The sequence below is a fragment of the Elaeis guineensis genome, chromosome 1 (genome assembly GCF_000442705.2).
Source record: "Elaeis guineensis isolate ETL-2024a chromosome 1, EG11, whole genome shotgun sequence".
NCBI lineage: Eukaryota > Viridiplantae > Streptophyta > Magnoliopsida > Arecales > Arecaceae > Elaeis > Elaeis guineensis.
Window position 1 is genome coordinate 85,132,231 of NC_025993.2, and position 72,089 is coordinate 85,204,319.

Below are 72,089 nucleotides of genomic sequence, written 5' to 3' on the forward strand. Positions count from 1 at the left end.
CTTCGATCAGACCAAAGAGGTGAATATCTCACTAGTGATATTCTGACATATCTAGAAGAGAATGAGATTCTCTCACAGTAGATTCCTCCTGAAACACCACAACATAATGGGATATCAGAAAGGAGAAATCGAACCTTGTTAGGCATGATCCGATCCATGATGGATTTTGTGAGTCTGCCAATCTCTTTTTGGGGGTATGCTCTAGAAACTGCCTGCTACATTCTGAAGAAGGTGTCGAGCAACTCTGTCGATAAAATTTTGTATGAGATATGGACTGGACGTAAGCCGGTGCTCTCACACCTTAAGGTCTGGGGGTGTCCAGCTTATATCAAGCATTTAAAAATAGATAAGCTTGGACCTAAGTCCGATAAATACTTATTCGTAAGGTATCCAAAAAAAATTAAAGGATACTACTTCTACCTCACTACAGAATAAAAGGTGTTTGTCAGCAACAGGACAGTATTTTTGAAAAAAAAGTTTTCTAGAGAAGGAGCTAATGCCTATAAAATTAAACTTGATGAAGTTTAAAAGATGGAAGGACTGATACACACAAAATCGGATTTGATTGGAGAATCAAATTCGAAGCTAGTAGAAGCACCATTAAGGAGATCTAGTAGAATACCGCATCAGTTGGATAGATATTACAGTTTCTTGATCTGGGATGGTAACCCCATCGAATTTGATCAGAATGATGAGGATCCGATCATCTATATGGAAGCCATGCAAAGGTCCGACTCTCAAAAATGGATTGAGGCCATGAAGTCTAAGATGGAGTCCATGGAGATCAATGGTATATGGATACTAGTTGATCCGCTCGAAGAGATAAAATCCATAGAGTGCAAGTGGATTTATAAAAAAAAAAGCGGAGTGAATGGAAAGATAGAGACCTATAAAGCCCATCCAATTGTCAAATATTATCGTCAGTATTATGATATTGACTATGACGAGACGTTCTCTCTTGTGGCAATACTCAAGTCTGTTTAGATTATGCTTGCTATAGCTGCATACTTAGATTATAAAATCTGACAAATGGATATCAAAATTATTTTCCTTAATGAGGAGCTAGAAGAAGAGGTGTATGTGATACAGCCTGAAGGATTTATATCCACAGATGAGTTGAAAGTGTACAAGCTAAATAGATCTATTTATGGATTTAAGCAGGCGTTTAGGAGTTAGAATATATATTTTAATAAGATGATCAAAATGTATGATTTCATTAGGAACAAAAAAGAGTCTTGCATCTATAAGTGGGTTAACGATTCTATAATCATCTTTCTTATACTATATATGGATAACATACTGTTAATAGAAAATGACATCCTGACTTTGCAGAGTGTGAAGCTGTGGTTATCATCACAGTTTTCTATGAAAGATTTGAGAGAAGCATCCTACATCATAGGGATGAAGATCTATAGGGATAGATTTAGAAGGTTGCTTGGATTATCCCAATCCATGTACATTGATACCATGTTGAAATGGTTTAATATAAAAAATTTCAAGAAAGACTATCGATCTTCTGATAGGTCATGAAATTACTCTTTCCAAGAAGGATTATCCGACAACCTTGAGGAGAGAGAGCATATAAGTAGAATACCATATACTTCAATAGTTGGATCTATCATGTATGCCATGACGTGTACGAGGTCGGATGTGGTCTATTCACTAGGGATAGTGAGTAGGTACCAGTCTGATCCAAGAGAAAATTATTAGAATGTTGTAAAGATAACTCTTAAGTATTTGAGAAATACTAAAGACCAATAGTTTATCTATGGAGACACTGACCTAAAACTTATAGGATATACTGATTTTAATTTTTAGTCAGATAGTGATGACAGCAGAAGCGTGTCGGGCTATGTATTTACTTTGAATGGAGGAGCTGTTCGCTAAAAGAGTTTCAAGCAACATACTGTGGCCGATTCTATATGTGAAGCGGAATACATTACTGCATCAGATGCTACAAAGGAGGTGGTGTGGTTACGAAAATTCATCACCAAGCTGGGAGTTATACATTCTATTGATGGACCTGTCTTGCTGTATTGTGACAGCGCTGGTGCCATAGCTCAAGCGAAAGAATCAAAATCACACCAATGCACCAAGCATATTCTGCACCGCTATCACCTGATACGAGAAATCGTGGATCGAGATTACGTCGAGCTTTAGAAGATCGATGGAAAGGAGAACCTAGCCGACCCCTTTACTAAAATTTTCAAGATCAAAGAGTTTGATGATTTTAAATGAAAGATGGGTATAAGATACTATCCCAATTGGCTTTAGTCCAAGTGAAAGTTGTTGAAAAATATGTTTTAAAATCTATCGTTTGACGATTGAGTTCTTTTTGTATATAAATTATTGATTGATAAATAAAAGTTATTTTGATATTTTTCATCACAAAGTTGCATCTTTCTTGTAGAACTCTTGTGTTGTGATGAAATTCTTAGAACTATGTTAGTAATCGATAAAGAGAGAATTTATTACATGGTTCTTAAATATATTCGTGATCAAATGATACATCATGGCAAGATGATGACATTTATCGAGTGAAGATCGTTGTGTGCCATATAGGTTGGTTGTCCTCTTAACCAAGGAGTGTGGTGGTACTGGTATGGCATACAGATGAAATATAAGAGTACATCCTCATTGAACAGGTGACTTACCTACTGAGCATTCTACTGTCAAGAGCTGCTCGCGAAGTGTATGGACGTGTCCCTCAGACCTGAGATCACTATAGTGACTTACAAGCAACTCACTGTACTTTGATACCGGATTATCTAAATTTCTAATGCAGTAATGGAAGGCTACTGGGTACAGTCAAGTACTTGCAAAGTCAGTGTATGGATCAAGATGGGATTGATCCCTCCAGATTATAGAAGCTGATGGATCGCTATATTTCAATTTAGTAAAATCTTGGTTAGGATAATCTATGAGATGAATTTAAAAAATTAAAATACAATGTGGATGAAACACTTAGGGTTGGTAGTTAACCCGAGATTATCCTAGAGCATTCAGGGTCAAAAGGATAAATTATACAGTAACCATATGCATAGGTTCTGAAAAATTCTTTTGTGATTATTCGATTTATCCAGACGTCAGAAACTATTGCTAGATGGTAGCTCGATTAGTATAGGAAACGGTTCCTGTGCTACCAGCTTAATATTCGAACCTATGGAGTTATGCACATAAGTCAGATGATGTAGAAAAGTATTGATCTATGTTTAGATATCCAATTTGGAAGTACTTAACTTATTTGAATATATAGACTAACTTGATTGAAAATTAAGTTATGGGTCAAACGGGATTGAAGAGTTGACTATGTCTAGCTAGCACTACACATAAGGTTCAGGTTCAGGTTTAATCCCAGGGATGAATAGTTTTTGATCTATGATCCAAAGAGTCTATGAGAGATTGAATTTAAGTATTAATTAACTTTAGATTAGATCTAATTTAATTAAACTTAATTAGATTCAAAATTTTAAGTTAGATTTCGTCCTAAAGTCCTAAACAGTTTAGGATTGATAATTTTTTAAAATTATTTCGAATCAGCTTCGAATTAGATTTCAATTGAATCAATTTTGGATAAAATCTTTAGAACCTATTTTTACTGAGACTCTCTCACCTTCATAGCCAACCAGCACCTGATATGGTGCTAGTTGTGGGCCGTCCCACATGGGTGTGGGCGTGGGTGCAAAGTAGGCACCATATAAGGTGCCAATCCTTTCTCATATGGGAATCCTTCTTTAATAAGTTATGGACTGATTCAAAGCTTCTTTGAATTAGGAGTCCTATTCTCATTGAGTTATGAAAATTATCTATAAATAGAGAGGATCTTTACCTATGGATGCACAGCAATCCAATTGTAAGAAAGAAAGTAAGAGAGAGAGGCATGAGACCTTATGGGCGTCCCCCCTTTGGCGTGTCCTCCTCCTTGCCGGCCCTCCTCCTCTTGGCATAGGCCCTCCTTGGGTGTCCCCTTTGCTGGTGAAAAGTGTCACACCAGCACCTCTCTTTCCTCCCTTGGTGGCCTTGCGAAGGAGCTTCAATCCGAAGCTTCATTCCACTTTCCTGCGGTGCCTGATGCGCGCGTGAAGTAGAGGGCCTGTAGTTTCAGGCCTACGCGAAGGTTGAATCCAGATTTTGAAGATTTGAACTCTATTCCGCTGCAATCTAAATAAAGATTTGATCTTTATTTAGTTAAATGTATAGAAAATTTTTAGATGCAATCCTGGTTATCCGCGAGAATAGGTTTCTTTCCCTTCATATTAAGCCTAAACTCCCCAAGGATCTAGGCTTCGATCTAGGTGACAAACAATGAGTATAGGGTTGGAGGTTGATTAGAACCCCATGCTAGGTAGAAAAAGGGTTACAAAGATGTAGACCCATTAGTTTCTTTATATATAAAAAAAAAAATCAATACAGCACATAAAGTTGAAAATTAAAAAGAAACCTTCTAAAATGCTAGGATTGCATCAAAAATTGCATATATTCCAACAACTAATAGCATAGTTGATTGGCACCTCACTATAAGGGTTGGACTCCTAGGGTTCAAATTTTGGGTATAAAAATCAACTTGAACCACCATTACTATAGCAGCTACCTGAAATTTTAAAGCATTGGTTGATGTTAGATAAATTCCATCTATTATCCAATATCCAATGCATAAACTAAGATTAGGCAAAATCTAGTTGTTATCCAATATTCGGGGCCATAGTCCTTTCTCTACTTTATTTTAAATTTTGAACCTTATTAAATGTTATGTCCGAATAGGCGAAGATGAAATAGTCTATTACTAAAGGGAGGGTCAGTGGATGGGAAAGGGTGTGGAGGAGGAGAGCATAAAGTTGTGAACAAGGATGCATTAAAGAGATGTTTTGGAGGCTGATGGTTCCAGGGTGCAAAAATGAGAGGCAATGTAGCTGAAGAGGAAGTCATTTAGTGTCTAAAGGGAAGCATATATGGTCCAAAATGATGATAAGTTTTGAGGAATTAAAAGACCTGGCTCTTGGTGATGGATATTAAAAATTTTTCTTATTTTCTTCAGCTTCCTCTCTCTCTCTCTCTCTCTCTCTCTCTCTCTGGATAGTAGGGATTTTAATTGAGGAACATAGGGAAGGATGAAATGGAAGAAAAAACTCCAACCCACCTTCAAAGTGGACCTATGCATTATTTCAATTTTTCCACTAGTTGCCGCTGCTCCTTTAATTGTAGCTCTACCATTACATAGGGGACTTTAGTGCAACTTTACTATATAGCATTCAAGCAAAACTTAACACGATCTAAGAGAAAAAGTGTTGAAAAGATATAGAAAACAAAGTAGAAATTATGACTAATAATATATCAAGCGAAGCATCAATTAGTTTATAAGAGTGGATTGAATGCAAAGTTTCTTGCTAGCAAATCCAAGACTAGATTTAGTTACATATCCATATAGAAAGAAGGGATTAAGGAAAAGTAAACCTCTTCTTTGCTTTTTTCTTTTAGGGATGGCAACAAAATCCAAACTCATGGGTTTCCGACCCGATCTGACCTGATTGGATTGGGTAGTCAACACATTGACTGGATTTGGGCCAGATTTGGGCCGGATTTGAGTAAAACCTAACTTTAAATTCGAATCAGGATTGGATAGTTATGCACTCGACCCAATATCTGATCCGAATCCAACTTGAACTATTTTAGTATTTGAATTTTATTTTGATTGGACATGTGACTAAGTGTTGTTGAACTAAGCATTATTGAATTTTATTTGCATAAGATAGTTTGAATTTTATTTTGATTGAACATAGAACTAAGTGTTGTTGAACTAAATATTATTGAATTTTATTTGTTTAAGATAGGTATGATTTATGAAATGGTAGCATGGCTTTAGAGTGAAGTGAATTTTAGTGCAGAAATAAAACGATAATTTTAAATTTTTTTCAAAATTACTATTTTACAGTGAAAATTATTAATTAATCTAATTAATTAATATGTATAAATCCTACACAAAGATCTAAATATGATATATATATAGCATGCATTTAAATTTGAAATTCAAACTTCTACAGTAAATATTTTACTGTTATGTGTTCAGAACATATTACCTTTGTGTGGATAGTCGATCGTCACAATCTGATCACCATCGGGAGGGTCTGATCATCTCACGTAGCCACACAGTATGTCTGGCCTCTGCGGATCATCCACACGAAGCTCCCAGTCTGATCGACTCCTCACGAATGCTAGTTCGTCGCAGAACCCTTTTGACGGTCGATGTTGATCGAACTCCTTCGATCTTGATCTGCCGATTCCTCGGATGCTCTGGATCATTAGCAGATATACTTGAGAGGTTGATGAATCTCTTTCTAAAGTTTGATGGGCTCACGACACTTGTAGCTCACCTTCTCACTTTCCAAATCCTAGGCCAAAACCCTAGGGTACTCACCGAAGAAACTTGCGCCCACTCTGTTTCTTTCTTTTCTCTCATTTTCTTTTCTTTTCTCTCCTTTTCTTTTCTTTTCTCACGCAGGAAAGCTTTCTCATGCCACCCTTCTCTCTATGATCAGATTAGCACATGCCTTATCTTCTCTTTCTTTTAAAAACAGTGTAAAATGCATCTTTGCAGCGTTTTCTCTACGTGAGAGGATAAAGATAAATGGTTGCTCATTTGAATTCAAATCGAATTTGAATTCAAATGCCAACCAACTCATTCTTATCCACTCTATGCGTGAGAAGAGAGGGGTGTGGGCATATTTGTGCGTGGAGACTTTACATGAGAAACCTTTTCTCGTGTGGAAGAAAGGGCGCACAAAACAAAGGATGGGCACAGAGATTTGTTATCCATTCAAATTCAAACATCTTTTGAATTTGAATGGCCAACTAATCTCATCCTTATCCATTCAAAATGATGCACAAAGAAGAGGCATGGGATGGCTTCTATGTGGGAAAAAATTTATGAGAATTTGTTTCTTGTGAATTCAAATGGGTGCATGTGAAGTGAGGTGGCGCAGGGAGATGAGGTCAAAGTGATTTGAACCTAATTGAGCCAACCTAATCAAAATAGGTTAGGCACAATTAGACTAAGATAAACCCAACTTAATTAGGCTTAATTAGGCTCCATAAAATCTTAATCAAATCAGGAATTGACTAAGCCCAATCCCTGATTAGATCAGGGACCAAACTACCTTAGCGATTAGGTCAACACTTAACCTAATCGGATCAAACCCAACTGAATCCAATTCAATTGGACTTGATCCAAAAATAATTACTCAATTAATTGAGTTAATTAGCAATCAAATTATTAATTAAATTTTTCATAAATACTGAGTCCAAATCCGATGGGCAATCGGACATCAGAGTCCATCGATATGAAATCCTGATCAAAAAGTCCCAAACCAGTGGGACTCTTGACCCCGGTATCCAAAATGTGTGGAACTCATGATTAGAAAATCCTGATTCTCGATCACAGAGTTTCAGATACATAGGACTCAAAGTCTACAAGCATTAGAACTCTTCACCAGCCATCAGATCAGATAGGAACCTCTAATGTGTGTGACCCCACAGGTTCGAACCTAAGCCGATAGCACAGGAACCAATTTCTGTACTAATCGAAGTGACCATCTAGCAATGGTATCCGACATCCAGATAGATTGAATAGTCACAATCGCAACACTCAGAACCTACGTGAATATGGTTATTGTATAATTCATCCTTTTGACCCCTGTGTTTAGGACGACTCAGGGTTAAACTGTCAACTCTGATTAGATCATCCGAATCATGCTCAACTCAAATAGTCCTGTGACTCCTCACTAGGACTACCCTGGCCAAGGTTTTGCTAAATTGAAACATGACTGTACACAGCTCCTGAACTGGAGTGGTCAATCCCCTCTTGACACACGCACCGACAAGTCAAGTACTTGACTACACCCAGCAGCCTTCCGTCACTGAATTAAAAATTCAGGTAGTCCAGTGCCTAAGTGCAGTGAGTTGCTTGCAAGTCACTGTGGCGGTCTCAGGTCAGAGGGACAATGATACCCATATCCCATTGGAGCAAATCTTGACAACAGGAAATGCTCCAGAGTCGGTCACGTTCAGTGCAGATGTACCCTTACATCTCACCTGTATGCCATACCAGTGTCTCCACACTCCTTGGTTAAGAGGACAACCAACCCATATGGCACACAACGACCTATGCTTGATAAACATTGTTGTCCTTGATAACAACGTATCATTTGGTCATGAATAGGTTTAAGGACTAAACGACAAATCCTCCTTTGTCGAGTCTAAATAGTCCTAAGGACTTCACCACAACACAGGAGTTCATTAGAAGATGAAATAATTTGTAATAAAAAAATATCAAAATAATTTTAATTTATTTATAATTTATATACTAATACAAGATTGAGCACAACTGTCAACAGGCTGATGATTGGCTTTGGGATACTATTCCCAACATAGAGTTGATAGAAATGAAAAAAAAATGCTCAATGTGACTCAATTGGGTTTGAACCGAGTAAACCCAAATTACTTGATATTTGATTGAGATGGGTTTGGGCCAAAAAAACTCAGTCCCGATAGTATTTTGGGTGGGTTTGGATAGCTTATTGAATATTTGGGTTTAGGTTTGGATAGTTAGAAATCCATCCCAAACCCAGCTCGATGCCCATCCCTACCTTCTTCAATATGTTATTGATAGATTAGTCGATTGTCACATTGGCCCCACTTGACACCTACTTAATTTTTTGTGCACTACAGTAATCTCCCAACCACCATAAAGGACATAAAAACTTTGACTTGGCAATCGCTATTGGGACCTTCCATAACCTTCCACAACCACTGTAGCTAAGGTTTTCTCTCACCCCTTTCTAGGGGGGATGGAGGCCGCGACGGACATCAACCAGTCAGAAACAGAAAGAGCTTCTTCCTTTGACTCTCCAAAGAGCCTAGATCTAAGGGAGAAAGGTGCCAAAGGGCCATCTTCTCCACCCAAGCAATATCCTTTAGTGGGCAAACATATGGAGCTACCTGGCCCTGGTCTCGAGTAGTTTAGGGATCGCATCACTTCCAATGAAAAACATCGTGTATCACTGAAGAGGAAGTTGCTGCTCTGTAATAGAAGTTTACCAAGGTAATTGCTCTAATTGATGAAGAAATTGATAGATCCAGTCTCAATGGAATTGAGCTCTAGTAAAGAAGTTGTTGGGCCATGGTTTTCCTCTTGATTTTATTCAAAAGGAAATGAAGCTATGGTGGAACTTGCCATTTCTTTGCCCTTTGGTGGAAGCGAAGGATAAAATCTTAGAGCGAGGACCATAGTCCCTTACTAGCCAATTGTTAGCTTTAGAAAGTTGGAGGCCTCATTTCTAGCCTAGCCATGACCCTTTCTAGCAAGCTAGGGTCTGCTTGCATCTTTCAGATGTTCCTTTTGAGTTGTGGGAAAGGAAGATTATCTTGAAAATAGCTTCTACTACAGGAATTCCTCTATTTCGGGATGAGTGGATAAAAACCTCATCACGAATGGGCTATGCAAGAGTTTGTTTTCTACTGGATATCATAAAGCCTATCTACCTAAGAGTTTAAGTAAAGGTCAACAATTCATTCTTATGACAGCAATTCACCTATGGAGAACTACCAGATATCTATTATTCCTATGGATGGATAGGCCCCATAATGGACCCTACATCTGTATAAAGGAAACTAATCCCTATGTCAAACCAATCTTTGGTCCCTTGATTCATGCGGCTCAGGTGCCAGTAGGTCCATCAACCTAGGATAATAGACAATCCCCTACTCCCACTGGTGGTAATGCTTTTGACACCTGGACTCAACCTAAAAAGATAGCTAAACATCCACTAACCAAGATCCAATTTGTAGAGGGTATGGCTCTATCAATAGGTTCATCTTCAAAGATTTCTCCACTACCGACTAAAGATGTTGATGAGCTGCAACTGATGGAGATTGTGGAAGTCTCTGTAAGATAATAATAGAAACCTGTGAAGGGTATTGTTAAAAAAAAAAAAGGAAAGCGATCCCCTCCTAATAGTCCAAGTCTTCATAGATCTCCCGGCTCTAATTTGCCTCCTTAGACAAAAGTCCGAATAATTGAGGAACAACCATCGGATTTGTAATGAAGAACACAAAAAACTTGCTATTATAAGTACCTCCAAGCAAAAAAATTATTCTACAAAAGTGAAGGAGATTTGGAAGCATTTGCCAATCCAATCTCAATCTGCTCATGGTCAGGATACAATGCAAAGGATGGCCCAATCATCCGCTAATGCTGATCCTAATATGGACTCACCATCCAAGGAGTCTCTTTTTGAACAGTTGAAGCAAAAGATAGTAAGGACGGACACAGCATCAGAGCAAGCCAGCTCATCCCATCCTAGATCTACTAAGGAAAGCTTAGCATCTTCAATGGCTGGTGCTGACCAAGGGTTAAAAATGGCTATTAGTAAAGTTGAGAGGGGGGAGGTAGGTGCTCCTATTATATCTCAATAAAAGTTCTAACTTGGAATTGTAGGGGTGCTGCCAAGCGCCCCTTCATCAATTATATAAAAACTCTACTTCATCAATATTGTCTTGATATCCGTTGTTTCCTTGGAATGAGATTATCTCTGGATGCTCTTGACTGAGTCAAAAGGATTATGGGGCCTCGGTGGGAGGTCTACAGGATTCCTATTGTAAGTCTCTCAGAGGAAACTATTATAACTTGGCTAAAAGATCTTGATCAAATCTCCTTCACTCACTTTGATAAATAAGTGGTCTTCGTATTATTTCTCAACCAAATAGGGTACTTTGGCTCTTAGAAGCAGTCTATGCTAATACATGTGGTCTTAAGAGAACGAAACTTAAGGCTCAGACTCTTTCTGTCCTTTCTCATAACTTGCCCCGTCTTCTTATTGGGGATTTTAATTGCATCTATGGTGCGAAGGATAAAAAAGGGATAAACCCTTTCATCTTGACCATGATATCAAAGAATTTAGATCATTTATCCAAAAAGCAAGACTCATTGATTTGGGTTTTCGAGGGCCAACCTTGGTGTAATAATAGGTTGGGCTTTGCTAGAGTTTGGGAATGCATGGACAGGGCTCTTGCCTCGGACCTTTGGTTTGATTCCTTTCTAGAATCTATTATTTTCCGTCTTACTTGTTTTGCATCAAATCATTGCCTCTTGCTTGTTTCTATATCTGAATTTGAGCAAAGAAGGCCTACCCCCTTGAGGTCTGAAAAAAATTGGCTCTCTTGTCCAAATATTCAAGATGTCATCCAACAAGCTTGGACTTGCTCTGGTGATCGTTCTCCTCCTATTAAGCTTATTAAGTTGATGAACAACACTAGAATAGCTCTCAAGCATGGGAAGTGGAAGGTGGGTAACATCTTCAAATGAGGTCAACTTCTATATGACCAAATTTATGATGTAAATGCTTGAATCCAATGATGGGCGCCTTCCGAAGCAGCCACACCAACGCTTATTGGCTCTTCTTCAAAACTACCATCACAACATCCTACTCCAAGAAATTCTTTGGAAGCAAAAGGCCCACACCTGTTGGATCAAGGAAGGAGATGCTAACACAAAGTTCTTCCATCGTTCCACCATTCTAAGATGAAGAAGAAATGAAATTCATGCTCTCCATAATGACAATGGAGATGTGGTGGAGGACAATCATGACATTTCTTCCTTGTTTGTACATCATTTTATAAGTCGATGGTCAGCTGATTTGAATCTTGATGTTCTTAATATCCCTATCTTGCCTCAACTCATAAATCAAGAGCAGAATGATTTACTTTGCCAATCTATTACTATGGATGAAATTGAAGAAACATTTGGAGCTTGCACCTTGATAAGGCCCCCAGCCCGGATGGCTTTCCTGCTTTCTTCTTTCAGCAACTTTGATCTATAATTAAAAATGAGGTAATCCTTGCCATCAATTATTTCTTTCATCACAACATGATGCCTGCTTCTTGAAAAAGCACTTATATTGCTCTTATTTCTAAAAAATCCAATCCTTGCATGGTCCATGATTATCGTCCCATAAGTCTTTGCAACACTATCTATAAAATTATAGCTGAACTCTGGGCTAATCGTATGAAGTCCATCTTGCCAAATATTATTGCACCCCAGCAAGGTGCCTTTGTTTCAGGTCGATGCATCTCTGAAAATATCCTTCTCGCATAAGAAATGATGCATTCTCTTTGAAGGGAACCTCGAACCAAAAGACTAATGATGCTTAAAGTTGATATAGAGAAGGCTTTTGATAAGGTTCATTGGCCTTTTCTGTTTCAGGTCATGCAGCAATTTAGCTTTCATGACAACTTTATTTGATGGATCAATACTTGTGTTGCCTCCTCTTGTTTTGCTGTTCTGATCAGTGGATCTCCTGATAAACACTTAAGTCGCTAGAGACACTAAACATTATAATAATTGATATTATTTTATTAAAATTTAATGCTCTCTAGTCTATTTTATAGATAATCAGGACTTTAGACTCATATAGCTCAAATTGGATTTAAGTTGGCTCAGATTCGAGTAAACCAGACAACCAGCTCAAGGACTAATCAAATCCGAGTGTGAATGCAACTTACTCATGAAGAGATCAAATGCAAGCTCTCAAGATTCAAGGGTCCAGATTAGAAGATAACTTTTCATATGGATCCAAGTGTGAACACGACATAAAGATCAATGGATGAGAAGCAACTAATAAAGATCCAAGGGAGATTAATTCAAGGTGCCAACTCATGGATGCAAAATAGGAAGAAAATCAATGGAGCAAATAAGGGATATGATCCAAAGGCTAAAAAATTAAACCCTAGATCCAATGGTCCGAATTTATGGTGCCTCCTCTCCCTCTCCTCTATATAAGCCCATACCGCCCCCCTCTTGCCCATGAAGCCTCATGCCTAAGAAGTTTATCTGGCTATCGTCCCCCTCCTTTCCCCTCTTTTCTCCATGCCCAAGAAGTCTAGGGGAGGTCCTAACCCTAGCAAACCCTTCTCTTGCTGCCACCATACTCCTCCATAGTTCTTTTCTCCACATCCCAAAAAGACTAGGAGAGGTTCTAACACTAGCATTCCTTCCATCAAATCTAGGAGAGATCCTAATCCTAGTGCCGCTATCCTTCTTCTTCATTATCTCCATACTTCTATCAACCTTTATTATTTGAAGTTTTTAGACTAAGCCTTCCAGCTATCCTGGCACTGTCTATACAAAGAAAGATGAAGAATTTAAAGAAGCACACCTACCATCGAGCATAGCTAGAAGATTCAACTTGAAGTTAATTATCTTGTATCACATTTCTATTTTTTTTTTTTATGAATACTTTATTAGATTAATAAAAAATCTTTTTATTGTAATTCCCTTATCTTTTTATTAGTTTCTCTCAATCTATTTTTTTTTAATTTTTGAAAAGATCGGACTTAGATCCCTACAGATACAATCCCGACTCATCTTATTTATATAGTAGTGAGTATAGTTAATTTTGGTACGTTATGACACGCATCAAATTTTGATGCCGTTATTAGGGATCTTGGCATGATTATTTTGAAAAAAAAAATCTACAAAGTACAAAAGAAAAAAATTATATTTAATTACTTTCTAGGTCTTTATTTCTTACTTTAGATTGCTTTACTACCTTTCTAGTAAAATAATTTTTCACCTTTTATATAGATTTGACTTCCTATCTATTTTAAACTTGTCTTTTATTTTTAGAATAATTTACTTCCTTTGTAATAGATTCTCTAGATATAAAAGAAAAAAATCAATAAAATATAAAAAAAATATTTTTGCCTTTTAGTTGACTGCCTTAAATAGTAGATTTGATTTCTTACTTTAATTGTAAGATATCTAGTTGCCTTATATTCCTAATATAAGTTAGATTTTTTTTTAGGTTAGACTCTTTAGATCTTCTCACACCTAATTAACCTAATTTAAAACTTACCTCCTATTCCTTCTTGCTTAAATATAATATAACATAAAAAAAAAAATAAAGACACCACATAATACTTAACTAAAATAGAGAAACTAATTAAATCTTAAAAGCTTCTTACTTGTATTGGACATCATTTCTTTTTGCATTACATATTTTCATAAAATATCTTAAGGGAATAACCCATAAACAACATAAGGTATGAATTTCATCACCCTCTCTTGGCCCACAAACCACCATCCTGTATTTGCATTAACCCAAGTCTCTAAATTAAAATTAACTAGGTGTCAGCCTTTAAGAAACTCAAGCTCAATAAGATAAGTGATCTTGAAAGTTGAATCGGATCGGGCCTAGTTGATTAGTTGGTATTTAGAAAAGTGATTCAGAGACTATATCTTGAAAAAAGATAGTTATTTAATTAGTTCTGTTTGCTGATCTGACTAACTTAGTTGGTATTTAAGAAAATCAATGAGGAGACCCCCACCAACCTTATACTTATCTGGTCAATTATTTAGTTAGGTTCGCACTTGGAGTGCTTGACGATGCAATTGAAATAGTTAGAAGCTATCTAGATCTAAGATAACCCTTAGCTAAGATTGCTTGCATAACTTGATTGCTAACACATATAAAACTCTTCTCATCTATTTCTTAGATCTAGGAATCTCTAGGTTTCCTATTGTTAAAACTTCTTTCATCCTTTTCTTTCATTTATAATCTAAAAAAAAAAATCTATAAAAACTTAAATCAGTGTTTGCTCTAAAGTATAATTATAGGGTGTATACTTGGGCATCGTTCACTGCGATCCAAAATTCAACTCCTAGATCTAGAAATTGAACAAACTTTTAGAGCTAACAGACCTAGAGCCATAGATCGTAACCAAGAACATGATCCACCAAGATAGTTGAAGGAGTACTTTACTCCTTCCGCATACACATACTCTCTCTGCATATAAATGCCTCCAATAGAGGCTATATAGTATAAGATCAAGTCCAGTATGATTCAAATGCTCTCATCTTTTTATAGACTTACAAATGAGGACCCATACAAATATCTAGACAAGTTCTTAAAAATTTGCTCAACTATTAAAATTCAGTATTTCTCTGATGATCCTCTTAGGCTAAAATTGTTCTCATTTTTATTGAAGGATAAAGCTAAATATTGGCTGAGCTCCTTAGACACCATAATGATTCGACCTGAGACCAACTTCTGAAGAAATTTCTCAAAAAGTATTTTTCAATAGAAAAAACTAACCAAATTTGAAAAGTAATAACTAATTTTTTTCAGATGGATGGGAAAAATATTTCATAAGACCTGGAAGAGGCTGAAGGAACTGATTAGAAAGTACTCACACCATACTGTACCCAAGTGGCAACTAGTCCAGTGCTTCTATGATGGCTTGTCAGAGAAGCACCAATAAATGGTTGATGCCACATATGGTGGGACCTTCATACTGAAAATAAGGATGAAGCCTAACAGCTATTTGAAATACTGAGTGAGAATTCACTGCACTATATATCTACTGCCAAGAGAGACCCTCCCATGTCTGGATCTAAAGATAGTGGGATTTATGAAATAGGAAGTTCAATTGACATCCACTATAAAGTAGATGAATTATCTCAAAAACTAGACCAATTACTACAAGTGAGACCCACCAATATCCCAGCCACATCTTTAAGAGATGTTTGTTCTATTTGTTCGAGTCCTGTACATACTATCTTTGATTATCCAACTGTACCCCAATTCTCTGAGTTTATACATGAACAAGTAAATTAAGCACAAACTCAAAATAATTTTAGATCAGACAACAACTCATACTTGAGTACTTATAATTCAGGCTCGAGAAATTATCCAAATTTTTTATGAAAACCACAACCGGTGGTTAACTTGGCTACCCACAGACCCAATTTTCAAGAATCACAATATAGGAGCCCAGCCTACCCTCGGCACCAAATTGTTCCTTAATCTTCTCCTAGTAACTATAGTTCAATCTTTGAGGAGAAAGTCTTAAAAGCCTTAGAGAGACTGGAAATCAACACCTAAATCCTCACTCCCACACTCAATCGATAGCCATGCTAGAGACCCAAATAGGTCAATTAGCAACAGCCTTCAGTAGAGGAGAGGAGGAAAAACTACCCAATCAACCTGAGATTAATCCAAGAGGGCAATATATGGCTGAATTTTAATGCCTATGAAATTTTTTCAAAATAGGCCAAATCTATCATGACTCTTAGGAATGAAAAGGTCATAGAACAACTGAGTAAAATCAAAAAGATCAAAACTAATGAGAAGTTGACTGAACCTGATCCATCCAAGGATAAGGAGGATCCTAAGGCGAGGGACGAACCAACATCATTAGCACCACCTCAATTATCTAGAGCTCCATTTTTGAGTGCATTAGAATCTCCTGTCACATTCAATAAGAAGGAGAAAAAACTAGATGAAATGATAGAATTATTCAAACAAGTCTAAATTAGTCTCTCCTTTCTGGATGCAATCAAATAGGTCCCAGCATACACAAAATTTTTAAAAAAATTGTACACCCAAAAACGTAAATCTCGATCACAACTTTTGAAGAAAGAATACCTCACCGAACAGACTAGTTCTATCTTCCAACACGCTACCCCTCCAAAGCTTAAAGATCTAAGTGTCACTATCATTTTCTGTATTATAAGAAACCTATATATTGAGAAAGCTTTATTAGATCTGGAGGCCAGTGTGAACCTTTTGTTTGGTTCAGTGTATGACCTCTTTGGATTTGGTGAGCTAAAATCCACTTTGATAATCTTATAATTAGCTGATAGATCCATTAAGGCACCACATGGGATGATCGAGAATATTTGATAACCTTACAATTTTAGAGTGGACAATTTTGACCTAGAGGGGTATATCAAAAATGCGAACACATTATTAGAGCCATCCGATTTTAGCATCACTCCCCTATGGATCGAGAAATATGAATTAATATCTGCCCCACTAGCTCCCTCGTTAGAATCACCACCTACCTTAAAATTGAAGTTACCTTCGTTCACATCTAAGTATGCATGTGTAGGATCAAATGACATCATCTCGGTTATCAATGCATCGAACTCAATGTATAACTTAGAAATACAATTTAGGAGCATTTTAGAAGAAGATATAGGAGAAATTCTTAATGAACAAGGGATTGAGAAAGGGGTTGCAAACATCTTCCTAAAATTGATAATAAAGAAATAATAAAATTTATTAATAATGGGGTTGCAAGCTATTTTTTTAAATTTGGGGGTGAAAGACCACTGGAATTTTTCAATCTAGTGTTTGATCCATGATAAGTGAGAGAATCGCATGGTCTGATCGAAGACTTTAAACTTGACACTTGTTGGAAGGCAACCCAGCGTATGTATTTTTTTAATTATCTAATTCTTTTTATTTTATAAAAATTTAATAAGAAAGATAATTAACCAAGTGGGGGTACCACCACGTCTATGTCAGCTGGAGTCAAGAACACACCACACCCAGCAATGAAAGATCTCTCACCCAACAATAAATACACACATCGAACTCAGGTGGTATCCTTTCTTGTTATATTTTATTTTCCCTTTGTTATGATTTTCTTCTTCCATTGTGGACAATGGAGATTAAGTTGGAAGGAAGAATAACTAATTTAATTAAGTCCTCGAGTATGGTTAGAAATAATTAATTAATTTTGTGTATCCAAATTTTATCTCAATTTGGAGTTAATCAGGCATCCTAATCAATGAGTGATTAACAATCTAGATAATTTTAGAGATATCAAGAAAAAAATTATTAAAGACACCCAATATATGGTAGGATTTAGGTCAGAATGAACTTTGGAGTAATTCTAGAACCCTTTTCTTATCTATCTCGATGAAGAATCTGCTTCATAGGAGTATGGGTGGAAAGGTTGAAGTATACAAAAAGTCCTCCTTAAAATCTAAATTCAGTAAAAAAAATAAGATGAGTTTTTAGCATTGTCTCACTGAGTAACCGAGCCCCTTAGTCTAGGTAAGCATTGTGGTTCACGTCAAAAGGTGGGGATACAAAGAGACCTATTATAGAGTCAGCCTCATCTCATAGCTTGTCTTAGCCACTGAAAGAGGCTTGATCAACATATAGATTAAGTTGTCTGTAGTACCAATCTTCACAATAATATCACCTTGTGCAACTGCATCACAAACAAAATGGCATCTGACACCATGGTACCTTGTCCTCTTATAAAAACATCTTATCTTTTGTCAAATAGATAGCACACCATCATAATGCATGATAGTCATGTCTTAGCTCGAATAGATCTCACCAAACAAACCTCTTAACTATATAGCATCCTTAATCACCTCAGCCACTACCACATACTCCACTTCAATAGTGGATAAAGCAATTGTTGGCTATAAAGTGGCCTTCTAACTAATAGAACAACCACCAAGAGGAAACCATCTATCAGGTCTAAATCAACAAGACCAACAATACTACCACTACCCCTCCTAACCTCTAAATAAACATCAAAGGTGCTTTATAAGTACCTGAGAATCCACTTCACTTTCCACTAGTATGCTTTAATAAGATTAGATATATATCTACTTTATAACATTGACTGCATATAAAATGTCTAGCTGTGTGTGAATCATGGTATACATAATGCTTCCAACTTCACTAGAATATGGAACACATGACATATGCTCATCCTCATATGTCTATGGTGACAAGGTAGCTAAAAGCCTAAAATATGCAACAAATGTAGTACTCACAAACTTGGCATTTTTCTGGCTAAAATGCTCTAAGACTTCAATATAACTTTTCTACTTTTTGTCTCTATGAACTCCATCCCAAAAATCTTCTTAGCTGCTCCCCAATCTTTCATCTCAAATTAATCACTCAAGTATGCTTTCAACTTGTTGATTTAAGATATATCCTTAGAAGCAATAAGTATATCATCAACATATAATAGTAAATAAAGAAAAAAACTATCAACAAATTTCTTGAAATATACACAACTATCATGCTTACTCTTAGAGTAGCCATGACTAACCATAAAAGAATCAAACGACCTGTACCACTATCAAGGAAACTATTTCAAGCCATATAATGACTTTTGTAGCAAGTAGATATGATCTTCCTTTGCCTTAATCACAAATCTCTTAAACTGATGCATATAAGTTTGCTCTTCAAGCTCACCATGCAAGAAATCTATTTTAACATTATTTGCTCCAATTTCAAGTCATACATGGTGACTAAAGCAAGCAATACACAAAGAGAACTATGTTGCTCAACAACTAAGAAAATATTACTAAAACTAACATCTTCAATATGACTATAGCTCTTAGCAGCCAATCGAGCCTTTACCAAGCATCTTCAACTCCTGGGTACCATCTTTCTTCTTAAAGACCCATTTTCAATCAACAATCTTCTTTCTCTGGATAGTTTCACCAACTTCCAAGTGTATTTTTTATAGAAGACTTAATCTCCTCTTACATAGCAACTAATAACATAGCAGAATTAATTCAAAAAATGGCTTCTAAATATGACAAAAAATCACCAACATCAACGGTCTCTTCTGCCACTAACAAAATATATGCATCTAAATCTGCATAGACATATCTTTAAGGTATTATGATCTCTCTCTCTCTCTCTCTCTCTCTCTCTCTCTCTCTCTCTCTGCCTTTAGCAATACTATACGCCTCATCCAATGGTGTTTCTTGCATCTCAATAGTACCAAGCACTTGTTCTGAACTAGGCTAAGAAGAAGTGCTATGCTGTAGAGAAATTGAACCATCACTCTCTAAGTCCTACTTGATATCAGTCTTCATCTTACCTAAATCCCATGAAATAGAAGACTCATTTCTTGAATCAAGCATAGTAGAGTCATCAAAGATAACATCCCTATTAATCATGAATTTAGGTAACTTACAATCCAAACACTACAAGCTATATCCTTTCACCCTAGATACGTATCCGATAGATATACACTTTTTAGCTCTAGATGTTAATGTTCCATCATCAACATGAATATATTCAAGAAACCAAATACTCTCAAAATAGAGTAGTCAACGGAGTTACTAGATCATACCTTTTCTAGAGTTTCACACTCAATAGCTATCGATAGAGAGTGATTCACCAAGCAACATGCTATAGAGTCTGCCTCTATCCAAAAATCCTTTAACAAATGAGCATGTAAGAGCATACAATAAGCTCTCCCCAAGAGGGTTTTGTTCATGTGCTTAGCAAGTCCAATCTGTTGTGGTGTATGTCTAACTATCCTATGTCTGATGATATCCTTATTTTTGCAAAGTGATTAAACTCAGAAGAATAAAACTCTAATCCATTATCTATTCTGAGCCTCTTGATTTTCATTCCTATCCACTTCTTAATCATAGTCCTCCATTGCTTAAAGTGATTAAACACTTCACCTTTATGTTTTAACATAAACACCCAAATCTTTCTAGAATGATCATTAATAAAGGTAAGCACATACTGAGCACGACTCTTAGAAGGAACACGTGAAGGTCCCCAAAGGTTTGAAGGAATATAATCCAAGATATCCCTGGGTCCTGTGAGCTACGGTACTAAAACTAATCTTTTTTGCTTGCCAAATGCACAATGCTCCCAGAACTCCATTTTTTCTATGCTCTGGCTACAAAGAAGACCTCATTTACTCAACACAACCTACCCTCTTTTGCTTATAGTCCCAGCCTCATATGCCATATTTTGGTGATATCAGAATTTATCATGAAATGTGTAGAAATAGTTGCTGCACCTGAAAAGATTGTACCTTGAAGCATATATGGGTTTCGAGACTTCTAACCTTTCATTACAACAAGAGTATCTTTATTAATTTTTATAACTCCACGTTCAGCCGTATATTTACACCCATTAGCACCAACGGGCCCTAGAGAAATGAGATTCTTCTTTGAATTTGGAACATGCTGAACATTAGTCCAGGTTCTCACCACATCGCTATGCATTTTAATTTGGACTACTTGTTTTCCAACTATTTTATAAGGGGCATTGTTTTCTATTAGCACAACTCCATTGTCAACTGATTCATATGTATAGAATCGATCTCCATTGGGACACATATTATAGGAATAACCCACATCCAAAATCCATTCATCCTTAGATCTAATTCCATCGATCACTAGACGATACCTTCAGCATCTCCAAAATCACCCTCTTCTACACTAGCATTTGCAGATTTTCCTTCTTTTTTTTTGATCCTCTTACTGCTTGTTTTCCAATATATAATAATCAAGCTTAATATGCCCTTGCTTGTGATAGCAACGACAAATCAAACTCCTATTTTTAGACTTGGAACTAGACTGACATCTACTATTGTCCAATCTCCTTTCATTAGACTCTCTCTAGCAACAAAGCCTTTTATCTGACATTCGCTTACATTCTCAATTATGTACCTTTCAATCAATTCTTTAGAAGGTAAGGATGCTTTAACATCTTCCATAGAAATCATATCTTTACCATAGAGGAAGGCATCTCTAAAGTGCTTATATGAAGGAGGTAGAGAATATAACAAGAGGAGGGTTGATCTTCACTATCAATTTGGAATCCCTAACAACGAGTTCAACTCAGCAAGATGAGATTTAATGGATGTACCTTCAGCCATACGTAGCATAAACAAATATTGCTTCAAATATATCCTGTTCGTAAGGGATTCTGTCATATACAAAGACTTCAACTTAAGCTGCAACTTAGCAACTAACCTCAAATTGGAGACATCTTACAAAACCTCATTACATAAGTACAATTGAATCTTAATAAGTGCTCTTTCATCTATATCCTCCTCCTGCATCCTCATTCTGCTCATCTATTAAAGTATTAGGTATCTTCCTCCATAGCAGTGCCTTCTACAACTTACTACATAGCATCTTAATCTACCATAAACTAAAGTAGTTGGAGAGGTTGAACTTTTCAATCTCGAATTTTATCAATATCTCAGGATCTAATCGAACAACCAATGGATCTAATACCAGTTTGTTGGGACAAATCTCGATGAAACCAAAATATAATAAAGATATTCAAAAAGATGAAGAGAAAAAAAAAACATAGCATACATAGGGTACATATGCAGACCAGCCACAAGCTTACATCCATGAGGAAGAATGGAGAAGAGATCCCATAATCATCAAAAAGATGGATTATAAGAATAAAGCTATCTCTTAATAAAACCATAATCCAAGTGCACTCTAGCCTCAAACTTTCCTAACAAGACAAAAAAAGATGCACATGAAAAACTGCTTCGAATCTCGAGACCCATATATATGGGACTCATGACCCATGTGACTGGCACATATGCCTTGTGCAGTCATATGACCTATGTGCTCCAATATCTCATCTCGTACAAAAAAACATATGACCAACAAGAGCTATGGCTAGTCACATGCCTTGCACAACCATTACTAACACTTCTTTAAACTTCTTGAATGGAACCATGAAGCTTAATGGATCAAGGAATTCAAGTCATACTTAACAAAAAATTTGAGCATAACTCAGAAATAATACGATAAGTACAAGGGTTGGATCCTTCTTACTTTGAATTACCAAAAAATTAAGCTAAGCAGCACCTTCTCCCATCTACTCTCTATTCTTTCTACTCCTCTTTCCTCTTTGTATATTTTCTTCCTTTCTACCTGTCAGCTTGTGACATAAAGACCTACATTAGGGGTCATTCCCTCTTCCAACATTGATTAACTCCACTTTCTCCACCTACTGCTGTACTATATGTCCCCTTTTCAGTTTCCTTCTTGTGTTTTTAGAAGAATTTGTGGAATTAGAAGAGCCTGCCTTTCTATGGAAAGGTTTGAAACTAATGCACAGCATATATTGCAAGGTAAACTAGCCCCAAGTCTATCTTCTTAAGGAAGAAAGAGGCCTTGATATCAAAGACCTTAAATCTTTCAATATGGCTTTTCTTGCAAAATGAGGCCCAATTCCTTAAAAATGAATCTGGACCTTGGAGAAATCTAATTATTGGGTTTTGTTTCAAAAAACAAATCAAACTTTCATCCTTTTGCGAACCTAAAAGGAATTGCTCAAATATTTGGTGACACATTATTGAATTTTTTCCTCCCCTTGGGAATAGATCAGATTATATTGATGGTAATAATGTGATATTTGGAAAGATAGGTGGATTGCTGAGGGTCCCGTGAAAGACTTAATTCCTTGATCTTTGTGCTTTTTGTCAGTGTAAATCTGCATTGATCACCAATTTCTACTACTCCAACAGAGGGACTTGGGACCTCAAATGATCTTCTCATCTATCCACTGAAGTTCTTGAACAAAATGGGTCTTTTACCTAACATTCTTGTTGGTTTTCACTCAAATTTAGGAGAAATTAATGGCCGGCCCATCTGTTGACCAGGCCTTAACTTTTAATCCTTGTGAACCAATTTTATAACAATCGATCCATAGGTAAATACCCTTGTAACTTTCAATCCTAGATGGCAAAAATACCCTCAATATTTCTTGTCCCCCTCCGGTACGGGCTCTTCCTCTCACAAATTTCATATTCCTTTGGGTGCTCCCATGCCGATACCAAACCAGAATAATCTGTCCAAAAAAATGCCTAGCCCTTCCAAACCCCCACTCCTTTCCAACCCATTTCTTCTCGCTGATTTCCCTCTCACCGGCAGCGCAGTTGATGTCACCGTCGGTGATGTGGCTACAAGAGCTGAAGTCCGACGAGAGGGAGCTGTATCTCATCCATCTTCTCCTCAACTATGCCAACTACATCACTACCGGCAAGCTCAAGCACGCCAACATGTCTCTTGACCATATCTCACTTCTTGTTGCTCCTGACGGTGACACCATGCAGCGCATCACATCCCACTTCATGAAGAACCTCACCCACCGCATCCTCTGCTCCTGGCCGGGCCTCTGTCGTGCCCTCCATCCTTCGACGACAGCACTGACTCAACTGACACTCAAGACCCTCCTCACCACCGCCACTTCTTCGACCTCTGCCCCTTCATCCACCTCGCCTTCCTCATTTCCAACCAAGCCATCCTCGAAGCAATGGAGGGGGAGCGTGTGGTCCATGTTGTCGACCTCAATAGTGCCACTTTTGATGTTGTCCGATGGGCTGCCCTCCTCCAGGCCCTCCGTGCTCGGCCGAAGGGGCTGCCCCACCTCCGCCTCACCATCATTCACGATCAGAGGGAATTCCAAAATGTCGCCGTCATGTGCCTCTCTACAGACATCAATTGCCTCAACACCCCCTTCCAATTCCACCCTGTCCACACCCACCTCGACAACCTCGACATCGAGATAATATAATATGGTATACAATTAAGGTATCATAGTGCACGATTAATCTACCATGATGCATTGTTAATATAAAATGGAATATAATTAATATAATATGATATACAATTAACATAATATCGCATACAGTTAGTATGATCTTGTACATAGTTAATATGAAAAATATACTTAATAATTTTGAATCAAGCAAATATGTTAATCTAACATGGTACATAGTTAATCCAACATAGTACATAGTTGATATAAAATGGTACACAGTTAATCTACGAGGCTGGTAGTCTCCTTTGACCTCGATCGGCTTAAATTTATCCACCCCCATAAGACTATCTTCCTGCTGGAGGCCTCGACAATCATAAGCACGATTGCCAACTGGGGCTCCAATGATCTGATCGAGCTATTGCAGTGATATGCTAGGCGATAAGATTACATATCTAAAGCTAATGTGGCCGAAGGAATCAAGGGAGTATGCCGAGGAGCTACTAGTGACAAATTAACCATGTACCAAGTTAATTTACCTATATACAGTGATAATTTAACTGTGTACAGTAGCAAATTAACTGTATACCATATATATAACTATGTATAGTGATAATTTAACTATATACCATATTAATTTAACTATATACAGTAGTAAATTAACTATATACCATGTTAACTTAACTATATACCATATATATATAATTATGTATCATAGTAATTAGCTGTATATATATTTATTTAACAATGTACAGTGTTAATTTAACTGTACATTATGTTAATTTAACTGTGCAGTGGTAATTTAACTATGTACTATGTTTATTTAACTGTGTGCAGTGATAATTTAACTATGTACTATATTTATTTAACTATATACATAATAAATTAACTATGTATTATATTAATTTAACTATATATAGTAATAATTTAATTATATACCATGTTTGTGATACCCGGCCCTAAGATCCCCCAACATGAATCTTAGATATGGAAAAAAAAAAAGAAACAAAATAAAAAAAAAAAAGAAAAATAGTGAAGACTCCCATTGGGAGTCTTCTTCCGTGCGAACTTATCGAAGAGAAAATCGAATTCGAGAAGCATTCGGCCTTCCCTCCATTTTATAAGTTCCCCCTCCCCCTTCAAAGCCATTCATGACAAGCTGGCACTCCACCAGTGCTCTTTCTCTCTCTTTTCTTTTGTTGAAGCCATGGTCTCCCATTATTATGCCCATTGAAAATCGAAGCTGAGATGCCATCGGAGCTAAGGTGAGGGCTCGATCCTTCCTCTTCTCTCTCTTCCCTATCTTCTCTTGGCCTTGGGCACTACAATTGGCCACTGGCTTCATCGAAAAAGCCATCAAAATGAAAACTCTATTTTTCCCCTATTCGATCGAGCCCTCTTTTCCTTGTTTTCGACCACCAATGCCATCGCCCGCAGTGCCACACGTTGTGACCCCCACCTACCTGCTACCTTCCCCAAAGATCATGACCGTCGGTGATTGGCCAAGGACTGGAGAAAATCTTGAAAAGGGATCGAATCCCTTGTTTTTGGCCTTTTTCCATGAGTTTGCCACCATTCGGCTCTCACTGCCGACTGTCTGCCATTGCTCGCCGTCATCACTTGCTGCCATCGGCCACCAGCAATTTTTTGATCAAGAACCACCAGCCATGTCCGTCCTCTGCTCAGCCAAGAAAAAGAAGAAGATAAGAAGAAGAAGAAGAAGAAGAGAAGAAAAGGAAAAGAAAAGAAAAAAGAGAGAAAAAAAGGATTTTCTCTCTCTTATATATCTCTCTCCTCCAAAGTTTTTCTCTCCTCTCTCTTTCTCTCTCTATCTAGTCTTTGAAATCTAGTATGAACCTAAGACGATCTTTTCAAAGTGATCCAAACTCACTTTGATATCCATGTAGTTTGTCGATCTTAGTTCGGTCCTTACTATATATTTATAAATCTGGTCACCGTTAACTTCTATATAGTCACTATGACATGACCTCTGATGATTTTGATTATAGATTTTTTTTTTGAGGAATATGAAGATTTTCTCTCCATTTTCTCTCTCTTCACCCACTTTCTCTCTCTAAGAAGTCTTATGGATCCTGTACCAAGTCTGTCTTCTTCTTCTATGGATCCATGTTGACTCTGACAAGATGATCTGAAACTATGTTGATATTTGTGCCATATGTCAAACCTATGTTGGACATGTCTGGCATATTTGAAACCGAATATTGATGAACTTTGTTGATTGATCTTAATCTTGATCTAATCCATACTCCATGATTCTTTGATCGAGTCGTTTAGATCTGACCCTTGGTTAGGAGATCTTGAATTGCTCCAGTGCTCAAGCAGCCTGTCAGACCGACTATCCGATCAACACTCTCCTTTCATTATTTAATTTTATTGAACTCATTAAAAGATAATTGATTATAATTTAATATTTTAAATAGGATTAGCTGATTCTTCTAATGAAGTCTAAAGATATAGGATGAATAAGATAAGTGGATCTTATATTTTTTATTTATTTTTAAATTATCATATGTTTCATGCAAATGAGCTGATGAAATCATATTTTTCATAAATTATAGATTAACATATGAGATATGAAAAAATATGTTTATTATAAGCATTGATTCCATGAATATATTTTATGAAAATAGTATGTTTATGAAGTATGAATTTATGATTTTTTTACATATGTATATGTATATTTTAAAAAAAGATATAAAGATTTTCAACACTCTCAGGTAGCTTTGAACAAATCTCTTTGAAAAAGTCGATATCTAGAACTAGCATCCATAAGAAACATGACTCCGCCAACGGGTATAAAGTTAGTACATTAAATAAGAACTCTGTTGATTAAAAAATATAGCCCTATCATGGATATAATAGTAACCTTAATATGAATATCTGTGAGTAATATTTTTAAAAATACGATATGAATATCTGACAAGAATGATTTATAAATCATGTTTATGAAATATTCATAAATTTATGCATGCATGATTGTATTTATAACTTGTTTTATTATATGTTCTATGAAATACTTTATTTTGTAGTATCTATTATTTTTTAAGTATTGTATTATTATGAAAAATCTTATACTTGCTTGGTAAGAAAGAGTAGGTTTTACTTACTGAGCTAGTATAGCTCATATATTTTTATTTTCATTTTCTTTACAGAGGAACAAGATTTGGATCGATGAAAGATCCAGGCTTAATAATCTGCATAGTAAGTTTAGAAATTTTATAGCTAAACTTAGTCTATTAAGTAATTATAGATTTGTATTTGATTATTTATGAATTTTAAGATATAGATTTGATGTTTGATCTTGAATTTAGATGCTCTGAACCAATATTGATTTAATTATTTGATGAATGATGAAATTAATTTTTTTATTATATTTTATTTATAATGAATTTCAGCTGACCATGACTAATAGGCTTCGTGTTATCAAAGGCAGCACACTTCAATAGTATGATTATGTTGTGTCTCAAATTTGAGGTATGATAATATTAATTTAATTATATATAAAAATAAGTTAATTATATACTATGTTAATTTAACTATATACAGTGATAATTTAACTGTTTGTAGTGATAAATTAACTATATATCATATATATATATATAATTATATATAATGATAAATTAATTATATATTATGTTAATTTAACTACGTGCAGTGATAATTTAACTGTACATTGATAAATTAATAGTATACCATGTATATATAACTATGTGCAAAAATAATTTATCTATGTACCATATTAATTTAACTGTATGTAGTGGCAAATTAACTATGTACTATATTAATTTAACTATATAACATATATATTAATTATGTATAATAGCAAATTAGTTGCGTACTATATTTATTTAACTATATGTAGTATTAATTTAGCTATGTATCATATTAATTTAACTATATGTAGTGGCAATTTAACTATGTACCATATGCTTATTTAACTATGTATAATAGTAAATTAACTATATGTCATGTTTAGTTAGCTATGTATCATATTAATTTAACTATGTATAGTGATAAATTAACTATATATCATATTAATTTAACTGTATGCAGTGATAATTTAACTATGTATCATGTTAATTTAACTATGTATAGTAACAATTCAACTATATACAGTGACAAATTAACTGTATACTATATATATATAACTATGTATAGTGATAATTTAATTATGTACCATATCAATTTAATTATATATAGTAGTAAATTAATTATGTATCATATTAATTTAACTATCTACCATATATATATAATTATATACAATAGTAAATTAGTTATGTACCATATTTATTTAACTATGTACAGTATTAATTTAACTATGTATCATATTAATTTAACTATGTGTAGTGCTAATTTAACTGTGTACTATATCTATTTAACTATATAAAATAATAAATTAATTATGTATTATATTTTATTAATTACGTATCATACTAATTTAACTATATGTAGTGATAAATTAACTATATACAATATTAATTTAACTACATACAGTATTTATTTAACTGTATACAATAGTAAATTAATTATGTACCATATTTTATTAACCATATACCATACTAATTGAACCATGTGTAATGACAAATTAATTATATATCATATTAATTTAACTATGTGTAGTGCTAATTTAACTGTATACTATATCTATTTAACTATATAAAATAATAAATTAATTATGTACTATATTTTGTTAATTATGTATCATACTAATTTAACTATGTAGTGATAAATTAACTATATACAATATTAATTTAACTACATACAGTATTTATTTAACTGTGTACAATAGTAAATTAACTATGTACCATATTTTGTTAACTATGTACCATACTAATTAAACTATGTATAGTGACAAATTAATTATATATCATATTAATTTAACTATGTGCAGTGACTAATTAACTATGTATCATATTAATTTAACTATGTACTATGTATATATAACTATATATAATAGCAATATAACTGTGTATCATATTTATTTAACTGTATACAGTGGTAAATTAACTGTATACATAACTATATATAGTAGTAATTTAACTATGTACTATATATATATATATATAACTGTGTATAATAATAAATTAACTATATATCATATTTAACTATGTATAGTATTAATTTAATGTATACTATATTAATTTAATTGTACATAGTGGCAAATTAACTATATACTATATTAATTTAACTATATATAATGGTAAATTAACTATATACTATATATATATAACTGTACACAATAACAAATTAACTGTGTATCATATTTATTTAACTATATACTATATTTATTTAAATGTGTATCATGTTTAGTTAACTATATATCATGTTAATTTAATTGTGTAGTAATAATTTAATTATGTACCATATATATACAACTGTATACAATTATAAATTAACTATATATCATATTTATTTAGCTTTATATAATGATAAATTAACTATGTACTATATTAATTTAACTATGTAGTAGTAAATTAATTGCATACCATGATACGTCAACTACATCGCAATACCATCATATCTATGCATAAGATATTGATCTCTAACTATAGAGCTCTTTGATAGCAACTTTTTTTCCATGCCAAGCTTGATGATGTAACAACTTCATACCAAATTCATGATGAATATCTTTTTTTTACTTATATATATATATATATATATATATTGTTGGTCTTTACAACCAGAAGATGGGCCCACTATATATACATACATATGATATGGCATGCATCAAATAATGATATGGATACTCAAAGTAGTATAATAAGCAAGCCAACAGCCACCTATGTCCTAATGGTGGTTCCAAGCTCCAATAACCTCTGTTGAAAGACCAAACCTGACCCTCTGCAATCTGGATACATTTGAGGCTTAATTAGCAGGGATTTTTTGTTAAAGTGGTGTTAAAAGGAGGATCAAAAATTAATTTTTTTTATTATTATTATTTTACTTGGTGAAAATCTTAACTGATGTGATGAGATATTATTGACCTGGTCTCCCATCCAAACCAACACACCACAAGTCAAAAAAAGCCCACTTGTCCCACCACATCTCCATCACTCCCATACTCTCTTTTCTTCCTTCCTACCCCACCACCCACAACTATTCTCAAACACCCAATTTCCCTCCAAACATCTATATATATCTCTCCGCTCGGCTCTTCTCCTTGCTCATAGTCATCACTTCTAAACTTCCATAGCTTGAATTATAAGCTTTTAAAGCTTTAAACCAAAGCTTTGGCCACTTTCCCTGCTCTCTCTCTCTACCTCTCGCCACCCTCACCCTCTCTCTCCTCCTCTTGTTCCACCCCTCCACAGCCACCCCCAAAAAGCTTATCCAGGTCCAACAACAACCCCTAGTCCTTAAGTACCACAAAAGTCCCCTCCTCACTGGTAATCTCATCATCAACCTCCTCTGGTATGGCTGCTTCTCTGCCACCCAACACTCGATCGTCGCCGACCTCCTCCTCTCCCTCTCGACCACTTCTCCGCCGTCACTCTCCTCTACCACCAACTCGTGGTGCACCACCACTCTGTATGGCGGCTCCCTCCCCCCCCCCCCGCCTCTCTTTTGACCACCAGCTTCTCGATGACTACTACTCTCTTGACAAATCCCTCTTCCCCTCCCACCTCTCCCTCCTAGCCTCTAAAAACCTAGCACCTCTTACCACGGCCATTGCCACTGCTACTACGATCGCGTGCTCCCTATCCTCCTCCGCCACCAACCTCGATAATCCGTCATCGTCGTTCGTGGCCTCCGACGATGTCTCCACCAAGAAGTGCTCTACCGACACGATCTCCAGCATCTCATTCCCCTCTGTCTCCATCTCCCTCTTCCTCTATCTCTAAAAATAATTAGATCTAGCTAAAGGGTATATTCGGTATTTTTTAAAGTAAAATAACGTCAAAAAGATATTCTATCATGGTAGGTCTAAAAGGAGAGATCAAAAAATTAAATTTTAATTAATAAAAATTTTTTGTTAGAGTGGTGTCACAAGGAGGATCAGGAATTAAATTCCTGAACAATTTATCTAACTAGCCAATATGGAAATTGGATATGTCCGGCTCTTTTTCTACTTTCTCTTTTATTATTTTCTTATGACCAGAGGTGGTAAATGGAATCTAGCCTAATCAATCTGGAAAATAAATGCTTCATTCATGGTCAAATGCTTTCTATGGCTTGCCCTCTTAAACAAACTTAACTCGAGACCGTGTTTGGGAAAAAAAAAAAGGTTGGGAATGCATTTGGGTGGCTGTATCTTATGCAACTACCAATCAGAAATGATTAATCACTCACTGATTTCTTTCCCTTTTAGCTCAACCATTTGGGAAGCTATGTGTTCAAAGCTGAATGTTCCTCATTATGTTGAATCTCCATGCTGATTGGAGGAAGTGGGTCTTCGCAGAGGACCAGCATTGTGCTTTGTTTATGTGTAATTGCAGCTCTCTATTGGTCCTGCTGGAAGGAAAGGAACTCCAGAATCTTTCTCAAATCAAATTTCTCAATGGAATCTATTGCTTTCAAAGTGATTCAACTACTTAATGACTGGTCTATCATACGTCGTCAGAAAGATCAAACTGGCTTCACCAAAATTTGGTCCAAAATCAAGGATGCCTACTTGAAACTTTCTTCCACTGGTGCTGAAGATGTGTATTCTGGTCCTCCTGAATTGAACAATGTTGAGAAAAATTCGGTGGCTTTGACCTCTGGTTAGGAAGTTCGGTAGGTGATTCCAACTCCATCTCATTTTTGCTTGGATTTCTATTACATCTACAGCTATGTTCTCTCTTCTGTCCGATCTTCTTGTACTTGTATATTCTTTATCCTTTCTTGTACATAATTTCTTCATAATAAAATTAGGTGGCTTTGCTTCTCCTTATCACAAAGACAAGAGTCATCTCCAGGGAAGCCTGCGAAACAGGAGGAAGTTAGAAATTGTAAAGCTAAATCAATAAGTTGCAGAATATGGTAAGCTCACCAAAAAAGATGAACAAGTACAATAGTATGAAGGTGCAAAAATTAAAATAATCAAGAGGTTGTTGCAACTGAACTAAGCAAGCAAGGGAATTAGAAGAAAATGGAGAAGATGCAGTGTTTCACAGTTTCAAGTAGCAGCACTTGCTCAACTATCATGCCCTGCTTCATTGCATTACTGTGATTAACCACAGGTATGTGGGTTTGCCAGATGGATGATACTTAATACATTTAGTTCAAGTATGTAAGAATCGGAGAAATGCTGTTATGTGGCTGGAGTAGAAAAAACAGAAAAATCATGGGTTAGGCCTGAATGAAAATTTTGCACCTAAAAGTCTAAAACTAAACCATGTTAGATCCAAAATCTTGATATATAAAAATTCGTTAATAGCACAACTTAGTTGATGCTGACCTTGGCGTCTGCTCTTTCCTCTGGTGTGACCAAATTTATTTTTGGAAATGCTTCATCTCCTCCAAAACCTCCCTGAAACAGCTGCTACTCATGGTCTTTTACGAACCATCAAGGTCAAAGTCGACATTTTGCCCCCAAGTTTACAGCCAAATCCTTGTTGTCACACTAAAAAGATTTGCGTACTTTCTATAATAACCCTGAACCTCATCTAAAATGACTAGCCGAAAGGTGTTATTTGGATTCCTTAATACTATATGGGTACCTAAAATCTTTCCAACAAATAACCGATGTGACACTAAATATATGCCTGCATGGGTCCTCACATACTCTCTCTATTTAAGGTCTGACATCTTCATCAATTTAAAAGTCCAAATCCATGTATCCATTCATAAACACCATGATCGGCCCACGATCAATCCTAATAAATCTGTATTGTAGCATCCTATAGTTCATATATAGTTAAGGCTGGATCAGCTCTGATACCATTTATAGTAACTTAAGATCTTTCTTAAAAAGATTAGTTGGAAGGTATTATAGGTTCTTTGGCCTTGTATAAGTACATAAAATCTTCCTAACGAATAATCGATATGTGATTGAATGCACGTCCCCATAGATTCTCACACTTTCCACAGGGGTTATTGGGTTAACGTAGCAGCACTCTTTATTTTCGTGTAAGAATCAGAAAATAATTTTTAAGTATCCCAATGTACAGGAATGGGCAGCTGATCAGCTCTGCTAACAGTAGTCTATAGATCACAGATGATGCTGACAGGTAAGATTGTACAGAAACTATCGGCTTGGTATTTAGACAGCCAACAGGCAACATATTGGAAGGAGTTTTAGAAGATGCAATACATGGGAAGGCAAGAATGGTCAAAGGAATAGGAAATTATTTTGTTTTCTACTAGCAATATGATAGCATCAAGTAGGACTACATATGACATTTCTGCAACTTAACATTGCCTTTGGCATGTGGTATTAGCAACTCAGAAGAATCTTTATGGTTCTGAGAGTAAAGAATGGTATAGGAAAACATTGTCTCACATTACATTAATAAATAAGATATTTATATTTTAGTAGTAATTAATTTTCTCGGTACTTCTGGAAGTCATTATTCTTATCGATTCTAAAGAAATGATGAGCAAGATGTGTTCAACAATTTTGGATCCATTTCCGCTACAATCTTACTCAGGGGTTGGCCATCTCGGGCCGGTCCTCATAATGGTACCATGTTAGGATAGCATCGGTATATCGAGACTCAACACTTCCCTGTATCGAGTCTTGATTCAGTACCGATACAATGAATCATACTTATTGCGGAAACCGAGCACATTGTCTTCTTCTACCGAGAAAACTATGCTGGAATGTACACCAACAGGGCATACTCATTTGCACAGGGATAAACAAATTGAATAACATTCAAGTACTTCGTTTCATATTGGAAGACTATCTAATATGCAGCATCTTATATCAGTTCATGTTATCTCATCTCGGTTGGTATTAGTCTTCCATGAGGCCTTTTTCCTTGTCAATTCTCTTCCATCCGAGCCCGTTGCAAGCTCTAGTTGTTCCCTCCCCTAAACCTGACGCTCCAAACTCCACCTCTATTTGCGTTTTCTTTACACCCAGCTACTCGCTATCTAAATTCTACCTCAGGCTTCCTTCTGAAGTTCAGCTTTTCACAGAAAACTTCATTCCAGCTTCGCCTATTTAATCTCGATCATTCAATTTTTATTTTTTGGGATAACCAAAAACTTTCGACATTAAAAACATCACGCTGACTTCTGAATTTCCTTGATTAACTTCCCTTCCCATTAAACATTTTCTTCTTTGGAGGCCTCCCCGGAAAAAACTGTTTTCAAAGTTTTAGGCCTAAAACTATGAATAATTCTCCTCACCGATGTATAATTTCCTTGCCTAATTGTTTAATTTAATCGATAGGCATAATCTGCCAACACTCTCCTCAAAATTGCAGCTCTGCGAAACTATACAAAGGTCATAGAGGAGGCTCTGATGATAGGAAAAAGTGTGACTGGATTTGTTGATGGCTAGGGACAGGAAACAAGGGGCTGAAGTATTTGGATCCTAGTTCCCACCTATCTAGCATCATCACAGTTTTAATCCCTGAATAATGGTAACCCCTCCATTAACCTGTGATGCTTGAATGGCCTTCACCAAATGCAACCCATGCGAGCAAGAGATCACCACCGCGAATAACAGAAAACCTTTCCAATAAAAATATAAATAACAAAAAAAAAAATCTGAGATTGAGAAACAAATGGTTCTGATCCCTTGAAAAGAATAAGATTGTCCGTAATAAACAACAGAATATATTACACAGAATTAGTTATGTTTCCTGTAGGAAAAACACAGTCATATACACCGTAAATGCTGCACCACGAACCTGATCCATCATTAGAATTGCAGCAATTTCTTTTAGATGCACAATGCTTCAGACTCAGATATAACCATAGTCCAGCAGTTCCCACCTGAACGGAGGGTAGACAAGCAGAACCTCTGGTGGGCCTTTGAACAGCAAAGCCACACAGACACAGACCGCAGCAATGCCCACCATTGCAAGCATTGCAGGTCTGTACAACAATGAGCTGCTCATGGATCTACTGTAAGCCAGCTGCTGATTGCAGCGCTTGCAATATGGAGGTGGCGCTGGTTTGATTTTGCTCTTATCAATCTGAAAGCCGCTTGGTTTACCAGAACATGGTCCTGCTTGCTTGTAAGTGGCATCATCATTGCCATTGATGTGAAGGACCACATGACCTTTGTCTGGTTTATCACTAATTTTCTTTCGAACCAATTGTATGTAGGATATGTGGCCTCTGGAACGGGCATAGTCTTCAGGAGTGAAACCAGTGCTGTCATGAACACTACTCCATGCTCTGATTCCCAACTGACAAACACCCAAAAGAGTTAAAAACATCAGTCACAGATTGATAAAGGAGCTATTACCGAGTATAATGCAAAAAAGGTAAAAAAAAAAAAAAAAAACAATGAATCAAGCCATGGATTGGAAGGACGCTAGCACTTAGCATGGAATTCATAAGAGCAGACTCTAAATCAGTGAATAGAACAGAATTAAGAGTTTTAGGAGAGGAGTGGTTTCAAAGTGGATGCGCAGAGTAAAACAAGGAAATAAAAGAGATCCATGTGGGAGCACCAATGGATGATAATGTGGGACGAAACAACTAGAAATGATGGCAAAAATAACAATTCAGACTCCAGAGTGCCACAGCATGAGACGGATTGGAATATAAGAAATCAGAAATGAGCAAGAACATATACAAATTTTGAATGGAAGTTAAAGAAAAAAGGATTTAAGAACCCTTCCTCTTTTGCAGACTTTGTATTTGATAGGAGGTAGTGGCAAAGTATGAAACATAAAGCTGAAGCTTAAAAGATGTGATATGGTTTCTTTATTGGGGCTGCCTTTTCATATGAATGCTAAAAGATGATGTTGACTGATGTATGTCCAAATTTGTGCGCCAAATCATGAAGGCATATCAATTGTTTATCAGAATGTTAAGAATTACACTAACTAATCAAGCATGTATCATTGTGTTTATTTAATAGTGAACATAAGATAATGATGCCAACTGCAGAAAGGATATTACCTGTCCAGGATCATCAGTCAATGCATCTAATAGTCTCTCAGCTCCACTAATGGTAGCTGCTATGTGAAGAGGCGTTATATTTGAGGGTCCAAGCATGGCAGGTCCAAACAAGAAGCTATCAGGACCCGTCTTCTCTGTAGCTGTATTTAGTTTGTATCTTAGTAGGAGTTCCACCATTGGCTTTGACTTTCTCCTAACAGCCCTGTGAAGGAGATCTTCTGACAAGGCAAACTGAACAGGAGACTGCCCACCTAAATCTATGTTTCCTTGAAATAATATATCTAGAAGTTTCTTGACAACAGCACACCACTCACGATTCAGGGCAAATGACATGAGCCACCTGAAACGTGTCATGGAAAAGACATTTGAGCAAGAATACTGTTCAGATTTAGACCTTAAGTGACTCCTTCGGAGAAGCCACCCCATTTCCTGTAAAAAGTCCATTGCCTGATTCCTGGCATTTATTGCATCCATTCTATCATCCAAGAGGTCACCACATGAGGACACATTGATTGCACTCTCTAGCATACAGATTTCAGAGCACATATCCTCTTCTGCAACTATGAAGGGAAAGGAGGCACTGCTAAGACCATCATCTTCAACCTGAACCAGAAGGAGGGATTCAAGAAACAAGAAAATAGATGATGGATGGGAGAAAAGAATCTTGCAAATTGGATGTGGTAATATCGCAGCACCTCAATAAATCCTCTCCCCATTGCTCTAGGAAGGGAGCAATGGAAGCTGAAGCTCTGGCACCCTTCATGCTCCTTGCCAGTATTAGAACCCCCCAGAAAATTTTGTGTTGCTTCTTGGACCAAATACTCACCCTCAAACGCACAAAGTAACCTGAAAAAGAAGTAAAGCAGATACAAATATACATAATTTTTCAGTAAGCCAGCCTAGTTTAAAAGGGTAGAACAGAGAATCAAGGCTCAGGAAATACAAAGGGATGATAAATACCTCGAAGCAGAAAGCGCTAGATTAAAGCATTTCACTGTGAAGTTAACCTTTGCAGAAACAGCAGCAGCAATAGGTGTGATGCACAAGATGTTACAAGGATTAGGACTTCGAAGAGGCAAGGGTGTGTCTAGCACAACCTGACCTGCAGTAGCAACAAAAAGACATTATCAGATTTTGCTTGCACATCTTATAAAAATCTAATGTGAAACAAAGCAACATAGAGAGAAGCGACGATCTACAGACCGTTGTATATAAAGGCCATACGATGTGGTACCCTAGCATATACCCATCCTGTTCTCCAAAAGTCATCATGGGAAATACATAAAAGCCTGTTCAGGCTGGAATTCAGATCATGGGAAAGCTGTACATGATGAAAACAAGAATAGGCAAAATGCTCAAAAAAAAAAAAAAGAATCAAAGAGTTCAAACATCCATGATATAGGTTTTTTGGAATGTAAAAATATACCTCCTCCCACAGAGACTCAGCTAGGCGAAGATAAACTGTTAGAATGATACAACCAGGTCTAATATAACTCTCCATATCAGTAGGACTATGTGATAACCAGTTGAAAATCTGGAAATTTGAATAGATTACAAATCTATTATTCCATCAAGAACTATTACACAAACTGTATTTTTAAAGTCTAGAGCATGCCCTATAAGGATACAGCTTCAAATTTACCTGTGTTTGTAAGACAAGAGGAACATCATTTGGATTTTTGCCAAAGAGTTTAAACACAATTCTATCTGTTCGACTCTGCAAAAGTCAACATCAAAATACTACAATCATTAAAAGAGGCGCTACACTAATGGAAGTTATAGAGAAAAAGAAATGGTGCTAGAGCAAATAAAGAACCAATCCATTACATGAAGACATTTGTAGAGATAAGGGGGGCATCTTGATTTCAAAACTAGGTCTAGTTTTGCAATTAGTAGGTAAGAAAATAAAAGGTAGAGTGTTACATATCCATACTTCAATGTCATTATTAAAAGCATCATGATGAATGAGAAGGAATATAATGAATAATTTATGGCATAAGTGGATGGAGATGGAGCGCAAATTCCTCTCTCTCTCTCTCTCTCTCTGTCTTTCTTCCACTCTTTCCTTCTCACCCTTCTTCGCTGGTTTCTTGTTTCGAATGCTGGAACCATCCCGGTCCGCCGCCAGTATGGTTCAGTACGCCCCAAACCGGATAATTTAAGCCGGTTCTGCAATCCTTGGAGCTTTCTTTCTATAATAGGACAGCAGATACCTCTCCTTAAGCAACCTGTTCATCTCTTCCTAATGGACATTAGGAGCTCAGCCTCAAAGAATTTTCTGATCTTCTATGCCTCTCCACTATCTGTAAGCTCAGCCTTTTAGTTTTGCTTTTGTAAAGCGTACTCGTATCTAACCAAGCATATACTCCCAGTCAAAATAATCTTCTACATCTGTGATCTAATCTAGAAACTCATGAGGTTCAAGATCTCCAGTGATATCTTCATCAAGGACATACTCATAAGGGCATTTTTGAGAGTCATCGATGCTGCAAGCATCGGATCAGGCCATTACAAAAGAACATGGTGATGTGCCAATAGATCTGATACCAAATTGATGTAGGACAGTCTATGGAAGAAGACCTATTAGGGATTAGGCTATGAAGATTTGCTTTAAACTTCAATTCAGACCTGAGTTTAGATTAAAATTGAACTAGGAGAGTAGGAATTTCTCAATGCAAAATTGACAATGGATGCAGAGATGGATCTAGAACATTAAACTAGGGCTCAATTAGGGAACAAATAGGATTTGTAGGCTCTTAGGAATAGACTTTTAATGGGTAACTCTTCATTGAGGAACCAGAGTTGGTTTTTTCATGTTATCTGAATGGATCTAAAGAATATTAAATTAGGGGACTCAATTAGGGAATGAAGAGGATCCGTAGGCTCTTAGGAATAGATCAATGGGTAGCTGTTCATTCAGGAACAGATTTCATTTTTTCATGTTAAGTGAACCACCAAGAAATTTTCTAGTCAAGTGCCAATAGATCTGATACCAAATTGATGTAGGACAGTCTATGGAAGAAGACCTATTAGGGATTAGGCTATGAAGATTTGCTTTAAACTTCAATTCAGACCTGAGTTTAGATTAAAATTGAACTAGGAGAGTAGGAATTTCTCAATGCAAAATTGACAATGGATGCAGAGATGGATCTAGAACATTAAACTAGGGCTCAATTAGGGAACAAATAGGATTTGTAGGCTCTTAGGAATAGACTTTTAATGGGTAACTCTTCATTGAGGAACCAGAGTTGGTTTTTTCATGTTATCTGAATGGATCTAAAGAATATTAAATTAGGGGACTCAATTAGGGAATGAAGAGGATCCGTAGGCTCTTAGGAATAGATCAATGGGTAGCTGTTCATTCAGGAACAGATTTCATTTTTTCATGTTAAGTGAACCACCAAGAAATTTTCTAGTCAAGGATCAACAGAAATGGAATTGAGATGTGATACATACTCAACAAGAAAAACAAAAAGAAAAAAGCAATGTGGTAAACAAAGAAAAGAAGAGGATAGAAAAACACAAAAAAGATTCAATGAATAGGTGAGAACAGAACCTGACTCACTTCGGGGACCTAGGAATCACACACGGGCTGGTATCAAACCACATGCCTCATGCTGGGTAGCAACTTCAGCAACCATTACTTTCTTCAAAATTCTTCTCATTTAACAAAGCATAACATTTGTACAACACTTAAGAGTCAGCATTCGCCGTACTACTCCATACCGGGCAGTATGGGCGTACCGTACCGTACTAGTACACCGAACCACCCCATACCGACATAGCCATACCATACCATGTACCGACACTATAATAGGATTTCACCTGTACAAAATCTAATACCGAGACGGCGAACCTTGCTTAAGACACTATGAATAGAAAATCCTAACTCAATCTTTCGAAATCCTGAAGCTACCCCAAGTAAAGCATGGCTATTATAGAGAGAACACTATCATGAACCATACCACTACAATAATTAGCCTACCAAGTTATCAAATAGAAGTTGAGATCCTTTAATCTTGACCAATGGTTTTTAAATACCACACTAACATTAAAAGTAACTAGAAGGAAAATAAGAAAATTGACAACTAAAATTAAGTCAAAGAAAAATTTGCAATCTTGTGATGCATCATAACACAATCTTAGGTCTCCATCAGTCATATAGCAGCACCCTCCTAACTGTGACATCCTAAGCACTATGATACACTGCAATCTGCATCCATTTCCTCCATTAAGATTTTACTATAAAATAAATAAAATAAAAAACTGAAATGAGGGCCTCCATCCTTCTTAAGGGTACCAAGGTTCTTTTGCATAATATTGTAGCTAGAAATGCAGATTTCTTATTTCAACAGTCACTCATGCAGATTCCTTATTTCAACAGTCACTCAAGTCTTACATGTAATCATGAAGGTGGAGCTGCATCCAAAAGCATCATCTTTCAGGTTCTGAAAAATTTATATACAAATGGTATTTGACAGAAGAACAATCATTACTAAAAGAACAAACCTTTCAACTAAGTTGAAAAAGATTTTACAGACAAGTTTTAAGAAACTTGAAAGGTTTTGAAAAAACTATGTGCAAATGATAGCTGACAGAAGAACAATCGTTGCTAAAAGAACAAACCTTTCAATTAAGTTGAACAAGATTTTATAGAATAATTGCTACGAAACTTAAAAAATCCCAAACAGCAGGTTGGTTTTCTTGTTTTTTTCTTTACTGTTGAGGTTATCAATCATGTAAGCAAGACGATCCAATATCTATGCGGATGAGTTAAACAAAGTCATTTACCTGAATATCTCTATTAGAACTCAGTGATTGTACTGATGATGAATCCGAATTATGACTTGTCTGATTTGGACTTGATTGCTGCGGCATCCAAGAAGGGCAATTAGGGGAACCTGTAGCCTGAGTTGCAAGGGCAATTGGGAGATCACATGCTTCTTCACCATCTTGTTCATCACTATACACGTTTAAATCAAAGTCCTTTATCCTATCTCTCTCCAATATAGATTCTGCATGCAGAATACTCTGCGATGAGCATAGATCCTGTGCTTTCACAGACAGGACATCTTCTACAGGCACCAAGGTTGCAGAACATGGAGCAGGAATTGTCAGTGCAGTCTCACCAAGAGAAGCTTCAGCAATATTCTTTTCTAAATGTATCTCCACTGAAGCCACAGCAGAAGCTGAATGATCAAGAGGTCTCATAGAAGGAACTGGAAACCCAGTGGTACAAGCTACTTTAGAAGGTAAAGACAAGGGCCTGGAGGATTCTTGAACAACAAGACCATTGCCATGTAAAACATTGCCTGCTTCTGATGATGTCCCAGCAGAAATTCCAAATTTGTGCAGATCTTGAGATGCCTGCGGGAGTCCAGGAAGATTTCTTGCATCAGATGAACCAGCAAGATTTGCAAGGTTCCTCAAAAGATGAGTCAGAAGGTCCTGATCTTTTGATTGGCCAGAGCTATCAGCTGCAATAACATTAAAAACAGATCCAGCAAATAATCATTTACTGATTAACCAAAGTTCTTGTTGATGAAAAAGTTACCATGCCCATTAAAAACTGTCTTGATTTCCAGACGAGAAATAAACATCAACAATCAATATACAAGATGAATAAAGAAAACCACTTGAGCAGCCAATTAATTAGGTTCTAAGTGTTGATCACTCAGAAAAACAGTCCAAAGAGGAAAGGATGGGGGCCAAGGTAAAATATCTTTTAAAACAGTTTTCTTCCTTCTAAGAAATCTTTATAGAATCTTGCATGACATTCTGCCCGTTATAACATTTAATTTTCATCCAATATTCAGGTGATGGAGGACCAGTTGTGTAGGAATAGTGAACCTTGCAAAGGAAGAAACTTTCAGCAGAATAACAGAAGATTCATTTGCAGTTTGTTACTAAAAGAAAATTCAGAGGAACTTTTGAAATATCTTGTTGAATCTAATGGTTAGTCTTGAGGTTGATGTGTGTTCAACCAAAAAGAATGGGATTATGAAGGAGTATATTAGATGTCTTGTCAAAGATGGATTGGTGGGAAAACAATTGATCTATAAAGGATCAAGCTTGGTAAATTTGCCATTGTTGCAGTCCTAGGTGTTGCCCCTTTTTAAGGTATAGGTAGAATGCCTATGTGGCCAGGCAGGTTCTTGAGTAAAAAAATACAAAAAATTTAATAAAATTGTTTGTTTGTATGACTTTTGTATAGAGAAAAATATAGTTTAGAAAAAATCACATAAAAGAACATCATATTGATGCATAGTACAGTTGTTACCATATATGTTTCTAAGGTATGTCAAAAACCATTTTGATAACATGTTGCAGCATCTAATTATTGATTGGACCTAGTCCAGTCTGTACTCAAATATTAAAAAAAAATGGTTCAAGCATCGATTGGTATCTAACTGAACATTATAAATGGAATCAACATGCTTCTCTCTTCAAGTAAATCCATTTCTACATAAAGACAGAATAAGTTTAAAAGTTTTAGTTCTTTTCATAAACCAACAAACCAGGTGTGAACACCAGGCAAAAGCAACCCCTACATCACAAGGTGCCAAAGTGCTTTAACGACAACCTCATCCGAAGGCCTAGAAAATGCCAAGCATCTAGGCAGTTGTCCAAGTACCTAGGCAGCCACTTGTGACAACCATTTTATGTATAAATATATGTATACGGATGTACACATACACATATACATACACATGTGTGCACATATATAATAAATATATAAACACACACATATATACATATATATGCACACGCACGTGCATGAGCACACACACACATATATGCACGTGTATACTGTACATATATATAAATACATACATATGAGTGTTTATATATGTGTGTCCAATGAGTGTGTGTGTGTGTGTGTGTGTAGAAAGACCTAAAGTCCATCAGGTGTTCCTATGGAAGGGGATGAAGATAAACAATTTATGTTGATTAGTCAACTGATGTATGGTCAGAAAATCAGAGGAAGAAGGTGGGCTGAATAACATTAACCGATCTTTATCAAAATTCTGTTAAAGTGGTGCTGCTCTTGAGTTTCACATTGATTAGAACAGAGATTCACATCCTGATTTACCTTCACATGAGCTTCATTCATCAATGTTAGCATTTTTATGGGTGTCCTGTTGTGCTTAGCAAGGTTTTAAATCCCACGGGATGGGGCTGTCCCGATTTTTTCATGAAACAGGATGCATCGCCGTCCCACTCCGTCTCAAGACTTGAGATAAAAAATATCCCAAGATATCCCGATCAGGACGTGGAGATGCTAGCAGAACTGCCCTATCCCGACACATAGGATGGTATCCCATCTCGATATCCCATAGAACATCCCGTTGGGACCTGAATCTTTGGTGCTTAGTGGATGTCCCACCTTTACCATCAGGAAAAAATGGATGGTGCAAGAGGTTTTTTAATGAAACCGATGTTGGGTGGCATGCTTTGATTCAGGAGGTGTGCTATGGATGCAGATTTATTCCAGCTCAAGAAAGCATAGCAGGGCACCATCTTCAGTGTAGAAGAAATTAACAAGATTCTGAAATCTTTTCCTGGAAATGCATAGCTTGGGCATGCTTGGAGGACTGTTGGCTAGTAGATGTCCCCTTCTATATCCCGTGTCTCAATTTCGTCCAAATATCCCTAAAAGCAGAGTCTCAGTAAAATTTCAAAGGGATGGGAGGAGGAAACCTTGAGTCTAGCATCAACTGGGGAAGATGGCTACCAAATAATGGAATTAGCTGCCAGGTTTGCTGGACTGGATGCCTCCGCCTCGAAGGGGCAGGAGGATAAACCCCACAAGAATTTTTAGGCTCCTAAGTTGTTATATGTTCAATTTTTTTCTATTGGTTTCTTGATTGAGGGGTCTTCTTTGGCCCTTTTTCAAAGCTGTGAGGAGGACAAAGGTATTAGAGACAGGAGATGTTTTTATGTCATCCCTCTCTAGGAAAAGTGAAAAACCTTCATATTCAAGATCTGTTTGCTAGGAAAGGGTGGCGTGTCTGGGAAGTTGTGCTTTTTGTGATGTGCCTAAGGGGTCGGTAGACAATTTATTTCTCAATTGTCATTCTACAATAAGCCTTAAGCAAACGCTCAAAATTTGCTTGGGCGTTAAGTGGTGGCAAGCCCCAATTCCTTCCTTTTGGTTGCTTTGGATAAGAAAAAGGATTTCGATCCATTTTCGAGATTGGGATCAATTAGTCATGGCACTATGTTGGTCGACATGGAAGGAATGGAACAAGCATATCATCTCGGGGGAGAAAGGATTCCTTGTCACTTTGCTTCATTTAGCTCTGAGTTATTTAGGGATTACAAAGCATTGTGTTCTGAGAAGGGGACAAGGGTTTTGCTTTTGTGTGGGAACTAGTTGACCATACAAGAATGCACTCTTAGTAAGCTACAAGAATAACTTGCTCCATTCCTATGAGATATTATTCAAAAATATCATAGCAAATTTCTATACAGAATAATGACAAGAAGTATATTTTTTCCACAGATATATGACCAACAATCATTTATGTGAACAACTTGAACTATTCCTACAAGACCGTACAAGAATGCACTCTCAATAAGCTACAACAATAACTTTCTCCATTCCTATGAGATAGTTTTCAAAAATATCATAGAAAGTTTCTATACAGAATAATGACAAGAAGTATATTTTTTTCGAGAGATATATGGCCAACAATCACACCATCATACACACAGGAAGCTCCTGCCCCCAACCCCCACCCCTCAACAAAAAAAAGGAAAAAAAGAAAAAAGAAATATGACCAACAATCATTTAAAGAAATGTATATGTGCATGCATAATCTTGGAGAAAAGGGAAGGGAAATTACATTGTAAATTGGCCAGCACTCTTAGTAGACTTATCAATAGAAAGCTACTGGCATGATTGTCATTCAAAGAACCTACAGCCGTGTTGGCATCGGGATTGGTTTTTCTCCTCCTTAGATTATGGCCAGCCAAACGTCGACGACAACTTCTCTTTCCTTCATCAAATTCTTGAAGAAGGTGAAACCTGGAAATATAATCTTTTACTAAGAACAGAGGTGAAATAACACTTAAATGATATGAAGAAGTACAATAGCAAATGATAATCAATAATTCTCAAATGAAATGTTATTGCAGCAAACCTCACAAGTTTGAGAGGAAAACAATATGGTTGCCATAACACAAGTATAAATGTAGCATCCTATGTCTCATCAGACCCCAGTTTGCTGTCATAAAGAACCTTTTTTACATAATATTCTCGACAATTTGATCCCTCTGCTTTGAGATCAAAAGTGAATGGAGAATTTAATGGGTGAAAACATTATTTCCAGTGTTCAACACAAGAAAAAAAGGAGCAAAAAGAACTAGAAAGTCCATATACACAAACAGCTAAAATTCTCATAGAGGTCCCTTGCCAACAAAAATTATCATAGAGTCCAAAATGCCTCCTGTAAGGTGACAATCTTGAGAAGATAAAAAACAAAAGTCATTCAGCCAATTCCTAAATATCTAAACCACTTTCTCTAGAGATGTTTTTTTGCAATATTCAATAGTGCAAGTAAGCAACAGAGTTGTTTTCCCTATCTAATCTTTTTTTTTCCTGAAATGACTTTATAAAATTCTCCAGCATAACCAAGCGATAAAATCCTGATTTTGCTTCTTTTCCCCCATGAATTTTGTGATTTTCTTCATGCAACAACAAGAGAAATTCCGAGTTTGTTTCCTTTTTTTTTCTACTTTTTTTTCTCCCCAAAAATTATATTCCCCCTTTCCAAGCAACTAAACCAAGCCTTCAAATTTCCTTGAAAGGTCAACATTTCATGAAGTGATATATCTGGCAGATATGACTCTAAGTCTCATGATACCGTAAGGCCTGTAAAGAAATTATTCACAAATACAGTTGACAAAGGTCTTGTTAGTGATTCTGGGGTTCAGTTTAACATGGGGAAGAACAGAAAGCAGCTTCTACTATGAATACACATCATGGAAGGAGGATTTCAACTAATTACTACCTCTAATCCATCACCTACATGGGCTTAGTAACATTTGAGATTACAAAGAAATACCTGAAGTTGAAGGATGGTGGGCAATGATAATTTAAGCATATCTGCATTATAATGTTGTAAAGATGCATGTTGTTTAGGCCATCTTTGGTTGCTCGAAAGTGGGTTCCCCGAAATGGAGTTTTCATGGAGTGGACACTTTGGCTGTTCGGTTGCCTGAAGCAACCACATAACTGGAGGTAAGCTGGAATTGGGACTTCTCAGTTCCCACCTTGGCGACTTTGGAGGGGGAGGCTCCCAAGTCACTGAAGTGGTAGGCCACTTCAACTTCTCCCATTTTTCCAAAACACACCCTTATATAAAACAAAGCTCAATTAATATGTTTGATGTCGGCTTCAACACTAACAAGGGATACAATGCTGCCAAAAGATTAATTAGTAAGTATCACAGTGTGCTCTTTATGGCTTGGTATACATTGTCATCAGACGAAGAACAACATGCTTCATTTCATACATGGACTGCTCTGTACTTATTTCATTTGTGGACTTTGGCTGCTTTCTAGAAATTAAGAGAGGCATTTTTACATGTGAATTTTATATATTGATAGTCAGAGATTCAGATCCCAACGAGACGTTCCGTGGGACACCGGGATGGGGTACCATCCCATGTGTTGGGACAGAGCCATCCCGCTAGCATCCCAGCATCCCGATCAGAGCGTCTTGAGACATCCTCTATTCCAAATATCGGGATGGGGCGGGATAGCGACGTGTCCCATTCCATGAAAAAATCGGAACAGTCCCATCCCATGGGATTTAAAATCTTGTTGATAGTTGTGATCAGATGATACGCTGGACTGCTTTTACATAAACCTGCAAACTAACTAATCAGCTTTCAAATGTAGTAGCTGTGGATACATCAGTGTACCAGGTATTTTTACACATGAACTTTATTCTGTCTGGGCACTATGTTTTTCTTGTATTTCTCTACCATTCTGCATAATTTTTAGTTCATCTCTTTGGATTGTGAAGGGGAGAATGATGATTCATTTGATAAAAGATATACGCTAGAAATCGTAACAAAATAAACAGAACAAATTGAGCTACTATTATTTTGGCAAACAAATAACTGCTAACCTACTACATTGCTGGCAGAAACGCTGCATAACATTTCCGACAATTGCCATACTGGTCTTGGAGTGCATCTCACAAACTTTGTGTCGTCTATGGTAGTCTTTGGCATTGCTCAGGTCAGCACCACAACCCTCCACCTGGCAAGAGGAGCGGCTAGAATTTCCCCCGGCCAACTTGCTCCTGTTTCCATTCTTCCCTTCCCAGTTTGCAACGTCTGCCTCAACCAATTCAGAGGCATGTCCTCCAAGCTTTAGAGTAAGAGATCCATCAGAAGGCTCATCATCAGCTGCCACCGTAACCCTCCTCCGCTTCTCAAGTTCTGCTTTCCCTTTCCCAGTGATTCCCAAATCAGTCTCTTCAGGGCAAAAGGATGAGCCGTTGGAAAGCCCTCTGGCAGCTGGAGCAGACATCAGTTGCTTGTTCCAGCGGTCTTCTGAAACATAATTCAAAGGAGTAGCCACACAGTGATTACCATCCCATTTCCAGCCGTTCAAATCCCATTCCAGGCCTTTCTTCCCAAGTCCACTGGATGTTCCAGCACCATAAAATTGTTGTCTTTTGCCTCCAACTTTAGGCTCCATCAATCCTTAAATCCCTCAATAAGAATGTCTCGAATCCAAATTCAAATTTCTGTAAACTTAATGGATCATAAGGAGCCAACCTGGATCACTGCGCCCCCAGAAATCCAGAAACATCACACCCATGAATCCAAGCAATAGAAACCCAGATACGAATCCATAGTTTGAAAGAGACTGCTAAAAGAATCAACCAAGAAGAAGCTTATCTTATCCCCCAGAAAAAGAAAGCCTATCCCTTCAAGAAAAGAAACCTTAATGAACAACAGCTGATTCCAAAGCACTAGTATAACTCTTCTCAAGTTTCATTACAGAAATTTTCAAAAAGAAAAAGCTAAATAAACAAGAAAATAAGAACCCTAACTACATAAAGAGCCGATTCCAGATACTTGGGTCTCACAATTTTGGATGTTAAAGCAAAAAACTAACCAAGCAAAATTCTCAAATCGGCAACATCAGTCAAACTAGTAAAAAACACAAAAACTTGGCAAAACCCTAAAGTCCCGACCCTAATACCGTCCCCACCCAAAAAAAAAAACCTCGAAATCAAAACAAAAATCGCCAAAAATATGAAGAAAAGGTTCCCTCGAGAAGTACCAGCACCCGATCTGAGGAAAACTCCGCAATCCAATTCAAGATTCACGAAGTAAGCAGCGAAATGAAAGAGAGAGATTAGGAAGCGCCACCAAAAACGAATACTATAAGACAAATAAATGCAGAGCAAACTGCGGGAAAAGTCGGCAGTCAATGGAAAGCGAACACGCTTTTTTGAGCTGTAAATAAAATTTGGTTGCCGCCGTACGGAAGGCACTCCTAATTTATTTATGACATCATATCTCCACGTTAACGTTAACGTTAACGTTAACGTTAGCGTCATCATACATCTAACCTCACGTTTACAGCGCGTACAATCTAAACCGTTCATCGTCTGGATCATCGTGATGTGACGTGCATGGTTCGTCTGACAGTCCACGAATAGGTTTTCCCTGTGACAACTTACCATCGATAGGGTGACTCGTGTCAGAATTTTATTTATAGTACAGCTGTTCTGTGTCTCCTTGGTGCAGGGATCTATAATTATACTGATAGACAAAGACCATGTTACCTGAACTCGTATTTTACATAGTAAAGAGTGCACTGAAAACGCTATGCACAGGTCTGATCTGCCGTTGGTTCTTCTTTTGAAATATTCTCCTTCGTCCATGAGTTGTCACCCCAGTTATATCAAAGGATGATGTATAAATTAAACAAAACTTTTTCCTTTAGATAATTTGGTTGCCAAGGTGGAGGTACCTACGGAAACACTGTAGACTGTTTCAAGACTGCACATCTGGCATGTAACATTTAACAGGTATGTCTATCCAATAAAATTGGGTGCATATATATATATATATATATATAGATATATATACATATGTATGTATGTATCTTTGTGTGTATATATATGTACATATGTATGTACATATGTATGTGTGTGTGATATATTATTTTCGATGCATCACCCTATTCTGAAGATAGACAACTGTCAAATATTTAATAACACACTATATTTCACACACAACACAATACAACCTATTTGATAGCTATCCATTCCTATAATAGGATGATATGGCAATGATCCGGGATGTACAATCTTCTACGGTGCAAAATACATATCATAGAAATTCAAACTAGCACAGGGACAGATTTGTACTGCATGCGATAGGTGATGGGCCAACTTTAATTGTTAGTGAGAGGCGCATTATATGTCATAATGTAATGCAAGCAGCTGTTTTTGAGCAAGTTCTTTTGGAGTTTAATAGAAATTAAAAAAATGCCGTTTGATCTCATTTTTGGCGAGTCATCGTTGATGTTGGTCAGTATTCAACAAAGGAGAAACTTCTATGGTTGTTGAGTCTATTGAAAGCGTGTAGAAAGCGGGTTCTTTCGGTGGGGGGTTGGACGTTGACATCTTTCTGAAAGTTTTCCGAAGTAGAGCAGCTAATATTCCTTTAAAAAAAAAAAGGTTTAGTCTAGATTTGATTTTTCGTGGGTTTAATGAAGAGTGAAACGGCATGGGCCAGGCAAGAAGACAATGGAGAGTTGGTTTTGAAGTCCAACCCTCGTTTCACCTTTTGCATGAAAAATTTTATGTCTGTTAGCTTAGGAAAGCCTAGTCTAGTTCATAGAAACTAGGCCATATTAGTTGCATCAACCCAGAAATCTGTCTCCAGACATAAAACCTTCCCCAGTTGGACATTGTTTTGACAACAGGCATATATTGACAATCAACTATTTGGCTATCTATGTTTTTGTCAACAAGTAAATTTTTTTTTTCCCTTGATATCAATATTTGGGTTATCTAATCAACTTTAATCCAGACTACGTGTGGGTCAACCAAGCAAGAAGTTTAATACTAAATTATATTGACAACAATTAACCATGGGATATTTCAATATTTAACCTATGGTATGGATGATACTTACATATACAAATGCCGTAGCTTGCATTCAGAACCTTATATTGTTTGAGATATTTCAATAGGTTAAATTACAGTAATATCCTTTTAATTTTTTGCGATTTATATTTTTTTAGCCCCAAATTTTTTACTTTTTCCATTTGTATCCTAAAACTTAAGATTTTGTTGTACTATATCCAAGCTATCCATCTCTGCTAGGATCCGTGAATATGTGGTTATCATATAACAGGACTTCTAATGCTATATTACATAAATATGCTTCCTTCATGGATTAGGAGTGGGGTTAAGAGTATTTTGGCGGGATGGAAGGTAATCACATGGCTACAATGTGACTGCTCCCCATTCCTCTTTCTTGTTGCTGGTTGGGAGTCATCCCATAGAAGGTGAAGGACCTGGTGCTATGTCGGATGGTTCTTCTTCTTCTTCAGGAAAAAGAAGGAATGGAGGCCAATGAAGCTGTAAGGTTACAGTTTTGGTAAACAAATGGGAAGAAATGGTGGTGGATGAACTGTCAGCCATGCTTATAGATCAAGAAAGAGTAGGAGGATTGGGTCAAGATTTGAGCAATTTGGTGAAGAGCTAATACCAAGTTTGACGAGGTCCTGGCTAAGATGCTATTTGGGGCTATATATCATGGTAGAAGAAGCATATGCGTCAGCAACAAAAGTTTCGTCACCAATGGTAGTGCTATTTAAAGACCCACAATCAACTTGGAAGTCGTCTTCGAGAGGGAACGAACCACGAACATATCAAAGAGTTGTGGTCTCAAGGATACAGAAGCCTAATCCAAGTATTCCAATGCCCATCATATCACAAGCCATCATAGATTCTTGAAGAAAAGGTCACCCCATATCTCCCCCACATCCCCAAAAAGGCCAAAATCATCATGAAATAAACCCTGCTATAAAAATCCAATTTGGAATGCTTTCAACGATAATAAGAAAAGAAAAATGGATCATCTATCAATAACCTAAACGCTGTAATTATACGTCAGTGTAAATCATGCACCAATATACAACAAATAGGTAGCCAATTGTACACCTTCATTTGATAGATTATATGGTATTTCCCCGTTACCATGCATGCATTATCCCACCATTCCATGGTACTGATTCCACATTAGACATAAAAAAGTTGAACCCCAATTACAACTCTAGGCTTCCAAGATACAGTACAGCTCCTGAATCACAGAGCTGTTGAATGAGCTCTACCCATGGAAAGAACAAAGCATATTATACTTGCCTATAGTATGGAGAACAGCTTGCATCTAAGCTGTAAAATGACTCATCGAGGATTCCAAAAAAATTATCATCCTTCATGTTGCCGCTCGGCTCCAATAGCTGCACATCGGGAGATCGGTCGAGCATCTTGATGGGTGGAGCCTGCCCTCTGCATGGTTGGACTTTCAAGGAAAGCCCATCCGCTGGAGCATATGTCCGGCAGAAGTCCCTTCGATGCCTAGATCATTCAAAGTCAAAGGAATAGATGGAAAAAAAAAAAGAGACAAGGAGTTGGAGGACAGCTCTGAGTCCTCTCTTAGACTTGTCTCTCTCAGCTTTACTTGAAGGTCTCCTATTTTACCTCTTCATATAGAGATAAAGCTGTAGGTTGCTACACCAGGGTTGTATAGGCCACTAAAGGCTTGCTAGGCCATGATTTGATGAACCACTAGAGGCCACCAGAGCCTGCAACACCACGATCTGACAAGTTGTTGTGTCGCTCACTATCCCATATTTAGGATTGTTAGTCATCGGTGCTAGTAGTTAGTCATGCCCACATATTGGGTTTGTTAGTTGTGCATGTCATTCACAGACTGCACCCATGTCTGGAAGGCTGTCAGTGGGTTTCAAGGACTATACATACAACTAAGCAGGTTAGTGACCTGAGGTCAGGATGGAGCCGAGACCTCACCCCGGATGTACCACAATTCACCTGATGCTGGAGATATCACTCCTATCATTAGTCAAGGCCTAATCTCAGAGTCGGTAATAGGTTGAGATGGAGGTCAGGCGCAAGCCAATTCCATAGTGCCATCTAGCCCTAGGGGCCCGGGCATTTTTTTTGATATCCTGGCACAATCACATCTGACTTCGATGTTAATGGGCGATTGGCCATGATCCGGAAAAAGAAGATGGGGTTCAATAATCAGGCAATTCCCATAACAATTGCCCCCCACTCCCAAGCCGGAAGCAACTTTCCCACTTCAGGCGAAGGGGGTAGTTAATCGCTCATTGTCAATTCGACCTTTCCCTTGGGATATTTATGGTGGATAGAATCTCAAAAGTTCTAGACAGATTTGCCACATATTAGGTGCAAGTTGGCCTCATATTGCATCTCATTAGTCATCAAAGATGGTCCATTTCACGAATTGTATGTTGGAGGGCCACCTAGTTTGGGAGCTTTGAGATACGTGGCCTTTCATGCTAATGTTTTTCAAAGATGACGTTTTGCTGAAGGAGACAATTGTGGCTCCGAGGCCTCTTCATTAATAACACCTAGCATGCAATTGGGGCGATGGAAGGACATGCCCCTACTAGTTCTCTCTATAAATAGAGGGGGTAATCACCAAGGGCTAAGCTTACCCAATCTATCCTCTACAATGCTACCATGGTGTCACTTCGCCATTTGTCCAAAAATTGTTGGTGTCAGTTTTTCTCTGAAAGAATTTTTTCCTACCTCCCATCCTACCACAGGGTGCACTAAGGGGCTACACCTGCGGGCATCTCTTCTTAGCATTGGATGTATTGAAAAATCCCATCTCTCCGACTGTGGGGCACTGACGGGGCCAGCTTGGGTGCATTGCTAATGTGTTAATCAACCCAACCATGGTCGAGGGTGGAGTCTTTGTTGTTAAAGCTCCCTCTCCCTAAGGTTGGCTTGGTCGGGGCTGCATCGAGCTATGCCAGCCATTAGTCCAGATGAGAAGCGAGTGGCTATCCGAGGGCTTCTGCTACATTGTACTCTACAGAAAGGTATTGTACCTTTCCATGGAGTAGTCTTTCATCTCCTCTAGTTAACTTTCTGACCCTTCTAAAAGGAATATCTGGCAGATGGATGGGATCCGAAAGAAAATCAATCATGCCATCCCCTATATCCTTTAGCGGAGATCGGTAGCCATTGGAGAGTACTTCTACGTGCATACATACATCACCAAGGACTCCATCAAGTGAAGTTTGGTTTTGCACCCCAGGACATTGACTGCACCCGAGGACATTGATCAAACCTAGGGATGCCAATCGAATCCGAGTTTTGTATCTCTTCCCTTTATTGTAATGTACTTTGTTTGAATGAAGCCAGCCAGTCATGAATTTTTCTGAATGAAATAAATACTAACCTTTCGAATTAAATGATTTTTGGTTGATGTTCCTTGCATTGACCAATCCTAAGTATCAAAGATTGGGCCCTTTGGCTTGTCTTGTGCGATCATCGATTCAATGAGTCAAACTTTTAGCAAAGTGAGGGTTTTCGATTCCAATCTAAATCCATAGTTTTCACCTTCACAATTGCGATAAGTTAGGTCAGTTTTCAGCCATCCTTTAGTGAAAGGTCCTGCCTTCATCAAGTCAATGAGGGCTTTCGATCGATCCCAGACATGCTCCAGCACAGACTGACAAGACCACATCTAGAAGGATGTTGTCATTTCCTATTATTGTCATTCGGGATCCTCGCTCGACAAGAACGGGTGCAAGAGATGTGAACCGATTAGATTTTAAGGACTTGCTCGGCATTTCCTTGAATTGGATTCTCCTCAGTATAAACACAAGGTTAAGGGCTTGGGACATCATCTTGTTAGTTTGCTATTCCCCACTCTTGGTCCCGAGATGATCTCATCAAATTTGGGTGAAAGAAGTAACTTTGTCGTCACATCGATTTAGATCCCTAATTATTTTCAGAGGATTATCCTCTCTGCTATTGGGCATTTATTGTTGCCCTGGAAAGGGGCAATCGGATGCTCTGTCGTCTCATGAGTCATGTGATTGCAATGATAGTGGGGCAAATCGAAGCATCATGCCATCCTTGCCTTGACTGACATGGTGGTTTGCAATATTGTTCTTGAATCAGCCACAGTCTCCACATGTCAGAGCATGGTTGGTGGTGGATTGCTCCCATGGATCCAGCCCTATGTGGCACAGTCATAGGCTAGGTGCAATGAAGAGTCAGGAGATGCAATGGCATAGATTAGGTTGTTGGAGCACGATCCCGGCTCCTCCCACAGACCTTGGGTGCAGTGAAACCAGCAACGAACAGATCTGGAGACTTCTGGACTCGATTGAAGGCCCTTGACGAAATCAGCCTGGTTCCTATCTTCTTCGTCAGCCTTTCGTTCCAGATGAAGAACGCCTCTAAGATCACCTCTAAAAAATTTAAGATCTGGTACCCAACCAGATCAGGCCTGGACCGAGATCTTTCAATTTATAGATCTTGAATCGGGATATTCTAGATAGGAAAGAAGGTAGATGGAGACAGACCTTGCAGATCTGTCCTACTGCAGCCTTTCCTGTAGATCTGTTGATGGAGATCTCACCCGTGCCTCAAATGACCTCAGATCAACTCTAGATCTGAGAGGGACTTGTATCAACCTCTTCTCAAGAGATTTCAGGTCCTGGACCTGATGTTTGGATGGCTGCAAGAGAGGGAGAAGAGAGAGAGTCAGCGGCTGCAAGGGGGAAGGGGCTAGCGCCTCCTTGCTTTTCTTTCCTTTTATGGACCTGGCAGCAAGAAACCCTAGGGTTTCTTGCTCCTGGGGCATGGAGAATGGCTGGAGAGAGAGAGAGAAGAGAGAGAGAGACTTGAGAGAAAGAGTTCTATATTTTCTTTGGCTTAATCAAACCTATACAGTACATGTATATATAAATACCGGGTCAAGTGACCCAAACTCAAAACTCCCTTGACCAACTCTATGGGAGATTAGGTTAACCCAAGCCCATGTACACCCATGACTCGACCTAATCTCACCTATCCTGGGCCCAGACCTGGCCCATAAAGAGTTGGTCCCTTGAGGCCCACATAACCTAGACCTCAAGAACCCGAAAGGCCCACAGCCTTTCAACCTAGGGCCCAACTAGCCCTAGAGCCTCCATGAAGCCCTCATGAATGATGGACCTTGGCCTTAGCCTTGGTCCCTTGGGCCTTGGGCACACCATCTGGATCATAACAATCTCCACCTTAGTGTCCTAAGGCCTCAACCAGCTCCACTTTGTCCTTGCGACTGTAGACCCATTTGCAGCCAATGGGCCTCTTTCCCTGTGGTAACTACACCAATCGCCACGTTTGGTTCTGGTGGAGAGATTGCATCTCTTCGGACATCGCTTGGACCCACCACTCTCTGTCCTGACTCTCAATAGCCTCCTGATACATATATGGGTCTCCATTCGCTGTCACCAGGGCATATGATAGCGTCTCCTCGAAGCCATATCGGTCCGGTTGCCTGATGGTCCTCTTGGGCTTGTGTAGGGCAACACCGATATTAGTCCTCGATCCAGGTCGCTCCTGCTGGACCTCTCTGCCTCGATCATCCGTTCGAGTCCTCTCCACCTGTGGAGATACCTTAGGTAGGTGCTCCACCTGAATGTCATGTCCTCCAGTAGTACCTGTAAGAGGCAAAATCAAAGAGATTAGCTGTCCAGCAGCGCCCTGCTGGACCTCCTCCTGCTCCTGCTGCTCCTCCATGCCTGCTCGCCTCCATAGGACTGACTCCTCATCAAAAGTCACATCCCGACTAATGATGACCTTCTTTTCCAAGGGATCCCACAGCCTGTATCCCTTGACTCCTCGCGGATAGCCTAGAAACACCGCCTTGCATGATCTGGCGTCTAGCTTGCTCCGCTCACCAGCTCCAATGTGCACATAGACCGTGCACCCAAATACCTGTAGATGGCCCAACCCAACTGTCCTCCCAGACCACACCTCCTTTGGAAGCCTGCCATCCAACCTGGTGTGAGGTGACCGATTAACCAAGTAACCTGCTGCGTCTACTGTGTCAACCCATAACTCTTTTGGAAGTCCTGCCTGCAGCCTCATGCATCGTGCCTTTTCCAGAAGTATTCTGTTCATCCTCTCGGCCACCCCATTCTACTGTGGAGTCTCCTTAACTGAGAAGTGTCTCCTAATCCCACACTCCTCACAGTAGTCCTGGAACTCTCTACTGGTGTACTCCTCGCCATTGTCTGACCTCAAACACTTCACGCTCCTCCCCTACTCCTTCTCCACCTCCGCTCTCCAAATCTTGAACTTGGTGAAAACTTCTGACTTCTCTCTCATGAAGTAAATCCAGAATTTCTTTGAGAAATCATCAATCAGGGTCATGAAGTATCTGGCCCCATTCCTAGCTAAAACTGGGGCTGGTCCCCACACATCCGTGTGTACTAACTCTAGAGGGACTGCACTGCGGGCTGTACTGATGTTGAACTGAATTCTCCTCTGCTTTCCTATCTGGCAAGGCTCACAGATCTCTCCTGTAGCACCATCTTCCAGATCAGAGATGAGTCCTCTCCTGCTCAACTCCCTCAGCCCCTTGTCACCCATGTGGCCTAGGCGGTAGTGCCACATCCTGTAAGCCCCCTACTGGTCCTGTGCTGCAGCTGCTGCATCAGACTCTCCGATCACCACAGATCCCTCCATGCGATAGAGGTTATTATCCAACCTCTTGCCTCTCATCACTACTATAGCTCCATTGGAGATGTTCAGTACTCCGCTTCTAGCCCTACTGCTGAAGCTGTATCCACTGCGCTCCAAGTAGCCAAGTGACACCAGATTCTTTTCCAGCTCCGGGATGTGCTTTACATTTGTCAATGTCCTCACAATCCCATCAAACATCCTCAGATTACCAAGCATGCTTTTTTCTCCAACGATGCCCACTGTCTATCTGTTATTCTCTCAGGCTTCTCATCCAAAGCCTGATCCAGATCTGCTTGCACCAGAAGATCCTCCACCCAGATTTTCCACATAAAAAATTTTTTTTTGCCATCAAACTTCTCAACATCGACCTTCATATTGCTGCCCATGACTGGATCCAAACCAAACAAGCAATATAAAATCAAGAAGTGTAGAATATACCTTGATGGTACCTTGCTGAAAATTTTCAGCACTTGGGATCTTCAACTTCTCATGCTTGGAACCGCTTCCTCACCAATGTGGCTCTGATACCAACTGTTGGAGCACAATCCTGGCTCCTCCCACAGACCTTGGATGCAGCAGAACCAACAACAAACAGATCTGGAGACTTCTGGACTCGATTGAAGGCCCTTGACAAAATCAACCTGGTTGCTATCTTCTTCGTCAGCCTTTCGTTCCAGGTGAAGAACACCTCTAAGATCACCTCTAAAAAATCCAAGATCTGGTACCCAATCAGATCAGGCCTGGACCGAGGTCTTTCAATTTGTAGATCTCAAATCAGGGCATTCTAGATAGAGAAGAAGGTAGATGGAGACAGACCTTGCAGATCTGTCCTGCTGCAGCTTTTCCTGTAGATCTGTTGATGGAGATCTCACCCGTGCCTCAAACGACCTCAGATCAACTCCAGATCTAAGAGAGACTTGTATCAACCTCTTCTCAAGAGATTTTAGATCCTAGACCTGATGTTTAGGTGGCTGCAAGAGAGGGAGAAGAGAGAGAGTCGGCGGCTGCAAGGGGGAAGGGGCTAGCGCTTCCTTGCTTTTCTTTCCTTTTATGGACCTGGCGGCAAGAAACCATAGGGTTTCTTGCTCCTGGGGTGTGGAGAATGGCTGGAGAGAGAGGGAGAATAGAGAGAGAGACTTGGGAGAAAGAGTTCTGTATTTTCTTTGGCTTAATCAAACCTATACAGTACATGTATATATAAACACCGGATCAAGTGACCCAAACTCAAAACTCCCTTGACCAACTCTATGGGAGATTAGGTTAACCCAAGCCCATGTACACCCATGACTCGACCTAATTTTACCTATTCTGGGTCCAGACCTAGCCCATAAAGAGTTGGTCCCTTGAGACCCACAAAATCTAGACCTCAAGAATCCGAAAGGCCCACAGCCTTTCAACCTAGGGCCCAACTAGCCCTAAAGCCTCCATGAAGCCCTCATGAATGATGGACCTTGGCCTTAGCCTTGGTCCCCTGGGCCTTGGGCACACCACCTGGATCATAACATAGGTAACGTGTTAGCATCTGCAGTGGAGAAGGAGGATTGAGATTTCGATCATGACTATCCGTGAACAATATTTATAGCCATCCCATGCCTTCTCTATTACTTTCTTCCTTTCTTATTGAGACCTGCTTGGTGCAGCTGAAGAAGAGAGCCCCTTGCTTCTTTCTTCCTAACCTCATCGTCTTTCTAATTTTTAGCCGATCGTCACTGCCATCCAAAGGTTACTTTCTCTTCTCCATTTTCCTCCTTTTTGCTCTTGCTCCTTTCTTTGGCGATCTAGTTCTTTGTCCTTTTATTACTTTGCTTTCTTCTGTGCTCCTTTGTCTTCCCTTTTCATTGTCTTATCCTTCCTTCATTGTCAAGCTTTGTGTTTGAAGGGGGGAGCCATCTGAGGGATCAGGGTTCCCAACCTTCTCATCACTAGGAGACATCCAGGGACCTCCCTCAATCATCCACCAAGGTGGGGTCCTCCTCCCATCCCAATGACTCTCTGGCCTGGGGGTCGACAAGCCCAATCTTCAAGCACTTCTTGGATCCAAAAAATAAACAGTCCATTCTGATTGAAACCAACCTAGCATGACTCCAGGATCACTATCATATCTTGAGTTGATACTGGCTACTGTCTCCATAATGGTCAAGTGATCCATACTTAGAAAGATGGCATCACCATCTATGAAAATTTCTTCGATCTGGACTTCACTTCTCACTTCATCCATTTGTTTTTGATATCTTCGATCTCTACCATATTATTTCCATGCATCTTATCTTGAATTTGATTCGCATCCTCAGTTCCTTCGTCGTCCCTTGTAGTATCCTTCATATCTCTCCAAGTCGTCTCTCTTTTGGGCTTTTTTCCTTCTTAAAAAATATCCTCGAAAGAGGAGCTAGTGGTATTTCGATCTTCAGCACCATCATCAATTCATTATCAGGCTTTCCTCTTCCATCTATGGCTTAAAGCATAGATTCTTGTTTGTTTTGGCTGACCACTTGTGTGACTTCAACATAATCTGGTACGAGCCCAATCAATTGTCAAATAAGAATGATGCTCAAAAAGGATCAAGAAGACTTCCACCTCCTGCTCAATGTCAAGGTGCCCCATCAACAAAAGCTACTGATCGAGCAGACCTTTATGACATTGAGCTAAGCCGATTAACACCATAGGTAGAGTCTTAATCTTTTTCCTTGCTTTTCTTATGGAGCCCCCTACTTTGTATTATTTGACTAATTTTTCCCATCGATCTTGCAGTCATGAGGCCATTTATAGAGTAGATTTAGAACACCGCCAAGAAGAAGTTAGCATCATCCTGGGAGGAGCCTTCTCAGGAGTCCTCGAGCTAGAAGAAGTGGAAGGACAAGGCTAGGAGCTCCTCAGCATAGGGGGCGATCTTTGCACCAACTAAGACTCTAACCTACACCCCAAGCCACTTTGCCCTGATTGATGCTGAGATCTCGAGTGTCAAGTTCAACTTTGGCTGATGTAGGGCTGGAACTAGGCTCAGGCTAGGCTGACTTCGGATCGGATTTCGGGCTAGGCCTAAAACAATTCAGGTCAAACTTGAGCCTAAATATAAGGTCCGTTTATATTTCGGATTGAACTCGGACATATCTTTAGCTTGGCCCTTGCCCAGCCCGAGCCCAAGCTCAAACTTCAAAATGAATTTTGGGCCTAGGCCCAAGCCTGAATTGCAGCCTCAATTTCTATCCCTGTTCTGTGTTCCAGTGCCCTAGCCCACGCTCTTTCGCCCGCTCTTCCATCTTCTCCTAGCACCCACACCGACATCGATCTTCCATCTTCCCTATTAGCCATCATCGATGCCAGGCAGCTGCCATGCCTCAACGCGTCGTAGTTGATGTAGCACGATGAGGCCAAAATCCACTACAACTGCAAGTCCCAAACCCAAAATGCACTCTGTACCTTGTCTTGCTCTCAAGCTTACCTTCGTCGTGGTACCCGATCCATGGATTTCTTTTATGCATCAGAGTCGAAGCATCGCCTTGGGCTGCCGATGAACATTTGGATCGATGACAACTCCTCAATGATGGAGGCGTTCGTTACCTCTTCCTCCAACCTCCCTCCCTTCTAGTGGCCACTGCTGGCATGGCCATTCGCGATAGCTAGATGGCCGACATCCCCTCCTCATCCTTCTCCCAGTCCACCATCACCTCGGAGGCCCCCACGGCCCTACCTCAATCAGGAGAGCCTCCAGCATAGGCTTCAAATCTTGATTGAGGGGTCACAGGAGAACTGGACCTATGCAATCTTTTGGCAGTCCTCTAATGACACCATCCTCGGCTATGGCAAATGGCTACCATAAGAGTTGCGAGGAGGACAAGCAGAAGCAAAAGGGCAGTGGCTCTACGGTCCCCACGACAAAGCAGGAGCATCGCAACTTGCAAATTTGGGCCAAGCTTGGGCTTGGCCTCAAGCTTGGGCCGGGCCAATTGGGTTCGAGCCAGGCTCGGGCTCGGGCCTTCAATTTTATAATATTTTTGGGCCTAAGCCCGTTTCAAAGCCCGTAAAATTATTTCGGGTTGGGCTTAGGTAAAGGTGTGGCCCGACCTAGTCCGACCCATTTCCAGCCCCAAGCCAATGACACCGTTGATGATGATATGGTCATTGTTGCGCTGACTCCCATCAGTATTGCTCCATCGGTACCATCGAGGTTGGGTCTATCCTGGGCTTGCACCTCATTGGTGCAGCACTCATCTATGTCAGGATTGCCAGTCACCCTCGTCAGTATATCATCAAGTGCTGATTGAGAAAAAGTGCTACAAACCCCTTTGGATTCTTCTAGACACCCTCCCTAGGATACATCTAGTGAAGGCTTTGTTGCTCTAAGGATGAAGGTCTAGGTGAATGATTCTGCCTTTCAGGATCCTCAACTTGCCCACTCGCCTAAGACTTGATGCAGTTGATCCTATTGCCTTCCGATTGGGAGGCAAGGAAGACTCATTTCATGGATGAGATCATGTTGTCCTCTTGCATACCACTTCTCGGGGTAAGTCTGCTTCACCTTTTCTTTCCCTTTTTCTCTTGACATCCTAACTTATAGGCTAGGTCATTCTACTCATCCTTCTTGCAACTGATGCATGACCCGATTGTCATGCATGAGGGCTTGACTGGCTTCAATTGGCTTAGCGATTTTTGAGAGAAAAGGATCCAGTCCACTGAAGCTTGAGCCAAGATTGTTGAGGAGCTCTTGAGGGGTAGTCAAGGAGCAAGAGGTAAAGAGGGTCAAGGAGAGGGCTCGGATTGATGCCTAACTCACGGCCATTTAGGAGAGGGTGGCCGAACTTGAGGCCCAACTCGCACAAGAGAAGAAGGTCATTGGGGAGCTTGAGAAGGAGCTCCACCTCTGCAAGCCAGCCCTCACAGCCTTGGAGGAGAAGAAAATAGTCATTGAGAAAGTTGCCTAGGCTACTAAAGAGAGGGCTATCATAGCTGAGACTGTTGCCAAAGATGCTACTATCTGGGTGATCTCTGACCGCAAGAAGTTGCAGGATTTTGAAGATGAAGTTGTCGACGGTTCACCAGAAGCATACCAGTTGGGCTTTGGCCATTGCAAGGCCCAAGTGGTTCTGATGTTCTCCAACCTGGATCTAAGCAGGCTTGGGATTGAAGCTGGAGAAGGTTTGAGGCCACTCTGGAGTAGCCAGGCGCAAGCCTAGCATGGAGATCGAGTTTGGGCCTGAACCTGCTATTGAGGTTGAACTTGTCACCAAGGTCAAGCCTGCTGCCATAACTGAGCCCATTGTCAAGATTGAGCCCACAATAGACATCGACCTCTCGATCGTGCCCCATGCTAAGATTATCGATGCCTCTTCGGAGGCTTAGCTTTTTTTTTTCTTGTACTTTCTTTTATTATCTTTTGAACTTTTTGTAGTGGAAATAGGACTTGTAGTAGCACTTTTGAGTTTAATGAAAAGTTTACTTTTTAGCCAAGGCATTTCTTCTGCTTTCTTTCTTCTCTTATCAGAATCTTTTCGAGCCTATAAAAAGAAATGACTTCTTTCAAGTAATAGAAACTTTACCTTTTTTTACTATTCAAGACTTGTTTGTAAAATTTCTGTATAAGTTGAATTATTTTGAAGTGTTTCATTCAACATTTTATCGGATAGTCCTTATGGTTATAAGGATCAGTCGAAGTCTAGGTATCGAGGTCAAACTTGTGAATCCCTTAAGGTCAGTGTCTAGTCGACACCTTGGCGTCCTTCGTCTGTTGTCCGGACACTAGGGTCAGATGTCAACCAAAGGCCACTTATCGCTGTGATTGGGTATCAACCGACCTCTATCATTATCATTGTGGTCGGGTATCAATCAACTGCTATTATCATGCATTGGGGTCAAATGTCATCTAGCCAGCATGTTGATAGTATGGTCAGGTATCAGCCAACCAATTTAGTTGATCTTTTATCGAACACTCTAAAGTGGCTTGTCATCTCAGATCACTATTGTGGGTAGTCTTTTCTAAAGTAGTTTTATAAAAAGCCTATACATAAGCAGAACATTTTTCTATTGCATAATTGTCGGAAATAAAACTCATTGGTAATATATTCAAAGATTTTTGGCATTCTACATGTGGGGGATCTAGTAGCTATCAAGATGCTTGAGCTTGTATGCTCTTAGTTTGAGCACTTTCTTGACCCAATAAGGGCCTTTCTAATTCAGAGATAATTTCTCCTGTTCCATCGGCTTGGAGACCTCAGCACTTTTTAAGACAAGACCTTGTTGGAAAGTCTTGGGCTTGCCCCGAGTATTATAATAGCGGGCCACTTATTACTAATATGATGCTATTTTCAATTGACTCGCTCTTGGATCCCTTCAACTAGATCAAGATTGATGCATCATCGATTTAGGTTGCTCTGTTCGTCGCAGTTCTCTACTCTTATGGATGGGAGACTAATTTCATAGGGATCACTACTTCAATTCCAAATGCTAGGTTGAACAGGGTCTTTCCAGTTGGAATCTAGGGTATAGTTCAATAGGTCTACAGAATGCTGTATAATTCTTCTATCCAGAGTCCTTTGGCTTGGCTCAACCTTATCTTTAGACCTTGTAGGATGGTCCGGTTCGTCACCTCAGCTTCCCTATTTGACTATGGGTGTCCCATAGACGTCAGTCTGTGCTCAATGTGGAGCTCTTCACAGAATTCTCTAAATTTTGGGTTATTGAATTGGCACCATTGTTCGTGACAATAGCTCATGGTAGACTGAATTGGTAAATGACTGATTTTCATAAGAAGCCTCTAACCATATCCTTCATGATCTGAGCCAGTGGATCTATCTCCACCCATTTGATGAAGCAGTCGATTGCCATGATGAGAAATTTTTGCTGACCAGTTACCTGTGGGAAGGGACTAAGGATATGCACCCTCCACTGGGAGAAAGTCTAGGGCACCATAATTAGAGTCCATTGGCTTGCAGACAGCATCTGAATGTTGGCATATCTTTGGCACGGGTCACACTTTTGGACCAAGTCTGTTGCATCTTGTTGTATCGTAGGCCAATAGTATCCTTGTCGGAGGACTTTATAGGCCAGTGATCTGTCTCTTGATAAGTACAATAATTTAACATATAGAGTATTTAAATATATGTTGACTGATACTTATTATTAGGAATTTGATACTTCTTGTCATCTTTTGAAGGAAATTGAAAGAGTGAACTAATCAAGACTCAAATTGGTCTAGATCCAAAGCAAAATTTAAGAACCAGTGGGCTAAGAGCAACCATTTGAAGGGCCAAGCAAATAAGAAAGTAATCCAATGACTTAGAAGCAATGCTCCACTCGACAGCTGAGATTTATAAGCCACAAAATCCTAAAAGAATGGGTGCCACACCAAGATCCAAGGGATATGAAGCAAGTTCTTTTAATCCAAGGGTCACCATTCATGATGCCTCCTCTTGAAAACCCTAGCCTTACTCGTGCATGCCACCTCATGAAGCTTGCCTCCCTTTTCTTTCATGCCCACTCTCCTCTTCATTTTTTAACACACGCCTTCCCAACTTCTTTCATGCTAATTCCCATGTTCCCTCTCTTTTTTTCTCTCTTTTTCACCATCCCTTGATCTCCATAATAAATCCCAACCCTTAATTGCTTAGAGCCCTCACATATTCACTTAAGAAACCCTAGCCATCCATCCTTATTTTCATTAATCCCATATTGCTTAATCAATTAAACTTGATGCCTTCTAGCATTAATAAATAAGTTCCAACATCTCAACCTAGAGATCATCATCCAATCCCTCTCCACATCCCAAAAAACTGCCGTCCTAGCCTCTCATCCCTCTCTTTCTCCAATCTCTGACCCTTCTTCCATCTGTTAGTAGCTTCTACTTTAATGTTTCAGCAAGAAGGATAATGAAGGAAGCAATGGTGTGCAATGTCCCAACCATGAGCAGCTAGATCCATCGTCCTCAGGAAAGTAGAAGTCCTCTATATTAGATTTGTACTTATTGCTTATGTTTCTTTATACTTTTGATTAATGTAATGAAAGAATTTGCTCTTCTATTTTCTATCTTATGGATTCTGTGTTTTAATTATTCTACGATCAAGTCTTTAATAACTTATATCCTCATAGAGATGGATCTTGATCTCAAAAGGATACGATCCATGCTCAAGTAGGATAAGTTGTGTAGAAAACTTGATCATAGATATATCTTTTAATCGGGATATTCTATTCTTTGATGCATAAGTTTCAAATAGCTTATGACTAGCAGAGATGGGTCGTGATCAAAAGATACGGTTCATGCTCAGCAAGATAGATTATGTCGAGAATATGATCAAAGATTCAGCTATTAAACACCCCTAAGGCTTGCATGCTATTAGTGGTCTAATTACATTTATCAAAGTACTAATCTGATAATTAGAGGATAGACTCAAAAACCCAAGATAGTCTCTCTCCTTGATTATCCTAAAATTTTATCTTTAGTTATATTTACTTCTATAATTTTTCTTAAAGTTCTATAAAATCCTACTGTCCTGTTATTGTTTTAGAAATCTAAATTTATTAATCAATTTTAAAAATAGAATACAACTTAGCCTAAAGGTCTCTGAGGATTCGACATCTGACTCAACCTATTCTACTCAGTAGTTGAATCAGAGTTAATATTTATGTTTGATTGTGATAACAACTATGCGATCAAATTTTTGGTGTCGTTGCCGAGGACCATTGGCATAGTTGTTTCAATATATAAAAAAAATACAAAAATATTTTTGTTTGGACATCTTAGTTGTTGCATATCATTTCTATAATTCACTTTAAGGGCACTAACCCATAAACAAAATATGGTGGGGACTTCAACATCCTTTCTTGGCCCAAAAACTATCTTCTTTCATATTGCATAAACCCAAGCCTTAACTAAAAGCAACTAAATGCTAACCCTAGGGATACTCAAGCTCAATAGGACAAGAGAGCCCAAGGGTTGGATTGAGTTCTAACTGATTGATCGATCAGTGTCTAAGCAAGTAATGCAGAGATAATTTCAAGAAAAGGTGGTTATCTAATTAGATCCATTATAAAATCATAGAGAGCCTCCCACCAATCTTATATTTACTTAGCTGACTTAGTTAGTCAGTTCTAAACTTGGAATGCTCAAAAGGCTAATTTGAAAATTAGGAGCTATCTAGACATAGGGTGAATCTTAGGTAAGAGTATTTTTTGTACAAGTTGTCTGCTAACACATTTATACAAAAATTTTAAAAAAAAATCTTCTCATCTATCTCCTAAATCTAGGATCCTCTAGGTTTCTCATCTTTAGAATTCTTTTTCTCTTTTTCATATATATTTCTTTAAAAAAAAGAGATATACATAGAATAGGATTTTCTCTAATTGAAATTCTTGGTTGTATGCTTGGTCATAGATCATTGCGATCAGAACTACACCCTTTAGATCTTGAGATTGAGAGAACTATAAGAGCAATCCATGCTAGAATCATAGCTGCACCCAATGAAGCTGACCCACCATGCCAATTGAAGGAGTACTTCACTCCTTCATCATATATCAATTCTCCATGTATCCAAGTGCCTCCTGTCAAGGCCGTTCAGTATGAGATAAAGTCTAGCATCATCCAAATATTACCATCTTTTTATGGATTAAATAATGAAGATCCCTACAAACATCTTGATGAATTTTTGAGATTTGCTCCACAGTCAAGATATAGAATTTCTCTGATGACATCCTTAGGTTCCCTTTCTCCCTTAAGGACAAGGCCAAATACTAGTTAAACTCATTAGATTCAGTAACTATTTTGATCTGGGACCAACTTCAGAGTGAGTTTCTCAAAAAGTACTTTTCTATTGGAAAAATGAACCAAATCAAAAAAATCATTACCAATCTTTTCTAGATGGATGGGGAGATATTTCATGAAACTTGAGAGAGACTCAAAGATCTCATCCGTAAGTGTCCATATCATGCTATACCTAAATAGCAACTTGTCCAATACTTCTATGATGGACTATCAGAGAAGCACCGACAGATAATTGATGTCTCCTGTGATGGGACATTTATGCTCAAAAGTGAGCATGAGGCACGATAGCTATTCGAAATCCTTAGTGAGAACTTTCTAAATCACATGTCTACCACCTTTAGAGATAATCCCATGTTTAGACCAAAAAGAGATGGAATTTATGAGGTAAGCAATTTCGTTATCCACAGTAAGGGAGATGAACTATCATAGAAACTCGACCGACTACTACAGGTCGGGCACACCTCTACCCCATCCATACATATGCAAGATGTTTGTTCCATACATTCCAATCCCACCCATTCAATAAGCGAATGTCCATCTATACACCAATTCCTTGAGTTTGTATAGAAACAAGTCCATCAAGCTCAAGCTCAGACCAATTATCATCCAAGACACAATCCATTCTCCAACACTTATAATCCAGGTTGGAGAACCACCTTAATCATTTTTGGACATAGCAACCAGCTGTGAAACCTCCAGTTCAAAGAGCAAGTTATCCAGATGGAGCATATAGATAGGCTCCCTACCCTCAATACCAAAGTAGTCCACAACCTTCTCCAAACATGGCTTTTGAGGAAAAGGTGCTACAAATATTAAAGGGGCTAGAGATGAACATCCAGATCCTCCACTCCCACACTTAATCTATAGCCAAGCTAAAGACCTAAATAGGTCAACTAGGTATTGCCTTCAATAGGAGAGAGAAGGGAAAACTACCAAGCTAGTCCATAAATAACCCAAAGGAGCAATACATATGTTGCCCAAAAGGTAGCAATCTGAGAGGAGAGGGGAGGGGGGTGTGAATTGGGTTCTTTAAAAATTTTAACCAAATTTAAGCTCTAAACAAGTATATGCTTCAAAGTAATTTAACTTAGTATGATTGTGAGGTGAATGCAATAAACTATAATAGAATTAAGATATTAAAGCAATAAGGTAAGAATTAAATGCAAGTAAGAAAAGCAAGATGATGAAGCAAAGAAGAACCAAAGGTACAACACAAACACACAAACATTTTATAGTGATTTAGTGCAATCTCGTACCTACATCTACTCTCCAAGTTTTTCTTGAGAATTTCACTATAATCAGTCCGATTATAGTGTATTTATTTTTTGGGTTCACAAATAAATTCAGTTGATTTTTTTGAGATCACCAATCAAAATCTTACACCGATTATTTTTTGGACTCATACTCAACCCGGTTGATTTTCTGGACTCACCAATCAAAACCTACAATGTCTAATTTCGAACTTGGATAAGCCTAATCTCCAAATTTTTTACCTCCAAAGAAACTTATAAAAAAAATAAAAATATAAATAAAATTTTCTACATAAAAAATAAAAATAAAAATATAAACTCTTTGAACATGAAGAAGAGACTGAAATGTTGCTCTTTAAAGCTTTGCTTTCTCTTCTTTGAAGCTTGAGAGGATGTGTTAGATGTTGGTGAAGATTGCTCTTAAATGCTCTCTAATTTCTCAGCTTGGTTCTTCTCTTTTTTCTTTTTTTTTGATGTAAAATAAAATTTTCTAAATTTAAAAATAATTTTTCTCTTAATCCCCCTTAATCTTACTTCCAAATTAATTCTTTAGCCTTAAATACTCTTGAGGATAGCTGGAGAGTGAGTTCTGGCCATTGGAAGCCTTCAACTAGCTATTGGAATGGAGAAATAGCCATTAGAGATGTACAAAAAAACTAATCATTATGTCTGTCTCATGTCACGAGTCGACTCGATTTTCTTTGGAGTCGGTTCGATTTCATTTCGAGTCGATTCGATTTCATTTTGAGTCGATTCGATTTCATTTCGAGTCAGCTTGATCTCAGACAAGCAGAATTTAACTTTCTGTCTTGCGAATGAAGTCAACTTGGATTTTTTTCGAGTCGGCTCGAATCCCTGTCAGTCTTCTTCCAACATACTAAAGTCGACTCTTTTGTCCCTGAGGTCAACTCTTTGCATCTTGAAGTTCAAAATATATTTTGTTTCAACTCGTTTCACTACAGGGGTCGGCTTCTTTCTTTCTGAGGTCGACTCCATCAAGTCTAAAGCTTAAATTTTTTTTTTGAGGCTCTTGACCTAGTGACTTTTGAGGAGATCTTTTGCATGTATTATTTCTTCAATTTAAACATCTGAAAAGACTGACATTCATTCTTGAAGCACATGGTTAGATTTATAGTTACTCAAAATTTGGCAATCATCAAAATCAATTATGGGTTCAACAATCTCCTGCTTTTTAATGATGGAAAACTTTGAGTATATATGCAAAATAAGAATAATATGTTTCAATTAAATAGCTAGTATAAATCATGAAGTGTAAAATAACCACATATGAACATACACTTCATGAATGCTTAAATTTAGCTCAAATTTCAAATATTTTCATGATTCACATGATCTAAAATATTTCAAGCATAAAATATATGAGCTCAAGCATATACTTAGCATTTCTTCTCCCTCTTTTTGATAATATTAAAAAGCTCATGGGAAGGATCAAGAAAAATCATCAAAATCAATAAGAATGTATCCAAATGAAAGATGCATCAAGTTCAGAAAATCAATTCAAATGGATCATCTCTCCTTTACAAATTTGTCTTTAGATTAAAAATATGCTTAAAATATTTCTTCTTTTTTAGAAATTAGCTTGAATTGAAATATCAAAAAGCTCTCCCTCTTTTTTTTGAATGAATTTGACTTTATAATCAGATTTTCAAATAAGTACTTTTAAGCTTTAAGAAAAATAAGGCTTTTCAAAGATTTGAATGGTGAAATCAAGTACCATATTTAATTCAATATTTATTCTTTCTTTTTCTTCAAAAAAAATTTCATTTAAGTTTAGAAAAAGTATGTATCGAGAATGTATCAAACAAATTAATGATAATATCAAAGCAAATGAGAGTTAAATTTTTAAATTATTTTTTGAATACAAATTACTTTGATACAAATGATTTTACAAAGATTTTTCAAAGCACATCAAAATTCTTTATTACATCTAGATTTTCAAATGAGTTTCAGAATTGAAGGTATATAAAAGGTTTTGAGCAATAATATATTTCAAGTTCACTTTGACTCCGATTAATTATAAAAAATAACTACACAATCAAATCATGCAAATTAAATTTAAATGATTAAAAGCACATCAAAGCTCAAATTAAGAAAATCACAAAGTAATTGATTAAGAATTTAAGTTCAAAATTTTTTTTTTAATATAAACTAATTTGAATTTTCAATCAAAATCAAGATAATATGCAACAAACACCTCTCCCCTTGCTTTTAAGAATAAATGCTAAATTTTTTTTTATTATTTCAGCAATATTTCTCCCCATTTTTCATAATTAAGCACATTTAACATAAATTTTAACTTTAAATTTAGATTTTCTAACTTTCAAATTTAGATTTTTAAATTTAAGAGCATTTACAATTAAGTAATTATTTCTTCTTTAATGTTTTGTCCCCTTTAATTTTGCAAACAAGGGTATTTTTCAAGTTTGTTTATATAAAATATTTTTTCAAATTGAGCTTGATACCAATTAATTGTCAAAAGATCAATCTAAGTAAAGTATCAAAAATATAAATATTCATCAAAAAAATTTTTTTAGAGGTAAATAGTCAGTTTCAAAAATACATCAATAGAGCAAGTAGATCAAGACAAACAAAGTATAAATGATCATCAATAATTTTTATTTTTATTGAGCTTCTAAAATAATTTTTTTAATATTTTAATAATATTTTTTTCTCCTATTTTTTCACAATAAATGCTCGAAAATGTATTTTCTCTTGATTCTCCTCCTTTCTCTTTCAAATTATGCATGTTCATTTTAGAGTGTTTTACTCAATTTTATAAACAATGCATAATTTCAATGAAATAGATATACACAAATGTAAGCATCATCAAACATACTCAATTTTTGAAAAGAAATAGATTTTTATAGATTTGTCAAAATATAATTACAATATATCAGTACATTCAAAATATATGAGAGCTACCTATATCAAAAAGATGGATTGCTAGAGATACTAATGCACTAAGAAAGAATCCTAGCATCATGAGTTGACTCCCTAGATCCAAGAGTTGACTCCTCAATATAAAAAAAATAGTTCAAAAAGTTTTGATCCAAGAATAATGACTCAAATTGAAGAAGGATCAATAGGTAATCAAATCAATATTCCTGAGGGGTATTCAAATTGATTTAGGAGATCAAAAATTAATTATTTGGTTGATATGATAATCGGTCAAATCAAATGAGATCAAAGTAAGTAGAAATGAGATAATGGCTCTAAAGATTAAGTTTAACTTGGGGATTTTTAACTCCTTAAGATTCAAACTAACATACAATGTAAATCATTAGGCATTAATCACATGATCTTTTATGAATAGAGTTTCTTATCTTCAAATGCTTAATTAATGCAATTTTTTTAAAAAATTTTAATAATTAAGTATTTTATGGAAAAATATCAAAATTTAGTTCAATTTATCATTTTTACAATCAAATAGATCTATGTACAATCATGCTTCTTTTAATTTAAGTATTCAAGGAATGAAGTGATATAGGGAAGCTAAAAGATTATGCTAAATTTGAAAAGAATTTAAACTCATATCAATTTAAGTATGATGCATAGAAGAGAGCATGCTAATTTTAAATTTTAAATAAGATCAATATGTTCAAAGTTCATATATTCAAATCATGGAACATAGACTTAGTAAATATTGAAAAATCATCAAAATCAATCAAATATATTCAATAACTACAGCAATTAATAATAGTATGATGAGAGAAGTGTTTTCACTTTGACCAAATATGATCACCTATTTTCTTAAGTTCAAGCCATGCATCCATAAGAATTTTTCTCTTTTCAATCTATTGGATTCTTGATACACCTGTAAAATCATTTACTAAACTTTAGTACCTAAGCCATCTTGGGTCCATGGGGGTTAGAGCAAATGGTTCCTTTTAGAATCCAAATTTGTTTATTTAAAGTTTGGTCAATTTTTTTAATATTACATTCAAAAATTTTGTGATCAATTTCATTACATTTAAAACATTTAATGAAATGATTTTTAAGTAAAGCTTTTGTGAGCTTATTTTTTTATAAAATTTTATTTTCTTAAAAGATTATACTCAATTCTTGTATTATTGAAAATAGCTTTTTGATTGTTCAAACTAGATTGAAGCTTATGA

The 72,089-nt window shown here is 37.7% G+C and overlaps 1 protein-coding gene and 1 non-coding gene across 2 annotated transcripts; both read right to left on the reverse strand.

The window, feature by feature from the left end:
• Nucleotides 1-34,805: 34,805 nt before the first annotated feature.
• Nucleotides 34,806-48,112, reverse strand: LOC105061372 (squamosa promoter-binding-like protein 1). The gene is made up of 10 exons (XM_010945397.4): nt 47,308-48,112; nt 45,017-45,198; nt 40,959-41,644; nt 37,810-37,884; nt 37,594-37,701; nt 37,371-37,488; nt 37,128-37,269; nt 36,863-37,013; nt 36,168-36,770; nt 34,806-35,446 (listed from the first exon to the last, which is right to left on the reverse strand). The coding sequence occupies exons 1-10, from the start codon at nt 47,883-47,885 to the stop codon at nt 34,997-34,999; spliced, it is 3,093 nt and encodes a 1,030-aa protein (XP_010943699.1). The 5' UTR covers nt 47,886-48,112; the 3' UTR covers nt 34,806-34,996.
• Nucleotides 48,113-66,767: 18,655 nt separating this feature from the next.
• Nucleotides 66,768-66,873, reverse strand: LOC114912766 (small nucleolar RNA R71). Its single transcript, XR_003798602.1, has one exon. It is a non-coding gene; the product is annotated as a small nucleolar RNA R71 (small nucleolar RNA).
• Nucleotides 66,874-72,089: the final 5,216 nt, after the last annotated feature.

What these genes read in the sequence shown, in the direction of transcription:
- LOC105061372 (XM_010945397.4), bottom strand. Translation starts at nt 47,885, where the DNA reads ATGGAGCCTAAAGTTGGAGGCAAAAGACAACAATTTTATGGTGCTGGA. An exon ending in CTAGCGCTTTCTGCTTCGAG is followed by an intron (nt 37,014 to 37,127) that starts GTATTTATCATC and finishes CTTCTTTTTCAG; the next exon opens with GTTACTTTGTGCGTTTGAGG. An exon ending in TGGGGAGAGGATTTATTGAG is followed by an intron (nt 36,771 to 36,862) that starts GTGCTGCGATAT and finishes CTTCTGGTTCAG; the next exon opens with GTTGAAGATGATGGTCTTAG.